This window comes from Delphinapterus leucas, chromosome 4, assembly GCF_059928025.1.
Source record: "Delphinapterus leucas isolate spDelLeu-1000000601 "Yukka" chromosome 4, BTC_Dleu_Yukka2, whole genome shotgun sequence".
Lineage (NCBI taxonomy): Eukaryota > Metazoa > Chordata > Mammalia > Artiodactyla > Monodontidae > Delphinapterus > Delphinapterus leucas.
In genome coordinates this window covers 76,845,886-76,917,974 of record NC_143132.1, presented here as the reverse complement: position 1 = coordinate 76,917,974, position 72,089 = coordinate 76,845,886, and the positions used below count along the sequence as shown (strand labels likewise).

The window sequence follows — 72,089 nt, the reverse complement described above, 5'->3', positions numbered from 1 at the left end:
TTCAGACACAGAGGAATATTTACCATTTTAAAACCTTTCACACTTTTTGTTACAATAGTTTGGTTCAAAGAGTGGTTTCAGTCTGCATGGCCCATCTCTTGACTGAGACAGAAGACATTTGTTGATAGACAGTACAGGACGCCTGTTCTCTGTCGTCTTTAAGGAACTCTAGAGAACTGCCTCCGTTGCCAGAGCTTCTTCCATCAAGCGTCTTCATTTCCATCACTGCCCAGTCCTACGGTAACTTGCAATTACTTCTGAGAAAGACCAACCATTCATTTCCCTGCATGTTAGCATGCTGATACTTTCCAATATGCATGTTACCTGACAGTGAGGCCACAATCTGCTCAAAGTTCAAGACAATCTCTACACCGTATTGGGTATGTGATTTGGGGCCGGCAACTTAACTTCACTTTGTCTCAAGTCGTCAGCTGAAAAATTATGATACTGAAAGCAACCACCTCAAAATACTACCTATTTTATAAAATTCGATTGAATGTGAAACTGCGATGATAGTCACCATTTATTGAATACATATTAAGCATTTACATTTGCTTTACATACATTATTAAATTTAATCATCCCTACAGAATTACAGAATAAGTATTGGTATCCACTTTCTACAGAAATGTGTGTGTGTGTGTGTGTGTAAGAGACTATATCTAGTATAGTAATCTGGTCACAGTTAATTGAAATATGACAGGTTGGAGTAGGGAGATAAGACCCCTCAACTACTATGGATTTTTATCAAGTGTAATAATAAGGTTGTTAAGACAATAAACCAGCAATCAGCTTTCAATTGGGAACTGTTTTTTTTTTTAACAAAATAATGTAAAATCTAAGAATATGTTAGCAAATAATCTGGTTTTTCATGCCAGTTCTTTGGATACTTTTCTTTCCAAGCACCATCCTCCTACTTTCTTCACATATCTTACTCCACCTGGTAAAGGAAAATAATAATTTCTATCCCCTTGTCAGATAGAGTATGCGTGAAAGGTGATTCCAGGTAGGACATGTTCCCTATGACTGAAATAGAGCTCAGAATGGGAAACTTTTACCTTGATAACTTGAAAATAGGGGAAAGATTCTAGAAGTCATGCACCAAAGATTAAAATACAATGGTAAGTAAAAAATCAAATAGTCAGTCCAAGTAGTAAGGTAACCAGTGGGAATCAGTAACAAAACCAACTTGTGATTTGAGAAACCAGAAAAACTAAGGATAAAAATTTGCGGAGTAGACAAAATGGAAGTTATCTGGAAATGTTCCTGAAATGGAGCAAGCATGGCTCCAGTAGCCAAACCCAAGGCAGGTAAGGGCTTTGTAGGTCAGGAGTGTCTGATTGAGCCTGAGAAGAACAGAAAGCATACTTATCCTTCATATCAGGAGATATGAACAGTGTATGCCAAAAATAAAGCCACCTTTTCAATTTCAGTTTCCATGTATTAGCTTGTCTACTTGGTCTGTCTACAGGCTCCTTAGAAGCAAACCTCTTCTTGAAGCAGATGCAAGCCTGTCTTTTAAAAGAAACATTTGGAGAATCAAAGTTTTTTCTCTGCCCCAATAAGGGTGGTAGAGAAAACAAGCCTTCTGAGAAAGTAAAAGCTAATTTTTTAAGATGGTCTAAATAAGATGAAGTAATAATAAATGAATTATACTGATTATCATGTTTATACTCCCTTTTAATGCTTTTGAATTTAAGCATAAAATGCTATATTTTGAACGTAGAATCAGTATTTTTAAATCAACTAAGTAAATACTAAATTAAATAAATCAATTTTTGCTTACTGAGTTAATTCAATCAATCAATAAAGCTTTCATTGTAGGACATTAAATGTAGAAAAACATTTCTACACTTATTTCAGAGTAGTTCGATATACTAATAGCCCTTGCATTCCAAATCTCCAGTTCTACAGAGAGCTTCCTATCTGAGATCTTGAATTCTTTGGACCAAGGTAAACAGATACTGGGCCAGATTCTATATCTCTACGTCTAATTTTTCCTTCCTTAATCTAGCCTGCCTTGTTTCTAAAAAGAGCCGTTTATACACATATGTGATCAGTATATCCTCTTCCATACACTTTCTCCTAATTTTCCCAAATACTTTCTTCATCCTAGCAGAAGTTTTCTGGAAGAAAAGAAAAGAAAGAATGAAAAGATACATGAGTAATTCTAGGTAACTTGCTCTAGTTTAAATGGTGAGTAGACATTACTTATATTTAGGAGGTTTATGATATGTAGTTAGAATATGGCTGTAAACACATCAGGTTTGAATCTCAACCCCTACCACTTACTAGCTGGTGAACTCTACTAAGGCATTTAAGCATTCCATGCCAAAGTTACTTCTTTTCAAACTTATGGCTAATAGTAATACCCGCCTCTTAAATCTACTTTGAAGATTAAACCTGATACGGAATGTAACACTATTTGCAGAGTACTGGCTCTGAGGAAGAACTGAATAGATGTTAATTGTTATTACTATTATTACCAGATGTCATATTTTGGTAATATAGAAATGAGCTATTCTTTGTTTCAATTTCTTTTGCCTTAGTCTAAATATCACCCTTCTGTACACAGGAACAGGGGGGTCATGAAGCTGTTTAGATTAGATAATCATAACCAAATAGATAATTAAATACATAGATAATTTTTCCTCAATAAGACAAGGTTCAATAAATCATGATTATTTAATAGTGTTATGCTCAAAGATCCATGAATAAAATAATGAAGGGAAATATGTTATTGGGAGTTTCATTGCTTAGTGAACTCAGAATCTTTGAAAACTTCAGCATTTATTATCTTGACTGATTTTTACTTCCTTCTATTTGTTTTATGTAAATAATGAAATTAATATTCTTCCAATAATTTAACCTATTTTTGTTGTTATTTCATGCTAGACTTTAAGTATGAGTAGAAAACAAAGATGAGATGATAGTTCCCCGGTGCTGCTCAGAGAAGACTGGACAAAACTGGGAAGTATTATGGGACAGACTGGGAAGAGGATGGTTTTTCTCCCAGATTTGACTTTCATTGACAACTTTCTGCACAGTTAAACTCCAACTTTACATTCAGCTTCATTACCATGTCCACATTTATAATTAGATTTAAGGCTAAAGCCTACATTGTAATGAAATGTAGATAGTTCTGCTTCACTTTGGCAGGTCAGTGAATTCTAATACCTTGGCAGGCAAGTGAGTGAGAGTTTATTTCAGATAATGAGCAAGGTTCACAAATGCTGAAACAGAAGTTCAATGTGAAGAGTAAGAAACAGTATTTTTTTTAATATTCTAAGAAATATAAAGGAACAAGGCTAAGCACATGTGATTTCTATTCAAGTAAATAGTTAGTGGTGATAATTGTAGGTAAGATAATTTTAGGGCTGGACTTTATGGCTTCATTTTTTTTTACATCCATGGAAGCTGAAAGATGATGTGAATCTTGAGTATTAAAAAAAAAGTTACTTTTGTTCCTTTATGATTGTAATCGTGTGGACCTTAAAGGCTTCTTCTAGTCTTGGCCTGTGGATGGTAAGATACATCCTTATTCAAAAAACATGTGTGCACACACCTAATGTTAGGGTGAGATCTGTCAGCCACTCTTCAGGCAGCCTGGCAACTAAAATAATATGACAGAAGGTAAATCTCTCAAATCGTGTTTAAAATATGCTTCTATAAAACTTTTGTTATACCATTTGGATAGCACCAATCACATGGAAATGTCATTATTTTTCAAATTAACCCTCTCCTCGGCAAGACCTTAAATTACATGAGGATGTGGGCTGTCCTGTACAAACTCTTTACCCTATACCTTGACTTTCTCAGGACCTGGTACACAAAAGACTTGAAGGAGTGTTCCTCTGTGGAAATGAACACTCAATCATGTAGTCAATGTAGGCATATTTGCAAATAAGCAGTTACCTGAGTTGGTAAGTCAAGGACATTTGACAATTGGAAAATTCCTTCCAGTTGAGGATCTGGAAGCCCAGAAAATGTAGGACTTGTCCAGGACCTGCACAAGACAGGAAAGAGCCAGTCTCACTCCCCAATCCCAATTACATCAGTCTGTGGAGGACCAAATGGAGGCAGGGGGAGGTCACTGTTCCAGTAAGTATCTTACTTCTAAACTGAAAAGGGAAAACCTGTGGGATACTCCTAAATTAAATCATGCTGGCAGCCAAAAGTCCAGTTTTGCAGAAGACCATGGTATATGAAGATTCTGCATGAAGAAAAAGGTAACTTGCTTGCCTCTGCTAAATATCTACTCACTTCCAGTGCACAAAGTCATAAAAACATTAAAAACACTAGTGTGTGTGTTTGTGTGTTTGAGAGAGAGAAAATGAATGAAAGAGAAAAAGATTTGGATAAGAAAATATTTCCCTCAAATTATATTAATTAACTGTATGAAAATAAATTAATAGCATTTAGATTAGACATAAACATTAACTTTACAAAAATAAAAAGGAAAATATTACCTTTACTAATTCCTGACTGTTTTTTTTATGACTGAAACCTATCGCTATTCCAGCTAAAAATGACATTTGTCACTCTCTTGGCACTATGCACTTTCTATATCAATAAAAAGTAATGGCTAGGAATCTGGCCTCTGAACCATACTGACCCTGTTGACTAACCTCAGTATCCCTCAGTTTCCTTATTTTCAAAATGAATATAGTAAAAGGATTAACCTCATAAGATTATTGTGATGATTTTAAATAAACTGGTACATGTAAAGCACCTTAGAGCAGTATATGGTTCGTGGTGAGTGCTCAGTAAATGTTAGATATGTATTTAACATGTATTTAAATAAATAAAATATGTATCTTAAAATGTATTTCCAGTTCCTAAACATTGAGTTATAAACCCTTCCATATACCTCCTAACTTGAAACTTGAAAGGAAAGGAAATTCAGAGTTTAAAGAACTTCCAAATCATTTGCACGTCATTCCTTCCTTTGTCCTCAGCTTGAGTTCATTATTAAAAAGACAGAGAGAACTACCATGAAACATTTGTTTTAGCTTGAGAAAACAATGAAATCAAACGCAAAAAATTATTACTGTAGAGCCATCTGCTTGTGGTTTGAAAAAAGCACTGTTATTTAATATATGGAGGTAGTCATCAGAGAGATGAGTGAAATCTGACAACAAATATTCTTGCCTAGGGCTTACATTTATACCTACACCTGTCTACCCCCATTTGGAATGAAAATATAAGTTTGTGAGCAAATATAGTTTAATAAGAGAACTAATTCTGAACCAAAAGAGATGAACGATTGTATCACATATTACATGTATGTTTTATTTGACCAGTGTATCTGCTTAGGTAACAAGATGTGAATTGATTATAGGGCAAAGATGAGCATTATCAAATGAAAACTTAGTTTGACTTGCCCAATATGTCTGTCAACCTCACCAGGGTATATGTTTTATATTTTAAAACTTTCATATGGTAATAACTTTGATCAATAGATGACAGGTTATATAAGCAAGCCACCTCTTTATCTATTTGAAAGTAAGTCTGTATATACTTTTCAATTTGTTGTTAATAGAATCAAAAGGCTTAGGAGAACATAACTAGTTCTCTAACCTGAGATTAGAAGTGATAATCATTTCTTCAACACCTGTAATAGATCTGCTTTTTCTTAAGTACATTTTGATGTGGAGGATCTTCTTTGAGGGAAATAATTCTATCGTCAAAACATCTAAATAAAGTGTTATTGACAGTCTTTTTGCTCCTATTGAATTCAAATCTCTCTTCCTGTACTTTATGACCCAAGATAAGGATGAGGACTCTGTATAATTTTTTTGTCCTTCAAATTAAACATATCCATTCTTCTAAATGGTTTTTAGAGTAACTGTTTTCCAGGTGCCACCCTGACCTGGGTCCCCATTTTGGGACACTCTAGTTTACCTGTATCTCTCTCAAAGTATGATACACTCTGACAAGCATAGAGTAGAGTAGGATGATTACCTTCATCCTTTGGATATCATCATGTTGATGTCAAAAGGTTTTAGGCATCTCTATTATAGTTAATTTGCATTGGGTGTTTTTTTCTTAGAGTAAAGCTTTGCTGTATCAGATGCCTAAGAGAATTTAATAATCCTGTTAGTGGTTGTGTGGTCAGGCCACCCAAAATGGCTCTTCTCTTGCTTTCTGTACATCCCCTGCTCAACCAGTCAGTGCCTGCTTCACCTACACCCTACTTACATGACTAGCCTTCCTACATACTTGCCCCAGGCCCCAGCTAGTGACTGTTCTTATCAAAGGGGTGCTGAGGGGCATACCCTTCTGCTAGTTTCCCGGTAACCAATGAGCCCACCTGACATCAATTCCCCCATAGCTGGTAACATCTCCCTGGCCCCGGAGCAAAGCTTGCCGCCATGTCCTGACCTGCATCCGCAGCACCGGTGGGGTGTTGCTTCAGGACCTTGCTTCAGACATGTAAGCTCCCCCATCCATTAAACCATTGATATCTCTGTCTCTGACACCAGGCTCTTACTTCAGTCTTGAAGCTGGGCAAGCATAGGGCCTGTAGACCTGCAGGGTGCAGCCCAACAGTGGCATTTCCTACTTACTTAAGAGGTTCCAGCTTACTTATCTTAGTTACCACAGTATATTAAACAAAATTTATTTATTTTGTGATGCGTGAGGCTTCTTCCCAGTGTGAACTCACAGAGATGAATTTAAGGGATGTATAATTCAGAGATATGACTTCTCCACAATGATGGAAGTTGATGGCCTAAATAGATGCATTCCAGGAATGGCAGGGATACCCAGGACTGTCACACTGGCTTCTCAACATCATTGGTGTAACACAGTGGAAAACAGTGTTGAGGAAGGTTTCAAGAAGAGGTTTTGGAGGAGTCACTCATGAACACAAATCCCAGCTCTCGCATTTATACCTGCATGCCTTTGAACATATTCCAAACCTCGTTTCCCCATGATTTAATTTTGGATAATTCCTACCTTGTAAGATGTGTCTAGAATTAGATGGAGAGACAATATAGTGTAGTTGTTAAAAGCATAAGCTTTAAGGTCAGAAAAATTTGATTTAAATCTTGGCTTTACCACTAACTAGTTTATTCGCTTTAGCTACGTTTTGGTTTCTTTGGTAAAAAGAGAAGAGTAATTTCTCCTTCACCGTGTAGAAGTGAAAATTTAACAATAACACTGTCACATGGTAAGTTCTCAATGAGTTATGCTGATTATTACAATGACTGTTTAAAAAACTGTAATACAGTACCTGTCTCATAGAAGGTCATCAAAAATGGTTATTCTTATTATACAGTGTCCACCCCTATAATTTCCCATAACTTTAACTTAAAATAATAGTTCCTGACTCAACATGAGAGACAAACACACTTGATATGATAATTGGTGAAAAACTTTCTAGAATATCAGGTGATCCATTAGGAAAAGAAGCCCTAAAAACAAAGATGCAAACACGAGCTAATCAAGGGTTGAATTCCTCACAGGATAGTATGGAGTCCATCCTGGAGTGATTTGCATTTCAACTTTGCCTTCCCTATTAGAATATATGTTCCTAGAGAGCAGAGTCACAACGTCACAGACACAGCAGAATTCCTTGCACATCCAATGGGACAGGTAAATACAATTCTTTAATATTCAGAGTTTTCATCTGTATAATGGTGTTAATAGTAGTTGCCCTATTATCTAAGAGTATTGCATCACCAACAAAACAACTACTACAGCAGTAATATAACTTATAAACAGATTTGTAAATTTTGATGTGCTATTTGCTGATAGGTTATTATCATTATACTAGTACATCATTGTACTAATATAATAATAATCAAGTGATTTTCTCCTGGAGTGTGTGTGTGTGTGATAAAATGACAGTTTGGTCTTCTAGTGTAGCTTCTGGTGTTTCCTACATTTCCATGTCCTTAAACTGATCAAGTCAGTAATTTGAACTGTTACAATTCAGCAGATAGAATCCTGTAGTTAATGTAACCAGTAGGGGTGATCTTAATAAAGGAAGGGTGTAAAGGGTGGAGGTATCAAATGGCAAGGGCATTCCATCAGGGTCAGCCAATGTTGCGCGGTAAAAACAGTTCTTGAAATAAGGCCAACGAGTCTAATCGAGGCTCTAGGCCCATAAAATAAAGGTGAAAGCCAATGCACTTTGGCTCAAAGGTGATCTGTAAACCTCCAGTTTGTTTTAAAATCTCCCACAACTGCAACTACATAAATACAGTGTGCCCTAGACATGGGATACATCCAAAATCAATGCAGGGACTTCCCTGGTGGTCCAGTGGTTAAGACTCTTCACTCTCACTGCAGGGGGCCCAAGTTCGATCCCTGGTCAGGGAACTAGATCCCGCATGCCACAACTAAAGATCTCGCATGCCGCAGCTAAAGATCCCTCACACCACAATGAAGATCCCACAGGCTGCAACTGAGACCAGTGCAGCCAGATAAATAAATAAATATTTTTTTAAAAAAATCAGTGCAGACCAGAGTAACATGAGGAGTTCTATAGTGTCTAGAGGTAGAAATAAGTCTTCTGACCTGGGAGATTAGAATATGGAAATGTAGCCTTTTGGAGTTCACTTCAGGATAAATACAAGGGAAATATGAGGAGGTTTGTGAATGCAGTTCTTACACCTCTGAATTTCATCATTAAAGGCATGATTTATACAGATGAAAAATGCAGTGGAAAAGGTAGGACAGGGCTTCCCTAGGGGCACAGTGGTTGAGAGTCCGCCTGCCAATGCAGGGGACACGGGTTCGTGCCCCGGTCCGGGAGGATCCTGCGTGCCGTGGAGCGGATGGGCCCGTGAGCCATGGCCGCTGGGCCTGTGCTCCACAGCGGGAGGGGCCCCAGCAGTGAGAGGCCCGCGTACCGCAAAAAAAAAAAAAAAAAAAAAAAAAAGGTAGGACATAGCTAAGAGGCAGGCTTTGCAAATTATTTCTATAATATGAGTGCTTTATAAGCTGTTTTCACGTCTAAAAAATTGGGATGATAATAAATAGAATATTGTCCAAAAAATGTAAAGGAATTATTGAAATATTGTTATACAGCAAAACAAGCATAACAATATAAGGAAGAAGACTTGTGTTACCTTTTAGTATATAGGAAACCACAAGACAACGTCACTTTCACAAAATCATGCAAAACTTTTAACTGTTTTTGAGACCATCAGGGATTTGAGGTCAGTAGATAACCAGGGTTAATAAATTTCAAATACTTGCAGTTCCTCTGAGGGGTGAGAGGGCACACAAATAGTTTCACCCTTGGTAGAACATTTGAAGAAAAGGAAGCCAACGTAAGAGTGGTGAAGAACAAAAGAACCGTTGAAATTTTAACAAATTTTTAAAGTAAATGTGTCAGTGGCATGAGAGTTTAGAGTTCCCAGAGGCCCAAGATGTAAGTGAAATCCTCATTCATTTGCTAGGCCTATAATATATTAAAATTAAACACACACACACACACAAACACACAGATTAGAATAAGAATAGGAAACAGTAAATGAATTTAAAGCTAGGTTAATAGAAACTATTTCAACTGAATTATAGGGAGAAAAGATAACCTTCCAAGAGGTGTAGGACAATATCAAATGATCTAACATTACATGTAATTAGAATAACAGAAGAAAAAAGAAAGAATGAAACAAAAAATATCTGAAGAGATAATGGCCATTTTTTTCCCCAAAATTAATGAAAGAAAACAACCAGGAAACTCAGAAACCCTCAGGATAAATATAAAGAAAAATACAACTAAGCACATCATAAAGCACATCACAGGTGAAGAGGCTTCCAGTCAGACGACACAATACTAAAGAAAAGCTATCACCTCAGAATTTTACCGCGAGCTATAATAAAATTTTAAAATGAAGATAAGTTAAACACTCTCTTGGACAAAAATACAATGAGACATGTTAAGGAAAGTTCTTCAAGCAAAAGGAAAGTAGTACTACTTGGAAATGTGAATCTAAACACACACACATACACATACACGAACACACAAAAAGCAGCATCAGCAATGGTAAATATAAGTTTAAAAATTTTTTTGAATCACTAAAAATTATTAACTGTGTAAAACAAATATAGAAAAAAGAATTGGGTTTATAAAACAGAAAATTAAAATGTGTACGATAATACCATAAAGGATGAGAGGGATAACATGGAAGTATACTATTGAAAGATTGTTATACAATATGTGAAGTGGAAAAATATGATTTGAAGGAAGGCTGTGGCAATATAATGATGCATACTATAAATCTATAGCAACAACTTAAAAATAAAACACAGGTATAAACTATAATCCAAAATAAAGCAGAATGAGAGGAAATAGATGAGACAAAAAATCCCAGTTTTTAAGACAGTAGTTTTAAAAATAAGTATATCATGTAAAAAAAATAAAGTATATCAATAATTGCAGTAAATGCAAATGATCAAAACACACCAATTGCAATTTAGAGATTGTCAGATTGGGAAAAAATTAGCAGAAACCAATTCTATTCCGTTTATAGGAACACATTTTAAATGTAATGGTATAGATTGACTGAAAGGAATGTGATGTGGGGAAAGATATACCATGCCAAAAATAATCAAAAGAAAGCTATATGAACATATTACTATCACACAAGGTAAACTTCAAAACAAAGAATTTTATTAGGGTTAAAAAGATAAATTACATAATGATAAAGAGATATGCACCTAATAAAGAACTTAAGCATTCATAAAGCAAAAGCTGATAGAACTGAAAACAGAAATAGAGAAATTTCTCAATGTACTTGAAGATGTCAGCAAGTCTTCCTCAGTAATTGAAAGAACAAGTAGACAAAAATCATTAAAAATATAGATTTAAACATCATCAGCCAACTTAACTTAGCTGAGAATTATAGAACACGCCACTCAATAATAATAGAACGCACGTTCTTTTTAAGCCCACATGAAATGTCACCAAAGTAGACAGCTATATTGTCAGCCATAAAATAAATCTTGACAAATTTAAAAGAATTGAAATAAAACAAAGTGTGGTCCCTGAGTACAAAACAATTAAATTAGAAATCAATAACAGAATAATATATGGAAATATCACCAAATGTTTGGAAATTAAATGACAAATATCTAAATAACCAATAGTCACAATTTTAAAGAAAATCAGAAAAAGTTCCAAATCAAATAAAACCTGAAAACAGAGCATATCAAAATGTATAAAATTTAGCTAGAGCAGTGCTTAGAGGAAAATGTATAGCACTAAATGCCTATATTAGAAGAAAAGAAATATCTGTAATCAATAATCTAAGCATCCACGTTAAGAAAATTGAAAAAGATGAACAAAGTAAACCCCCATCAGAAAAAAAGGAAGGAAACAAAACATAGCCAAAATTAGTGAAATAAAAGGATGAAAATCGAGAAAATCAATGAAAACAAATGCTGATTCTTTAAAAAGACAAACAAAATTGATAAAATTCTAGAATGACTGATCAAGAAAAAAAGACTGAAGAAAAAGAATGCCAGAATTAAGAATAAAATAGAGGATATCATCACAGATTGTACAAATAACAAAAGCAAAAAACAGAATATATAAATCATTTTAATTTAATAATTTAATGAAATGGACATATAATTTGAAAAATGCAAACTATAAGAGTACACTCAGGAGAAAAAGATAAAATGATTAGCCCTACACCTATTAAAGAATTTGAAATTTTAGTTAAAAACCTTCCCACAAAGGCAACTAATGTCACAGATGACTTCATTGGCAAATTCTACCAAACATTTCAGGAGAAAATAACAGAAATTCCATACAAACTCCTCCAGGAAATAGATGAAGTTTGTTATGGGCTGAATATTAGTTCCCCGCCCCCCACCAAATTTATATGTTGATATCCTAACCCCCAATGAGATAGTATTAGGAGGTGGGGGTATTTGAGAGGTGATTAGGTCATGATGGTGGAACTCTCATGAATGGAATTAGTGCTTTTATAAAAGACACCCCAGAGACCTCTCTCATACTTTCTGTCATGTGAGGACACATTGAGAAGTTCATCATCTATGAACCAGGAAGTAGGCCCCCAGTAGACTCCAAATGGTCAGACACCTTATTCTTGGATTTCCCAGCTTCCAGAACATGAGAAATAGATGCTTGTTTTTTAAGCCTTCCAGTCTACGGTATTTTTGTTTTAACAACCTGAAGGGACTAAGACAAGGGTATAATTCTTCCCAATCATTTTATGAGACCACCATAACTCTCATACCAACACCTAAAAAAATATATTTTAAGGAAGTGAAAAGCCTATCTCCTATCTCCCTCATGAATAAACATCCTTAAAAAGTTTTAGCACTCCAAATCCAGCAATGTAGAAAAAGAATAATACGTTGTGATCAAATAGAGTTTATCTCAGAAAAGCAAGGTTACAATTCACTTTCAGAAAACTAATGACAGAAGGGAACTTCTGCAGCCTGGTAAAGGGCAGCTATAAAAACCCTACATTATCATATTTAATGGTGAAAAATGAAAGCCTTCTTCACCCCAAGATCAGGAACAAGGCGTGGATGTTCACCCTCCACTTCTATTCAGTATTGCACTGGCAGAGCTGGCTGAGGCAATAAAAAATTACATACAGGTTGAAACAGAAGATACGAAACAGGTTTTCTTCCCAAACAAGAGAATTTTATATACATAGAAAATCCTGTTTAATCTATAAAAACCTACTAGAACTGATAAATAAGTTTACCAAGATCAACATACAATAAGATCAATATACAAAAAGATCAATATACAATAATCAATTGTATTTTTGTAAACTAGGAATGTCCACTTGGAAATTGAAATTTTAGAAACTACATTTATAATAGCATCAAAAAACATCAAATAATTAGTGATACATTTAACAAAATACATACAAGATTTGTACAGTTTTGAAATTTAAAAACATTGTAAAGAGAAATCAAAGATCTAAATGAAAGAGAAACATACTATGTTCACACATCAGAATACTTTTTTTTTTTTTTTTTTGCGGTATGCGGGCCTCTCACTGCTGTGGCCTCTCCCGTTGCGGAGCACAGGCTCCGGATGCGCAGGCTCAGCGGCCATGGCTCACAGGCCTAGCCGCTCCGCGGCATGTGGGATCTTCCCGGACCGGGGCACGAACCCGTGTCCCCTGCATCGGCAGGCGGACTCTCAACCAGTGCGCCACCAGGGAAGCCCCAGAATACTTTTAAGATGTCATTTTTCCTCCAATTGATCTATAGAGTCAATAAAATCCCAGATAGTTCTTTTTTGTACATTGATAAGCTGATCTTAAAATCTATACGGAAATGTAAAGGACCTAGAATAGCCAAAAGAATTTTGAAAACTTCTCAAAGGAAACACAAGAAAAAAATCACTACAAACCTGAGTGAGGGAAAGATTTCTTAGGGTACATAAAGCATGCTCCATTTTTAAAAGATGGCTAATTGTACTTCATCAAAATTATAAATGCCTGCTCTGTGAAACGAAACTATGAGAATGAAATGACAAGCTACAGAATGGGGGAAAAAATTGCAAAACACAAATCATAAAAATTCTTGTATCTAGAATATATAGCGAACTCTCACAACTGAATATTAAGCAAAAGTTTTAAACAGATGCTACACCAAAGAAGATATACAAAGGGGAAGTAAGTACGTGAAAAGATTCTCAACATCATTAGTTTTTATGAAAATACAAATTAAGCACAATAAGATACCAGTATACATTTATTAGAATGGCTAAAGTTTTGAAAATGGCAACGACTGTCCAATGCTAGCAAGGATGCTGAGTGATTGGATCTCTCATACATTTCTGGTGGAAATGCAAAATGGTAGAGCCACTATGGAAATCAGTTTGACTATACCCTATCAAGTTAAACATACACTTGCCACGTGATCTAGGAATCCCATTTCTATGTATTTGCCCAGGTGAAATGAAAACATATATCCACTCAAAGACGGCTATATTAATGTTTATGGCAGCTTTATTCATAATCGCCAAAAGCTGGAAGCAACTCAAATTTTCACCAACTGGTAAATGAATAAGCAAATTGTGGCACATCCATCCAATCGAACACTCTCATTATTAAAAAGAAACCAAAGAAAAAAAACCAAAAAAAAAAAAAACAAAAACAAAAAAAACAAACAAAAAAAAAACAACAAAAAAAAACAAAAAAACAAAAAAAAACAAAACAAAAAACAAAAAAAAAAACAAAAACAAAAAAAATAAAAAAAATAAAAAAAAAAAAAAGAAACCAAGTGCTGATACATTTAACAATATGGATAAATCTCAGTCAGAAGCATTATTCTAAGTGAAAGAAGCGAGACACCAAAGACTATATACTGTATAATTTCTCACAGCCTTCTGGAAAAGGCAAAATTATAGGGACAGAAATCAGATTGGTGGTTATCAGGACCTGGGGGTGGGGTAGAAGATTGACTGTAAAAGGCAGGAGGGAAATTTGGGAGGCGGGGTTATAGACATGGTCTTTATCTTGATTGTAGTGGAGGCTACATACTATCTACATTTGTCAAAACTCGTCAGACTGTGCACTTTAAAAGGGTGAATTTTGCGTATGTAAATTATCCCTCAATAAACCTGACTTGACAAAAAGCATTAGGAAATATGGCATAAGAGTGTGGGTAATGGTGGCATTTGCAGTCACGTTGATCTTTACAAAGGAACCCATTTGTATGTCTCTTAGCGCAATTTTGAGGTTAAACAATGTGCTGGGTCCTTTATCTCTCAGGGTTTGACCAGAGGTAAACACAACAGGAGATTGTGTCCAGGAAGCAAAGTGAAACGTCAATGTTTGTCTCCTAGGTTCCCTCCCCTGTAGATCACTCTTGACTACCTGTGTCCCTTGATGAAATGTTCCACTTCTGCCAGGCAACTTTCTCCACTAAGATCCCTCTGTTCTGGGTCCCTGTAATCTCACTTTTAATCCTTCAGGTTTAGGAATACCTGGCTATTAATGGGGGTTCAGTATACTGCATGATACTTTCTGGTTCCTCCACACCTGCCCACATTAAATTATTCTCAAATTTCTCAATTTGAGTGTGCCACCTCTTTCTTGCCAGAATCCTGACTGATAAAGAAAGCAAGATTCAGCCCCTATTCTCATCATCAATTTTAAGCTGTGAGCACTTGGGCTATATCCCTCTCACACATTTGAGCTTTAGTTTTCTCATCTGTTATATATGAGTAATAATACCTCATTAGCAAGGTTATTATGAGAATTAAATAATGATATAAGTTTTCAGTATTTTTTTTCTCTTTTTCATGTTAATCTCTTCATCTATTATTGGGCGTTTATTCTCTTTCTATTTCTTCATATGCTTCTATTTTAGTCTCTCTTTTAAGTAACAGAATTTCTTTATCATGTATAAATGCATAAGTCATTTACATAGGGCTTTATAATGTGCAGAAGCCCATATGAATGGCTTAAATGTACCATGGTTTTGTTCCTGGAATAAACTGTTGCTAAAGAACAGTTAAGTCAAACTTTTGAATTAGGTCAACAAAATCCACAAATAGGGTGGAATCTTGGGACTGTCTAAGCAGGGACAGATCTGGAATAAATCAGCCACAGATATCACTTGTCAGCATGCTAAGGGAGGCGTTTCAAATAAGGGTAGAAGGTACGTCAAGAATATTGGCTTCTAGTAGCATTATGATGAATCCGTTAAATCTGTATTGAGAGTTTCCAGCATGTGGATTCAAGTTAACGTAATTGTTTTATGGCAGTAATGTCTAAACAAGGACACGATTAGGCTGTATTTTTATCTTGACTTGTGAACTATCACTGCCAACTACTCAAATTTCAAGTTTGTTGAGACATGTTATCCCTGGAAGCCCTTCACAAAAATGAAGCATTTTACTGTCCCACCAATTCAGTGTGCTCCGGTCAGTTCTCCACCTAGATCTAAATTAACCATGTACTAGTTCCTATACAAGCGAGTAGCATTTTAAATGCCTTTTAAAGCAAAACCAAAAAGAACAAATTTATTTCTATTTGTGCAAAAACGTAATCTGATTTGGATTCTCTTTTCCAGCTTTTTAAATAGTGAGACAGAGTGAAGTCGTGGGAAGAAAACTGGGTATGGAATTACGATCCGTGTTAGAAATCTGGCTCTGCTGCTACTTCCTAGCTGTGTGATCTCATTAACTCATGAGACTCAATCTCTTTATCTGTTAAATGGGGATCTACTGGTGAATTAAATGAGCTAATAATCATCTGACAACATATTACCTTTAGGACTTAATAACGTATAATAACTTATTTTTTATAATTCGTGTATGTAAAGTTACAAATGTGATTAGTAGGAAATGGAAATGAAGGAAAATTTCAGACACAAGCAAGGATGTTTTGGTTAAAAGGAAATTAAAATACTGGAGAACAAGAGGAGGATAAAAATGATTACAACGACTGCATTTATAGCCCACATGTCCAGTTCAGTATTTATAGGTTTGTTAGTGACAGCCTTCCCAGTATAGCAATGTTAATTACAAAGTAGCTGTCAGTTTCACTGACAGGGCTGCGGCACCTGACTGAGGCTGAAACTACTCACCATTTCCATACATGATCATTTATTTAAGGGTCCAAAATATACATCAATAAATCAGTTTGCATTTCTGATTTTGTTTCCCTAAATCTTACTTTGAAATATCCTAGTGACTTTCTTTTTAATAAACCTTAGTGCATTTTATTTCCCAAATACGATTTGTAATTATCAGAGCTGGACTAAAACCTCAGGAAGAAGTGATGGGTCTAAGGCTGAACACAATACTAAATGTATACTTAAATTTTCCGGAGCCCATGCTCCTGTTGCTACTTAAATTCCATGGTCAAAGCAGTAGATAGAATAAATATGGAGAGGAAGAACAGGAGAGGGAAACAGAGAAAGAGAGATAGAGACTGGGAAAGACAGAGGGAAAAGGATGAGAGAGAGAGAGAGATTGAGGAGAAGCTTGGGAAAATGTTCAGTGGAAAATCTGTAGAAATGATGTAAGAGAAAGCAAAGGCAGGGATTGGAGTAAGGGGTGTATAACTGAGACTATAAAAACTCAGAGCAAAAACTCACCATCAGAGCTGAGTTTGGGAGAAACTGCACAGACAGGACTCTAAAGTGAGAATCTCCTGATTTTTCACAAGGTAAGTTAAATATAAAAGCTGATAAAGAGTTAGGCTTTTTCCTTTTAACTTTTTAAAAAATTTTCACATACTTTTTAAATGTTTTGATTTTATCTTGATTTAGCTAAAGTCAGAAATGTTTTTGGAAATATTTTCCTCTCTAAAAATGAGTAAAAAATCTAAGATATTTTTGTAATGCAAACTTAGGGTGGAGATAATTGTTTGCTCAGGTATTTTATATTTATTACATTACTTTTGCTTTTATATTCTATTTTAAAACAGAGAGAAAGGGAACTCAAGATAATAATCCTATAGTGTGTTAGATGTATTAATTTTGCTTTCATCAAATATATCCAGTGTTAGGAAATTCTTAAATGTACAAAGTAGCCTAATTTTAAAAACCTAGCTAGAAAAGAAAGTTTTTCTCTTATCTGTATTTCTATTACAATTGGAACTTAGGAAACATCCCTAAACTAATAAAATTCTGTATTCTATATTCTTCAAACCCATATTATCATCTGATTTTATGCTTACAAAACTCAAATAGGCAAGTATAATATTAATAACATAGCTTAGAGTAGACTTAGATCAATGTCTATTCTTCAATATTTGAAGTGCTCTTGCTATTAAGTTATTGAATTAAGAGTTAATCTGAAACATACATTTGAGGTCTGTTTAAGAAGAAATTTAAAATTTTGTTTCAGGTTTTGACCTGTGGAAATAGTGTACACTCAATAAATTCAGCTCTAGCAAAACAAAATATAGCTCCTTTGAATTACAATTATAGATATTATAGGTTTAGGAATGAGATTATTATTTATTTATGAGTTATCTTTCTAGAAATTACATAATTTAAACAATGCTTTATGATGATTTCAGTGCTCATGTAAGCTATAGAATTGATAGCACTATATTTAATGGTCTCCCACAAGCGTCAGCACATTTTGTGTCTTCTCTTTACTTTGGTACTACTCTTCATCACTCTTAATAGAACTTTTCTAAGAAGAGCTTCCTGCAGATATGCCTTCATCTCCTCTTTATAAGTGAATTGTACTGTGGCTTCATTCAATAAGTTATTTAAGGTATTTAAGGTTATTTGCTTTCGCCCTTTATTTCTCAGGGTTTTAAACTGATTCCGATACAACGAATCATGGGCAGTAAAGAAGCAGATATGTTTAGTAGACTAGGTATGGGGACCTCAGGGCTATAATTTTAACTTCTTATTCAAATACTTTCAATGATTTGAACATTAATTAGTAAAATTAGATTGGTTGAGCTTGTCTCAAATGAACAGAACTCAAAGTAAGCAGTCTCAAAATATTACCCCAACCGTGTCACTATGTAGTTGTGCAACTTCATGCAAGCTTAAGCACACAGTAGGGCTCGACAACATTTTGTTATTATTGAAAGAGATGAAAGAACTAAAAGTGCCAGTGATACTGAACGTGAGAATGACCTGGGGAAGCTCCCATATCAGTCACTTTTCCCTATATTAGAGAATGAGGACTCAGTATCACAGAATCTTGGGGCTAATCCTTAGACATCATCTAACTTAACCTCCTTGCCAATATTTCATCCACTGTGATCTCTACACATCAGACAATGTTTGCTTAGGTTCAATGGTGTTATCAGAGGAACACACGCTTTGGAGTCAGGAAACCAGCTTTGTAATCCCAGTCCTGTCTTCAACAGCTTTTACTCAGCTTCCTAGGGGCATTTTTCTCTCCTCAGTAAAACTAGAGTCCGTGTGGGTACAAATGATGAGTCACAAGTTCCCTCCTAACTCTAGGCACGTCTCTACACAGGCCAACTCCCATGTGCCTAAAGATCTCTCTGACTAGAGATATTTTTAGCTGAGTCCTCTTTCTTTCTGCAAATAATTTTCAGGGTACCTCTCTGGAGCAGTGGTTAGCATCACCAGCCAGTAATTGCTGGTGCCTTGGCTGGTTTGAACTGGCTGTTGCTCAGCCTTGCCTCTTCTCCCTTATCAATGCCTCATCTGCTCTGGTCTCAGAACAAAGCACCCGTTCCCTCCAGAAACAACTCCTCTTCCATGCCTCCTCCTCTTAATCCATTTTACATCTCCCCTTCATTTCCTCTCCCTCGGACAAGTTAATTACCTCTGAGTCTGGCTCTCTCCATCTATTGAGGATGGTAAATTCCACAGTTTCTAATGAGAGCCTCCTTCCTTTCTAAAACCCTATGTTCCTATGACACATAAGACTCTAAACATGTGAAAAATGCACCTTTAAAATATCACCTGGGCCACCACTGAGAACTTGGCTGCTGACCCACCAAGTGATAGCTGTGGCTTTCCATGGACCTCTCCATGGACCTTTCCATGGACCTCTCCATGGCTTCCCTGTAGTCCCACTTTGGTGGTTGCATTTCCTTGCAAACTCTGACTTGTCCATCCATGCTGGGGCACTAAGAGGTTTAGGAAGTGACATCTCCTCCTCTACCTCCTTGGCAGTCCAGCCCTCCCTGACTGCTCCCATGCTTGTGTAAGGTCTAGTTCCTGTAACAAGCTCCTTAATTCCCATAACACTCAGGCTGGCTCTGCTTCCACGACACAGCCTGACTATGCTACACTGTCAATATTACAAAAACTATGGGAAAATCATGACTGTGACAACATAATTAGTGATTTAAAAGAAAATGTTTAATAGAGATATCTTATGAACTATAAAACAAAATATAAATGATATAAAATCATATTAAAATTCAATTAATATCTAGTTTTGTTAATATAATTAGAGTTTGAAGAATAATTATGTTTTAAGTATAACAGATTTCTTCCCTTTGTTTTCTTCTCATTATAATATTCTTTATAGTTGTATGCTAATATTTTCATAAAATATTGTGGCTGAAATTAATGATAATACATAATATACTGTAACATTAAATGTTAAGAGTGATTTCCATTCATAACTCTCTTTAGTAAAATTTCCTTCCCCCAATCAATATTACTTTCTTTATTATATTTTATTTTCTATCACCCTGCTATAATTCTATTTTATTAAATAGTATATATAAGTACAAAGTGGGGTAAAGGGTGAAGGAGGTGGTAGTATTCCACATTACCCTGATGCTAATATATGCCATGTTTAACTGCAGTTATCCAACTTTACCCTTTGAAAGCCTTTTTATACCACATAAAAATGACCTCCGTATCAAATGGCTAAACAGAATGTTTATGTGCAACTCTACCAGCTTTTCCCTATCTCTAGTTTTGAAGATTCTTATTTTTCCCATTATTCATTATTAGAAGTAAAGAACAAATTCCCTTACCAGAATTGCACACAATCATACGCCAAGTTCTCTTGTCTTTCTAGATAACATAGTTTTACATGAAGAAACTTATAATAATTCAGGGATCTGAGCACAAATTAGTGTTTGATAAGGAGATATCTGAAACTTTACTGGTATAATGATTAGGGAATAATGATGCATGTCTCTTTCATTAGAATGAGAATCTGTGATGTGAAACATTAATGGACATACCGGGATTTTGGCATGAACTTCATCATATATTACTGTAGGTGTAAAACGGGCAAATCTCTTCCCATCTCTAAGCCTTAGTTTCCATATCAATAAAACTGGGAAGTTAATATCTGTCCCACATTTCTGTTTACCTACTACATAGGGCTGCTTCATTCATTCATTCATTCAGCACATAATGTTGACTCTCTGCCAGGCGTTATGTTGGGTGCTGAGATACAATAGTGAACATGTCATAGTTCCTACCGTCAAGGAGTTTACAGTAACATTTAAATAGTTTGTTAAACATACATACCTGGGCTTTTTAATAGTGGGATCTTACTAGTGTTATTGTAGGTTTCTGCCTTCTTAACTTTGTGCAAGAAAGATACTAGTAGTATGATTGAGAATTCCAAATAGAAAAAAAAAATTGAGATATTTAACAACAAAATTTTATGATTTTGGAAGGCAGTAGTGTCTGAAAAAGAACAAAAATGTTGCCAGACAGAATAAAATCAGTTAACACATGTATACCAGTAAATAATCATTCTTCCTGATTTTTAGCATTCAAGGAAATTCATTTCAAAGAATTTTTTTTTTTTTTTTTTTTTGGCTGTGTTGGGTCTTCGTTGCTGCACGCAGTCTTTCACTAGTTGCAGTGAGCGGGGGCTATTCTTTGTTGCGGTGCGCGGGCTTCTCATCGTGGTGGCTTCTCTCATTTGGAGCACGGGCTCTAGCTGCACGGGCTTCAGTAGTTGTGACACTCGGGCTCAGTAGCTGTGGCTCGTGGGCTTAGTTGCTCCGCAGCACGTGGGATCTTCCGGACTAGGGCTCGAACCCGTGTCCCCTGCATTGTCAGGCGGATTCTTAACCACTGCACCACCAGGGAAGCCCCCCAGGGAAAGTCGTTTTAAAATGCAGGTGTCTGCCACATTAAGAACACCTCATCCATAAACATTTGACTTTATAAGCAATCTGTTTTGGAGATGGGAAAATGTTTATACTTCTACAAATAAGTTATACTTGAAGGAGCATGAAACTGAGAGTCTGAAAGCATTACATTGTTGTTCTGGCTCTTCTTCTAACTGGCTATGTGGCTTCGGAAAATTAACTACTGCCAACGGAAGAGCAATGAGAAATGAGAAATAATACATTCCTGACATTTTCATTTCTTAAAAGAAAAGGAAATGTTAAATTTCTCAGTCTCAATTTGCACCTTCCTTTCAAAATCACACTCAAAATATAAAGCAAATACCCATCACACAATCTACTGAAAATAGCAAATTTCATAAAGAGAATTTTAAACAAACGGCTAAACACCATGAGTATTTCTCAGATGTATTTCTGTGAGAATGATATAGATTATATGTATGCTAGTGACAAAAACTACCAGTTGTAATTCAGTTGCTCTTGGGTGAAAATCCTCAATGATTTTAAATCTAGTATTTGACTTTATGAGGATCCAAAACTAATCCGCACTTCTGAAGTTATAAGTGCCAAAGCCACACTTAGTTCGCTTGTTTGTGGAGCCGATTGCACCATAGGCAGTGGAATTGCAGCACCAATAAAGAAGAGACTCCAGCGTCCAAGTCTCTGCTTTCTAGCAGGAAAGTGTCTCAAGCATCTGGTTGCTTCTCTCATCAATGAAAACTAGACACAAACTTAACACCCTGTTCAAATGTCACTCATTGAAATATCAAGATTATCTGTATCATGTCAAACTGTTATGTATCCTCTTGATTGTTGAACATAAGCTTTGCTGATTGTCTCTATGAACGGCCCCAGATTCCCTAGGTGGTGGTTGAGTATAAGCTTTACTTTCCTTGGAAGGACTTGTCATCAAACACTTGCCTTCAGCTCAGAAATAATCATTTTTATACCATGTAGTTAATCTTTCCATATTATCTTATAGTTTTCAAAATGTTTTCATGCAAAATTTAGAGTCTCCATTGAAAAGTTCACCTATGATAAAATAAGAATAAAAATGATGCAGTGTTTTTTCACAGATAAATGTATATCTTTATATGTTTTAATAAATAATATTAAATATGAAAGTAAATGTTTTTATTGCTCTTATCTGGCAAACAAGGCAAATCCATAATGATTTGTGCTATTTGTAAATTAATTAAATAATTTTAAATTAAACAAAATTAATTAATTTAAATGTGAGTTCATAAAATGAGTTTTATTAGACAGTTTTGACAGTTTAAGCATCTTGCTCAAGGTTACCAGGCGCAGCACGGACACTTATCCCTATCCTTCACGCCTAATTCTGAGTTTTTCCTCACCATCATAGAAATATTTTTCTGATGATGAATGCCCATTTATTGACTGAAAATTTTTATTTTTAAAATATTCATTAGTTTATCTAAAGATTTTTAGAAAAACATTGTGTGAAAAATATATGTACATATGTGAAAAAATATGTGTATATGTGAAACTGGTGGTGTTTCAGATATCTGAAAATTTCTATTTTCAAAAATTCCTATTTTATAACCAAAATAGGAGCTTTTGATAATAGTGATTTTTGTATCCACTAATACTAAGACTTGTGAGTACTCTGAAAATATACAAATGATTATTTTCCTTTGATAGACTATTAACTACAAATGCAGAGGAATAAGGAATCAATCAAATCTTTAAATTTTGTAACATTATGTGATTTTTAAAATTTATAACTGATAATGCGTTAAATATTGTACAATGCTTTCTTTCTCTGACCCCATAAGAGCAGATATAACTGCTGCATGCTAGGGAATCTGGATCCTCCCTCAGCTCTAACAATGTTTGTTTTGAAAATATGGGGGAATTGAGTATACTATCTTAAGCATGATGAAACAAAATCCAAGTAAACATTTGAAAGTAAATAGATATAGCATATTTCATCCATTCTGTGCACATTTAACATCTCTGAAGTTGGAATGTCTTACACTTGATAGCATGGCATAATTTAATCGGTAGCTTTTTTTCTTTCTTAAAATACATTTATAAAATGGGATTGCTTACCATAAATAAAACCTTAAAATCAAAGATTTGAAGGCCCTGTCTTTTCAGCTAGAAATACTTAAAATTCAAGAGGAGCATATTTATGTGAAAACCTAGATGCAAAATCTTATGTATAGACTCAGCTGATTTGAGGGACAGCAGAAAGGTTTTCCCAGCCAAACCTACACCAACTATTATCATTACCTACATACAGAGTCTGTGCTTCCACCAGAAAAGAGCCGGATACAGAAACGGACTTTACAAAAGCTAGAAGCAACTTTAGAGGTCAGGGAGGCTAACCTCAGTTTACTCAGTCTAGAGAGGAAAGGGTTTGTCCAAAATCATACAGTGAATTAGCAGCCAAGCCAAGGCAGGGCCTGAGTCTCAGAACCTCTAGATCAGGCCTCTTTCTATCACAGCGAGCCACACAGACTGTGTTAACCACAGTCCCTTTTAGGCCCGTCTTTAAAATAAAAAATGATAGTTATTCTGCTATCTACTATCCTGGAAGCTTTTGTCTATTATCAAAAAGACCTGGGTGACCACGACTTTATGGGGCAGGGTAAAGGGCACATTGAAGAAGAACTTACTCCGTTTTACAGATTTACTGCGGTACCAAGATGATCCACCACTTGCCTAGAAGACCACCCCAGTTTTCAGAGAAAAAAGATTTGGGGAGTGTTGTGTGCAGGTACACACGGTCATTTCCCAATGTCAGAACTAGAGACCCTTCATAACATGTCCTGTTAAATCTCACTTAAATGTCTGCAACGCCAAAGCAGAAGAAGAGGAGTAAAAATAATAATAATTACTTTTTTAAAGTCCTTTATCTTTAATTAAGGCTTTATTTTTTAACTTCTGTTGAAAATAGGGTGGATAGAGTCTATCTGGAATAGTTCTAATCAAGAAATTATCCCAGAAGTTATCAAGAATCAACCCCCAAACTCAGTCCTTTTGTGAGTTTCTAATGGTTAGATCTACTATCCCTAAGTCAGACGTTGTTGAAGAGAAATTTCCTTCGTCACCTGAGTGATTTGTTTTTCTTCAACACCAGCCCTCAAAGGCAGAGAGTTTGGATCAGCGGCAACCAATCTTTTCTTTTTCCCACAGAGCCCACTTGAGAGATCATTTTTCACAGTAACAATGACTCATTGCAGCACTGATTCTCAATAATGCAAACATCTTTCTTCATTTTAACAGACTTCTCATTTAATCCTAGTTTAAATATAATTAAACCAGTTACTTTACTGCTGGACTTTCAGAGCTTAATCTTCTTATAAGGCAGATCCCATGCCCACTGTCTCTTTTGAGGCTCCTCACATTAGAGGAATGTTATTCAAAAATTACTCAATGAAAAGTATAGCTGTACCAAAAATAATTGCAAACACCTCCACTATCATGTATTCACACAATGAACAGCCTTTGAGTGTTCCTTCTGTGATCTGGAGTGTACATGGGGCTGGGTAGATTTTTAGTCATGGGCTATATTTATCCACTATCAACAAAATAGGAAAACGGAGCTGAACCTGGTCTTTTCCTTCCCTCCCTATAATTTCCTCTGTTTCTAATTTTGTAGCAATCAAGTTTCAACTAGTTAATCAAATGTCTTTTGTGTGGCAGGTGCCAGGGTGTTTGTTTTCATTAGTGTACCAAATGCCATATTTAGGAACTTGGCCTTTTCGTTAACTGGCTGCAAGCATGGCTTTAAACCATTAAATGGGTGTATTTAAACTCAGCATTTATTTTTATATCTCCCTATCCAAATAATCAGGATGTGGTTATCTGTAAGATGATACATTATGACTTTTTTCCTATATACACCCAAGCACAAAAATATATGCCTCAGACATAATCATCAATATTACAAACACCCATCATCCTGTACCTTTTATAAGATTGCAGAGATGAAGAGAAAACCGGTTAGTAAAATGTGCATAAAAATAGTTGAAGGCAATCCACATGGGGAAGCTCATAAAATTGAGCGATTTCACACTTTGTAACCTGTTTTTAGCAGGATAAAAAAAAGTGGAAGAAAAACATCACAACGGTAGTTTATCTTTGATTGAATGAAAGAGCTATTTAAAAAAAAGATATGCCAGAAATATGAGCTCATTGTAAAAATACACTTATGTTTTTGATATGTCTTCCCTTTTGCTGAGGGAAGTCAGAGACAGCAGCAAAATCAGAAGGAAGAATGATTCAATGGCTGATTTTCTAAAGAAATAAGTAATGTAGTGTTTGGTTGGTATTTTTACCAGATAACTTTTACATTCATGCTTGTTATTTTTCTCCTGTCTCAATTTAGAGAAATAATCATGATTAGCTGTTTTTAGATACTTATCAAAAAACTCAAATATTAAATATAAGTTTGTCAGAAAGAGAACACAGAATTTACTGCTCCCTTCCAGAAATTGTGGAATACAGAGAAAGAGCTAGTGAACAACATTGTATGACTAGATTGCAAAGTAGAGTAATTGATGACATAATGAAGAACTAGTTTAGGCTGCATTACATGAAAATTAAGATTATATTTGATAAATAAATGTTATAGACAATACTAAAATATTTTATCTCCATTTTAAGTATTAATACACATTTAATACAGATGTTACTCTGTCTAGGTCTTATTTGTCTGTATTCTAGCAGATACATTTATTACTAAAATCCACACTGAGGTTTCACAGTAACAACATTTTAAGGAAATGTCATAAAGAAAATCTTGGATCACACCAAAGAGAATGTAGTTATTAAAGAAATATTTAGTAATGTCTCATAAATGTTCTTTCACTTACAAATTATAAGTGCTATATGGGATAAAGAGGTTATACATGAATTAATCCAATCCTCTCAAAAAGTTCTTCTGAGGTCAGAATTACTCCTCATTTCACAAATATGGAAAATAAAGCTCAAGTAGGTTAAATGACACACACTCAACGTCACACTATTACTAAAGTAAATACGAGTCAAATCCAGTTCTTCAGATCGATCCTAGGATCCCTTTCTTTTTGCTCCCTGTAGGTTTCCAAATGGTTTTTTTAAGGCAACAGAAGTTTACTGAAACTTCTCATTCATGAAGGATGGCCTGGGGGACTTCCCAATGTCATGTGCTAAGTGGTGAAGTCAAACCCGTTCTGTTGGTAGCTCACAGCCTGTGAGCTTCTCCCAGCAGGGCAAGGCCTTCTGCTTTAACCAGTGGCAAGACTGGCATCCCGCAGGCCTGATCTCGGCTGTAGATAAGCTTTAATTGGATTTATAGTTTTTTTAATGTAAAAATTCATAAATGATATACCTTTGTGCTTACTACACAGAATTAACAAATGTAATCTTTTAACATGTTTGCTTTAGTATGTATATATAGAGAGATAAAAACTGAGTCCCTTATGTTTTCTCCATAATCTCATATACTCCCCACCCTCTCCAGAAGTAATCATAGTCATGAATCAAGTTCCGTTGGTTTATATTTTAATTATATGTGTAGATTTCAAAATATATGAAATTGCTTTACGTATTTCCAATTTAGGTAAATGGTAGCATGGCATATGTATTGTTCTAGAACTTCTAATCTCCCCTAAAATCTGTTTTTTTAAATCCTTGCATATAATTACACATAACATTCAGGTCATTTGTTTTGAACAGTAGATAACACCCATATTTAATTTATTTGCGTAAAGTCCATAGTATGAATTTACCTCATTTGATCAATCCATTTCCTCTTGAGTAGGGTACTTGAGTTGATTCGTTTTTTTACTACTATATAAAATGAAGCTATGAACTTTCAGATACATGTCTCCTTATAAACTTTGGCCCAGTTTTACTTAATTGTGAGTCTGTTTTTAAAATTTTATTTATCAGAGTTATTTAAATGTTTCAAATGCTAATCTTTCTTTTTTATATCTGTTGAAAATATATTCCATTTTTAATTTGGTTTTTATTGTAATTTGTTTATTGTATTTATCATGTAGAATTTTTCAATTTTGATATAGTGTAATTCGTTAATTTTTTCCATGAGATCTACCTTTTGAATCTTGCTCAAGAAATCCTTACATATCACGGGACATAAAGATAGTCTCCTATTGGAACTGTGGTGTTTCTGAAATTTTGAATTGAATTGCTTTTAGACTCAGCACATTCTCTCTTGCTCACCACAAATCCCACCAGGCCTTAGTCTCTCATACCTAGTCAATTTAACATATTTCCCCTTAGGTACATGAGGTTGTAGTCTGTGGATTAGAGAGTCAAAGAATAAAGTTACACAAACTAGATTTTTCAGACTTGGCTTAAAGTTAAATTATGATTATAGCTCTACAACCCCAGTCTAGGTTTCCATGGAAATGAAGTCTTGATAGAATTCATTCTGGGAGATTGACAGCTTCTATTAAGTATTATATAAGTTTTGCAGAGGTGCACTCCAACGTATAGTAGCTGAATAATTTGGTTTATTACCTGCCTATAACAAACTTTATAGACATTTTTGTTTTCTATCTTGCCAGACTAATCAATGTTAACCCTGATGTGTATGACCCTTAGATGCTGGACTGGAGATTGGCAAGTGCACATTTTATCCTGGCTGCGACGTTGGTGGTCTGGAGCTCAGGAAAAGTGCTCTCAGTGGATGTCACAGCAGAGGTAATGGAAACTAGCTTAAGGGACCATACTTCTTTTATGAACATAAGCCATTTTTACTAATGTCAGAAGCAGGTGTTGCTGACAAGTAGGGAGAAGGTTTGATAACACAAAAATCAAGTAAATAGGCATTTCTTTCTATACCTTGTCCTCACCGTGGATTCACAGAAAACCAGGTATCTAAATGTTAAAAAAAAAAAAAAAAAAAAAAAAAAGCTGTAAGTAACAACAAAGATTTGTATTCCATAGACCAAAAACTATAGGAGAAAATTCATTATAATTTCAGCCATATTTATAATTGAATCAATAACATGAAGATAAAGTGCTTTTATGTGAAATTTGAAGTCATTTACACGTCAAGATTTGAGTAGTTGGGCCAAAATTTTATCACTCTACAGATGTTTTCTTGCTGCCAAGACTAAACTACAAAGGAAAAGAAATGTGAGGACATCGCCACACAGAGAAAAGTTAATTTGGCTCATTTGATCTTAATAGAAACATACATTCTTTGTGCTTCTTAAATAACATAAAGTGAGAATCTGAAATGTGTTTTACTGAAGGACAAGTTTTATGCAAGTTTTGTGAATTTTTCCTGATGATTAAGAATATTTTTAAAAAGAAACAAAAATCTACTTTGTATATATGTCAGTTGGAAGAATGAACACATAGTTTTTGGAAGAAGCTCTGAGAGATAATAAAAGATCTCCTAAATTTGCTCTTTGGAGGTTTGCCTCCTGATCTTAAGAGTTTCTTTCTCATGATTATAACATCCTTCCCCTCTTTAGTTTCTATGCTGCCAGGCTTATGTAGGGAAGTAACAGAAGTTGAGGTTTTCTTTAAAGTTGTGGACTTTGAACTATGAGTTACAAAGAGCTATAGAGATTTTTAATGTTTTTATATGATGAAAGTAGTGTTTGGGGATAATTAACTTCATGGCAGTATTCAGGACAGAATAGAAAAAAGAGAGAGAGGAGATAAATAAATTATATGGTGATTGAGAGTGTGCACTAAGCAGTGAAGAGGACCTGATATAAATCTCTCCTCATGGGAATCAGAAAGCGCAGGGCAAGAGGGGTTTTCCAGAAAGAACTGGCCAGACTTAGAGCAGATTTCACTGGTTTAGGAAAGAAGGAGCTCAATGACTTTAGGTCTCAGAGCTTTGAGGTGGGCTCTAAGTACTGCAAAAGAGAATTGTGTGAGTCAATGATGAAAAGGCTTGGAAAGTACTACCGTTTCATTTTATTGAGAAAAAAATGAAGGGAATAGAAAGAGAATAAGAGAAGTAACTCAAAAATAAAGACAGGAAGTGAAGAAAAAGAGTCTTTCCCAGACCAAGAGTCTGGCAAGAATGTGACTAAAGGAGGAAAGGGAAGAGACCCCTGTAGTTATTAACCCTTCTTCCCACGGGGGAATAGTCTCAGGCTCTTGGGAAAGAAGTAGCATCCCCTGCACGACAAAATGACTCCAGATTGCTAGCAGGAGCATTTTCTGAAATGCTGTGACTGCGCCTGAGAAAGGAAGACAGACTTCACAAACTGGAAGCTTACACTTTTATGGTTTGGATGACATGCCAAGTGGCAATATGTGTAAACAAACAAACAAGAAATCTGACATGGGACAATAAAGTCCTTGGGATAGCTCTGACTCATCGTAGACACTCATTAATATTTGTTAGTAAATCACATGGGTGGAGATGGTAAGCTCCTTCAGGGCACAGACTGGATTTTACTCATTTTGGGATCTCTTGGGTCTAACGCAGGACCTGCACAGTGGATGTTTAGTGGCTTGAATCAGTAAGGAATGAATGAGTGGTGAAAAGAAAATAACATGAGGTTTAGATTTTTTTCAGAATTCATTCAATAAATATTCAGCAGAAATTTACTGAGTACTAACTATGAGCAAAATACTGGGTTAGGCATTGAATAGAGCAGATAAAAGACTAATTAGACATAGTCTTTGCCCTCAAGTTACTCACAATCTAATAGGCAATACAAATATATTGTAGCTAATCTAATACAAGGGAAAATGTAATGATGGCAGTGATGAAAGAAGTATAGATAAAGTGCTTTTGGAGTAATAAGGAAGGATGCAGTTGCTACTGGGAAAGAATCTGAAAGAATAATCCGTTATACTAAATGTTAGAGGCAGGCCTCCTTTAGAGGAGTTTACCTTTTTTTTTTTTCTTTGTGTGTATGTGTATGTGTGTGTGAGTATTTAGTTTCCCTTTCATTTCTTTTGGATAAACCTCATCTCTATGTGTTTTTGTCCCCAAAAGTCTTTCTCTCTGGATCATAACTCATGAGAAATCAAGGTTCATGACAGGCATGTCAGCTAAAAATAGCAAAAGCCAAATGCAGACGATTGTATGTATTTTCTTCTCGTTAATGAATGGAATCACCTTTCCTGCCCTATAGGCCTTTGATCCTAGAGTCTTAGATGTTCAGTCACCACCCACAGTCAAGGAAGAGAAATCAGCCACTGATCTGGCAGCAAAACTCTTACTTCTTGATGAACTTGTGTCTCTGGAGAATGATGTGATTGAAACAAAGAAGAAAAGAAGCTTCTCTGGTTTTGGTTCTCCCCTGGACAGACTCTCAGCTGGCTCTGTAGATCATAAAGGTAAACAGAGGTAAGTGAACTCTTAGAGAAGGAACATTTTCATTTTCTAATTCTTCCACTCTGGGTTCAGAAACAGAGAAGTCCACATTAAAAAAAATACAATGAAAACCTTGTAGGTAAACAGATTTAAAAGTGTCTTAGCTAATTTCTGAGTTTAATGGCATCATTTTAGAAATAATGTTTAGGGAGCAAAATAACTGCTATGGTGTGCACAAATATTTTTGTCAAAATGTTTTCTGAAGAAGATTCTGTTGCATGTAAATATAAAGTAGTTCTTACAAGACATAACAGCATTTGGGAAGCAAGGGGAAAAGTGTGTCCTATGAGATAAATGTTCTGGTCAGTTGCATTTTCTAGTTAATAAAGGTAACCACAATACCATTTTATTTTTACCCTTGTTACACAGCATTCCAAATGATGTGAATAAGTCTCCTCTCCTATACCAAGAAGGCAGTGAAGAGCTCTCAGGACCTGGAGTCAGGACACATATGTTTAAGTCAAATTTCTAAGCATTTCTAGCCATGTGACTTGTATAAGAATCTTATTCTCTGTGATCCTCAGCTTATTTATCTGGAAAATGGGGATAATTACTTACCTCTATAAAAATCAAATGAGTACTTTGTAAACTGTTAACTATTATAACAGAATTAGAATAATTAAATCTCTCTTTAATCATTGAGTGTCAGTACTTTAAAGCAGTCATTCCAAACTTAATTCATTTTCTACCCCCTCAGTATCTGTTCCTCATGCTGTACATTTCACAGCAGCAGTGACACAAAAGATCACCCAATTCCCCAAAGTCTGGAATTTGGGGAATTTACTAGGATCCCTCTTCCTCACCAGGATTCCATTTGCTTACATTAAACGTTCCATTATTCACTAAATTCTCTAAATCCTGCTTGTTTTATATGTTTAATATCTCCAGAATATCCTTTTACATTAAGGCTTTCCTAATTCTGGCCTAAATCATCTTTTTGACATGTTTTCTTTCTCCAGTCTTTCCCCATCTCCAGTCTTTCCCCATCTCCACTTCCACCACCATCCTCACCCCTTTATTGGTGAATGCATCCTTTACTCTGCTACCAGGGGGATCATCTAACACAAAAATCTTTTCCTGAGGGCTTCCCTGGTGGTGCAGTGGTTAAGAGTCCGCCTGCTGATGCAGGGGACACGGGTTCGTGCCCCGGTCCGGGAAGATCCCACATGCCGCGGAGCGCTGGGCCCGTGAGCCGTGGCCGCTGAGCCTGCACGTCCGGAGCCTGTGCTCCGCAATGGAAGAAGCCACAGCAGTGAGAGGCCTGCGTACCGCAAAAAAATCTTTCCATGAAAAGTTCCCATTGCTTACAAGATAAAAGCAAACTCCTTAAGGAAATTCTATGAAAATTTTCATAATCTGGCACCTCTTTTCTTCCTGCACTCATTTCCACATCCTTTAGTCCAGTTTCACTTGGTTACTTGGAGTTCTAGGACACATCACATTTGTTCCTGGTCCGTGACTTTGCTTTTGCTCGATGATTCTCATCAATACAGGATGCAATTTGCTAGACTTCTGAAGGATTATCAGAGTTACACTAGTAAATAAAATCATCACTTTGGGACTATACTTTATCCAACATGTACTTGAAAAAAATACCACACATGTGTTTTGAAATTCAGATCTTATTCTAATTAAACAAATATAAATTAGTTCCACTTATGTTCTAGGCACTGTGTTGGGCTACGGTGGAAAAAAGAAGGAAAATACAGTCTTTGTCCCTCAAAGAGATCACATACCAGTAAGAAACATAGAAATATTTATAACAAATTATAACACAAAGCAAGAAGAGAGGCAATTTTTAAAGAAGGTTATAGAAAGCCAAAAGTTAAGTGGAGAAAATATTGTGCCTTCTAATAAATAGTATTTCTTTGATTCCTGGATCTTGCAGTACAGTCTACAAAATAATTTGAAAGTCAACATGTAAACATTTATGTAAATATTTATATATGAATTTATGATAGCATACATAGCATATACACCAAATATTTATTACATAAATCTTATATATATATATATAATCTACATTGAGATTCCATCATAACAATTTCTTTAGGAAGTGTCATAAAGAGATACTATATTAGGAGATATAATCTATCTAACATAGCTTGGTTTGTAAGAAAAGGAAATTGGCAAGCACTTAGTCATTTGAATAGATTTTCACATATAAAGGCTAAAAATAAACTATTATAAGTGTGTAAAAAATTAGGGAATATTGTTCTCATGAGTACTTCTCGAGGAAGCTACTGGATGAAATTCTTCAAACAATCAAAATGACTGGAGAGGTAACATCATAAGAATTGGTGTGAATGTAACTTTAGACTTAAATGATGGTTACAAAAAAAAAAAGAGTGCCATGTGTTATAGTTGTGCAGTCTGACACAGCACAAGTATCAAGCAATTCAGGGACAGTAGGGGGAGCATATGAAATTTAGAATGAGTTTTTGATTGCTTCATGGCTATTAACTGAGCACAAAAAGATATTACAACAAATCGTCGCTTGCAGACATGGAGAAGAAGGAAAACGTGGAATTTTCTCTTTATAGAAATTGTACAGCTAAAGCAATGAAGAAACAATAGAATTAGTAGATTTAGAAATTCTCCTTTATGGAATTATTCCAGCTAATAAATGAAGAAGGAGTGGTAGTATTAGAATGTCTCTATTTTGCAAACCCTAATGAAATGATGGCTCTAGACAGTGATTCAGTTTCTGCTAGCATCACAAAAGGAAAAACAGTGAGTCATTATATGCTCCCTGATGGAAGAACTCAACACTACCTATATAACAGAATTGAAAAAAAAAAAATTTTCTTGCCTCTAGTTCTACCTGCCAATTTCCAGGAAATATAGAAGACAAAGAAATGACTTCAGAAACATTATAGGGAAGCAAACAGCAATTCAGACTGTAGAAAACAGCAGAATAAATAACCTAGTTTCTTCAATAAATAATTTACAAAGGTTTGAAGAAAAACAAGAGATGGAGGAGGGAAGGGATCCAAAAGATCAAAGTAGATTTAAGGGACTTATTAACTAGTCACAATTTTGGAGGGTTCTAATTCAAGCAATGGTCTGTTTAAAAATTAACATGCGTAAGAGACAATTGTGAATGTGCACTGTGGCTACTTAATGATTTTAAGTAATTATTGTCTCTTTTTTATTTTATTTTATTTTATTTGGCTGTGTAGGGTGTTTGTTGCTGCACGCGGCTTTCTCTAGTTGCTGCGAGCAGGGGCTGCCCTCGTTGCGGTGCTCGGGCTTCTCACTGCGGTGGCTTCTCTTGTTGCGGAGCTTGGGCCCTAGGCGCGTGAGCTTCAGTGGTTGCAGCACGCAGGCTCAGTAGTTGTGGCGCACGGGCTTAGTTGCTCCGCGGCATGTGGGATCTTCCCCCCACCAGGGCTCGAACCCGTGTCGCCTGCATTGGCAGGCGGATTCTTAACCACTGCGCCACCAGGGAAGCCCTACTGTCTCTTTTAAATATGAAAATGGTACTGTGGTTACATTAAAAATTAGATTTATTGTTATTTAAATATTTAGTTGTAAGTATTTGTCTGGGATTTGCTTCAAAATAATACAGGAGTGGGAGTGGAATAAATGAAACAAGACCTACCATAATCAGTAATTGTTGACTTAAAATGATGCATACCTGGGAGTCTATTATACTATTCTATTTTCGCCTGTGTTTGAAATGTTTCATAACAAATTAAAGAAATGAAATGAAACTATAAGATAAACAAGAGATTAGACCTGGCAGAAGAGTAAATACATTCACCAAATGATAACGCTAAGAAAATGACTCAGAATATATCACAAAGGTATGCAGAACACAATGAGAAATTATAACATACAATTTAATCTAATTAGAGTTTAATGGTGATAAGTAGAAGAAAATCACTATGGGTATTTTTTCAATAATTTTCCAAAAATGGTGAAAAAAGATGATTTGCCGAATTCCGTAATAACAGCAAATTTTGACCCAAATAACTACCACTATTTTTGAAAGGTTAATTGGATTAAGAAAATTTATTCTGTTAAAAGGAAGTCAGGTAAGAGATGGCTTAAAAGCATGAACATTCAGGGCATGTTCTTGGGATGACCAAATATCATGGTGTAGGTTCGGTATCAACCTACAACATAAGAAGCAGGGTTAAAAATAAAATTGGGAAGGAGAGTTAGGACCAAACAGGGATGCTGTATTCAGCAATCATTCATATTGTTACCCTCTGGACTGTGCAGTACAAAACCTATATAATCTTAGTCAGTGCCTCTGGAACCAGATTGTGATGGTCCCATTGAGTGTTGTATAAAGAAAAGATATTAGTAATTAATGATCTTCAGAGGTCAAAACTGGTCAATTTTCTTTTGCCTTTTTCTCTACCTTTCCCTTCACCTCCAGCTACTTCCAGAAGGTTGGAAGTGTTAAGGACAGCTAATGCATTTGCACAGAAGTTTACACATGAGCTTGAAAAATTGAGGATTTCCCCTAATCAAGACTCTATATTTTGTTTCATGACTACAGTTAGGATACAGAGACTCTGCTCCTTTGTACTCTATGGTTTAACAACAAAGGTGACCTCCTATATCAGGATTGTTTTATTTAGCATTTATTTAGAATGACATATACAAATTAATAGTTTTCTTTTTTACATATAATTTATGTCTTTTATACTTTTATTTTTGATAGTGGATGTTTTACCCCTTCGAATTAGATTCCAAGGACACTTCTTGTGAGATTTTCCTTCAGGATTCATTTTTTATTCAGGAATTCCTGTTCTTGGTCTTAAAGCAAACATTAAATTTGTCTATTAGAGATTTGGGAAACAATGGGAGATAAGTAATAGATATTGCATAATATATTTCTATACACATTCTTGAGTTTTAATTGAAAAATAATTTTAGATTTCTTTCAAAGTATAATGCTAACTCAAAAAACATTAAATGTTAAATTTTTCTATCATCTGTTGCAAAGATATTTGAGAATCATTTAAATGTATATGATAAAGTCACAGGACTAAAATGAATGTTTTCCTACATTTAGTAGCAAGAATGTACAGTTTAGAGTTTTGCAACTATTTTATTAAAAGATTTCTAAAAATTATAGTAATTTTGCTTGGGAGAGCTGTACATAATGTTATTTGCTGTTCTTTGATTACATTATATGAGATAAGACCTTTGGTCCTTTAGTCCAGATAGCTTTACTACTTCTTTACTTGCTTTTGAATTATTCACAAGGCCAGGATTATCTTGTTACCTTACTATGCCTGAACGTATACAAAACAATTTCTTTGTTGCTTACAAACACTTGTGATGTTCATGTATATGCCATCATTTTTTCTCCTTCTCAGGACATGCATTTTCTATTTTCTCATACTCACTGAGAGAAGGTTATAGGTCTGAGATCCATTTTCCATACTGTAGCCCAAAGATTTCACCCATAACTAAATCTAGGAATTCATAAGCTCTTTCTGTGTCGTGGGCCACTGTGGACCCCTTCTCAGAATATTGTTTTTTTTGTTTTCTTTTGTTTTGTTTTTGCGGTACACGGGCCTCTCACCGCTGCGGAGCACAGGCTCCGGACGCGCAGGCCCAGCGGCCATGGCTCACGGGCCCAGCCGCTCCGCGGCACGTGGAATCCTCCCAGACCGGGGCACGAACCCATGTCCCCTACATCGGCAGGCGGACGCTCAACCACTGCGCCACCAGGGAAGCCAGAATATTGTTTTTAAATGGACAAATGTCATGAGTTCAAAGGTTACTAATATATAGAAACATAATTATCATAATACTTAAAATGAATTTGTAATATGACAACATATATGCTTCTTTATTAAGGCATAAAATAAGATCTAAAAGACATGTCTAAATAACAAGAAATTCAAGTAGTGCTGAACATAAAAACAATCTCAAAGTATCTGTAATGACAAAAATGTGATCCGAATGTATCTGTGATTTCTACTGTGACAAGGGTTTACTTACTACTAACACCTTTGTGATTTGTTCTCTACATTCATAAGTGAAACAAATGCTATATTTCAATTAGAGGATAATGAGACTAAAGGTGTAACATTTCCCATCCATGTTTATGGATCCTTGAATTACATGACTCCGGATTTTAAAACTCTGTCTCACGCATATGAAATGCATTATTTTATTTTCTATTACTATAAAATATTCAGAAAAGAAAAATTTTAAACTCTGCTTTTGAAAAGGTCCATAAGAGATGGAAATGTGAAGAATGAATGAACAGCTAGGGAGAAAGAAAAAAGAAAACAAACAAACATAAAAAATACCAGGGCAAAGTCCATGTCAGATCATCATAAAATGAAGCAAAGAACCATCTGTTGTTTCCTATTTTATATCATATTTAACATTTTTTTCACCTGAATATGACACTAGCTTCATTTTCAATTGGATGTGCAAGTTACTTTAATTCTCAGGGCAGGGTTATCTCAACTATGCTTTGAAGTTCAAAATATTTCTTCATTCGGTTCACTTGTTTAAAGCCTGAAGTTAATGGTCATTCAGCTTATGAAAAATAAAAGGTAGCAGCTATGACCATATCCCTAGCAAAATCGTTATCTACTATTTGAATGACACTTTAATATTAGAAGGTATTGGAATTTTTCTAAAGGGTGGTTTCTCTCACTTCTTCACACAACCCTAAAAATGCCTTGTAAAATATTAACAAAAATAATAATACTTTATATCTGAATTTAATTAGGATAATCATTTTCACAACTATTATTGTTTTAATTCTCCCATTAATATTTTGAGGTCAGCAAAGCAAGTAATATCATTGTGTCAGTCGGGGTTCCTGCAGGAAACAGGCAGGAAACAGGAAACATTTGAAATAGGAAAATTTGAGAAGGATTTAGACACAGGAAGACTATTTACAAAAGGCTGGGTAGAAGCAAATCATAATGGATGGCACAACAGCCCAGGACCCTGGTCTGAAGAGTCAGATGCCTTGGGAGAAGCCGTGACCTTCAGTTAGGAGGAAGTGATCTTGCAAGGAGACAGCGGGGGGAAAATTATCCTGACTTCACTTCCTCTCTCCTTCCACTCTCTCCTGCCAAGGCTGCCCGTTAGGCCTGTCCCAAACCAAAGCCAGGGAGCACAGGCACTTTTCCGGGATCCAGAGAGGTTAGTTTCCTGGACTGAAAGTAGGGTGAGAAAAGTCAGAGAGTGTATCTGGAGAACAGATGGAAGACACCCAGCACAGTTATATACATTCTATAGATTCAGGTCAATAAACACTTTGCTCTCTAACATTGTTATTATAACCACTGAATTGAAAGAGAAGACTCCATAGAACATAATTAGAAAAGCAACTTTATCCCTCACCCACATGCATTCAAACCCATTCAGTAGGAGTTGTTTCCTATCTCTTGCGTAAAAACACAGGCAGGTACTATGACTCTACAGGTCACACTGAAATAATAAAAATTCGTCTCATTGCTTTTATTAGAAAAACAATCATATTTCAGTAATTAAAATAATAAAAATAATATGTTTTAGCCCAAACTATGAATATTAATAATGTTTCTCCTTTTCAAGCTGGAAAGCTGCACTGGGAAGAGGTGTGTGGTCAGTTTGTCCTCATCCCTTCCTCTACCACACTGGGCTGCTTTATGTCTCCTCCAGTACTGGGGATGTGGGTGCAGAGAAGTAAAGAAAAGTCTTACTTGACTGATGCTATCATGACTTGACTTTTGTGTTCTCTGGCCTCAGTAAATGCTCAAAGATGATTCCTCACCATGGGCCGTTTTATGGGGTCACTGCATAACCCCCGTAGGGAACATTGACATAAATACCTTGCCTCCAGCAGCGCTTCTCTTTCAGCAGGTCAGTTTTACTCCTCACCTTTATCCTACCCGCTCAGTTTCTTCATTTGTCACCACCAGCAGCATCCTGGTGCCTCACCCATAACCCCTGGCCAAAAGCCCTTCAGGGAAGTTTTCTTTTATCATTAGCCTAGGCCAACTCTACCCACATGCTCGCTCTACATCTGTTCCACAGAAAACCCACATCCTTGACTCTGGTCACTGAAAGTAAAGCTGTTGCTTATATAACCATTTCTTCACTCTGGCATCGAGCCAATTCTTACAGCATCCTGCCCTTTAGATTTCATAGTCTGTTCTGTGAGGTCTACCCTGCTTCAATGGGTATATGTCAAGATTTTCTTGAAGCCCTTTCTCTATAGGAAAGAAGAGGGAAATGTTACTGTTCTCCAAAAACTTGCTCCAGAGAAATTCTCCTTCTTTACCTATTCAATATCAATGTTTTTATTGGATGAAGTTTGAGAAAATTAGTTTGTAACAACCTCCTTTACAAATAGTGCATAACTCTAGCACCTTACTTTGGAATGCAAGAGAAAATACCACTGTTTTTTTTCTTTTTTCCCCTTCAACTTTTCTAGGCCACAGCCAAAACTGAGATAGAAAGAATCCCATTTTAACATTCTGATACACTGGGTCTTTTTTTATTCCTAACACCCTAAGAAGATATTAGCCCCATTTTATTAGTATATTTTCACAGATATAAAATGATTTCCTTGGCATAATGTAGCTAGAACATCAAGTTGTTGAACTCCAAGTTCAATGACTTTCTACTGAAATAAGCTGTTTATGATAAAGAAATTAAAGTTATATGTGAATAAGGCACTTGTCCAAGGCCAGGAAAAGTGAGATTCACTTAGAATGCATGCATTAAATAGATCATTTTGAAAAACTGTACCAACGGTATATGTGTTTCTGTCCAAAGCCAGACATAAGGTTCAGACTAAAGTTGAGAATAGCAATTCCAACTTCAATTTGTCAGATATGATTGCACTTCTTGATGACCATGCCAGAGATTAAAGGTGAAAATCCTAACATTTCACCTTTCTACTTCATTGTGAAGCAATGTTGCAGGCTGAGGCCAACCTAGGTATCTCATGATTTTTGCTACTTTTTTCCAGCACTTAATTGTTAATACCCAAAGGAGGTAGTTCAAAATGGGCTCCATTTCATAGTGAAGAACACAGAGAAAGGATTCAGAATGTGGTGCCCTATTTCCATGTTTCCTTCCTCATATTTAAAAGCCTGTCTGTACTATAGGAAATGCCCTTGAGCATTGATCTTGGGTCATTTTTCCCAATAATTGTTCTTTACTGCTTGCCTCTTATACCCCAGCTCAACTCCATGGTAAAGTTCCTTTACCTTTTCTCTCTACCCTAACTCATATATGAAGGTTTAAAACTTTCTCCTAAAAGGGATAATACTTGATTCCATATATGGGCTTTGAAATGTACATTACCTACTCCCCCAAAAAGAAAATTCTAGAAGACATTTTTGTGTAAATTCATTTGCTGGATAGAAGTTTTGAATGTCATCAGACCCTCAAAGAGGCTCATGAGCCAAGCAAATGAAAATCCTTTCTGCCCAATCCTACAGCTCTACAGTAGTTTCCAAATCAAGCATGCCTGGGTTACTTTACAGTGAACCCTTTAAATCTCATGTTTTGATTCCAGTGTTCCTGGTTTATTTCTGAATGCTTGTTCATATGGCCCTTTCCTTGGGATAATACTTCAGAAGCTGATATTATGCCTAGTCAGCACCATCATCGTAAGTTTAATAGAATCTATTTAACATTGAATTACCACTTTTGAGACAGAACTCCAAAAGTCATAAGTCAACTGTGTGCTAATGAAGTAGCAATTTCTTTCATCATTCTAAACATATCCCATTTACTTAGTCATGTTTCTCAGCCTCGTGTTTCCACGTAGAGAAACTCCAGTTAATGAAAGACTGGCCCCAAGCCCCACCACTTTATTCACTCCTTCTCAAAGGAGAAGTAATCACGTACTTGATAGGTCAGTTTGCGAGGAGTAGTTGAGCATGTTCAGCTCATCCCTTTTCTTTCTGTTTTTGTTTGATAATTATGACTGTGTAAATCTGTCTAATCCTCAGAGGAGATGTAAGAAAGTCATTTAAATGCAAATTAAAGTCTTATTCTACATTCAGCTTGATCAAAATGACATTTTGATTTCTCCGCATTGATCATTCATATCTTATTTCTGTATTGTTCCTGAAGGTGGACTCAGGAAAAAAGGCATTATGTACTGGCCCCTAAAAACTACATCATCACTCAGACTTAATGTGGTCCTTCATCAGAACATTCTGGAATTTGAATTTGAAAGCCTAATTGTCTCTTTTAAATTTAAACATGACTGTGGACTTCAATGATTTCTCTTTTCATTATTTACAGGGCCTTGCTGAGTCTCCTTCATTTTACTCTGTCTCATACATTAGTTTTTCCAAGCTCATATGTTTATATCTAACTTCCTATAGTCATTTATTAATTCTGTAATTTTAAATTGTGGCAACCAACATTGCAGGCCTCAGGGGTCACCATTTGTTTTATTGTTTTCATATGCCCCATAAGTTCTTCCTGGAACCTCCAAACTTGGCTGTGATCTCTTCTCTTGTGGAATCCCAAAACACTTTGAATCTTACCATATTAGATCTCTATTGCTATGCAAACAAGTTACCCAAAACGTAGCAGCTTAAGACAATAATAAACATTTATGTTCTCACTCAGTTTTTGTGCATCAAAAATCTAGGAAAAGTTTACCTGGGTGATTCTGGTTCAGGGTCTCTCCCAAGGTTACAGTGAAGAAGTTGGCCAGGGCTGCAGTCATCTGAAGGCTACATGGGGCCTGGGGATATCCATTTCCAAAACGGCCCATTCGTAAGGCTGATGACAGGAAGTCTCAGTCCCTCACTAGCTGTTGGCAGAAGGCCTTAGTTCATTGCCATGTAAACCTCTCTATAGGGCTGCGAGATGAACTTAGGAAATGGCAACTGACTTCCCCTAGAGGGGGTGATCCAACAAAGCAAGGCAGAAGCTGCAATATTTTTCATTACTTAGCTTTAGAAGTCATTTCCACAATATACTATTGGTTACGGAGGTCAGCCCTGTTCAATGTGGAAGCAGACTGCATTATAGTAGAATTTTGGGGGTTTATCTTGGAGCCTGGCTACTATACTCACCTAAGCTTTAAAGTATATTTATTTAATTCTGTGTTTTACTCATCTAAATTACTGAACTATTTAAATGAACATTCTCTGTTAGCCATTACTATACTTTCCCTTTTTGCTGTTACTCAATGTTGGTAGAGCTGCATGCCCTTCTTGAAAGGGGCCAAGCATTTTATTGTCCCTTTAAGATGTAACAGCAAATCAGACTATTGTTTCTAGGGAACACCCTCCACACTCTGATTCCTAAGTTTCTTTCCTTGGGACTCAAAACAGTAAGCTGGATCAATAAAAATTGTTGTGTATCCTACAATCGGGGGAAAAAATGTTTAAGTTCACATGAAACGACTATTTAAATTAACGAAGGGGCTTCCCTGGTGACGTAGTGGTTGAGGGTCCGCCTGCCGATGCAGGTGACACGGGTTCGTGCCCCGGTCTGGGAAGATCCCACATGCCGCAGAGCGGCTAGGCCCGTGAGCCATGGCCGCTGAGCCTGCGGGTCCGGAGCCTGTGCTCCGCAACGCGAGAGGCCGCAACGGGAGAGGCCGCAGCAGTGAGAGGCCCGCGTACCGCAAAAAAAAAAAAAAAATTAACAAAGTATCTGTTCACAAAATAAGGCTTAAAATTTTTAAAGGCTTGGTTATCATACAGAACATATTCTCAGACCATGACATAATTAAATAAGTAACAAAAGGGTAACTAAAAAAGAAGCTACAGTTCTAAACTCATTTCATGAGAATAGCATTATCTGGACACCAAAACCATGTGTGGAGAGAACAAGAAAAGAAAATTACAGGACAACTTCATTAGTAATTATAGATACGAATTCCTAACAAAAAAATCAACAAAACAATTCCAAAAATATATCAAAAAGATAATACACCAATATCATGTTGGGTTCATCACAAAAATACAGTACAATGTTGATTTGCTTTAGAAAGTCAAATAATAGAACTAATAAATTGAAGAAATAAAACCATATCATCTCAAAAGATGCAGAAATAGCATTCAATAAAATTAAACATCTATTCATGATCTAAATCACCAGTGGACTAATAACAGAAGGGACCTTTTTTAACCAAATAAGGGACTCCTATTAAAAAATCCTACAACATATATTCTTAAATGATAAGCAACAACAAATCCAATAAATTATTGAAGGTCTTTATGGAGAACATTATAAAAATATATGAAAAGGCATTAAAGATAAGCTAAATAACTGATCTTGGATAGTAAGAGTTAATATTATAAAGATTTCAATTTTCTCCAACTTGATTTATACCTTAGATTCAATACAATTCCAGGTAAAACTGCAAAAGGATTTCCCATGAAACTTGACAAGGTGAATCTAAAATTTATGAATACTTAGGTGTGAATATAGAAAAAAAGGAGAAATATGACCCCTATGTCACTCCATAAATAACAAATAATTTTAAAAGGTTTAAAAATATAAATGTGAAAGGCAAAACTGCAAGAGGTTTTAGGACAACATAGGATAATATTTTTGTAACATTAGAGGTGATTTAATGAACAAAATGTAAAACTATTGATAAATTTCAAAACAAAATTAAAGATTTTCATAAAAGACACTAAAGAAGATTAACCACAAATGGGAAAGGATATTTGCTCATAACTGACAAGGTCTAATATTCAGAGTATAAGAAATTCTCCTACAAATCAATATTGAAAAGAAAAACAAACCAATAGAAAAACAGGCAGCAGACTTAGGTACTTCCAAAAGAAGAAATCCAAGTGGCCAATAAGCAAAGGGAAAGGTGAGCAACTTCATTAGTATTCACAGAAAGCAAACTAAGAACACAATGAGATACAACAACAAATGCACTAGATTGGCAAAATTAAAAGTCCACAATGGGAGGGTTGGCATAAATTTGAAACAATAGGAACTGTCATACACTGCTCTTGGGTGTGTAAATTGGTACAACAACTTTGGAAAACAGTCTGGAACTATGTAATAAAATTAAGTATAGGCATAACTAGCAATTCTACTTCTAAAAATATGCTGTAGAGAAATCCTTAAATGTGCATTACAAACATGTGTAAGAAAATTTCTAGCTGAACACTACATAACAATAACGAAAAAAAAAGAAATACCTCAAATTCCTATCCATGGTAAAATGTATTAATAAGCTGTTGTATATTCATTATTCATTATTCATACAATGAAATACCATACCACACTGAACATAAAAGAACTACATCTACGCATGACAACATGGACAAATCTCAAAACACAATATTTGCTGAAAGAAGTCAAGAAGTATTCGCACATTTCTTTCAAATAATATTCTAGAGCCATCTAAACTAACCAAGAGACTTTTGAACAAAACATATAGATTATAAAGAAAATGAAGGGAGATGTTAGATCAAAATTCATCCTACAGATTACCTCTGGGACGAAGTCATGGGAGGGATTCAACTTGGGAGGAAGAAAACTGAGGACTTCTGAAGTACTGGTAATATTTTATTTCTTAACTTTGTGCTACCAATAGGGATGTTTATTTTATTTTTTTAAACTGAACATAGGTGAATTTATAGACTCTTTGGTATGTATGAAGTGATTCTAAATAAAAAGTTTAAATATAAGTTTTATAACAGTTGTTTTAGAATGGTGAACATCTTTAGAAATTGAATTATCAAAGAATATACTTTTATTTATTTATTTATTTATTTTTTTGCGGTACGCGGGCCACTCACTGTTGTGGCCTCTCCCATTGCGGAGCACAGGCTCCGGATGCGCAGGCCCAGCAGCCATGGCTCACGGGCCCAGCCGCTCCGCGGCATGTGGGATCTTCCCGGACCGGGGCACGAACCCGTGTTCCCTGCATCGGCAGGCGGACTCTCAACCACTGCGCCACCAGGGAAGCCCAAAGAATATAAATTTTAAAGAAAATCTTATTTGGCTCAGGAAGTCTGTATTTTAGTCTGAAGTTTAAAATTATATTTAAAATAATCCATCCTTCTTATATTATTTTAATAGTTATTCTGTATCCTTAAACTACTTTCAGAATATTTTAGAATGGAAAAGGTGGATTGTTTTAAATGGATATATAATATAAGCCATGTCATACTGTTATTTTGTCACAAGAGGGACTAGATAGTCAAAAAGTACGGTTTTCCCTTTTGGTCTTAAAAATATTTTTCTATGTTAACACTTATGTTTTATACACTGTGTATTACTGTCAGTGTATGTGTTGTAGATTGTAGTATGGTTATATATGTTTCATATCAGCAAAAATGTTAAGAGAAATACTAGTTTACCATTTTACTTCTGAATAGATAGAAACTGTGTAGAAATTATTTAACTTATTAAGATATTGTTGTTTTTCGGTAAGTAGAAGTAATAAATAGAATCCAAGTCAACATCCCCTGGTTGCTAATACTTTTTGGATCAAATCTGGGGGAAAGGAGGGAAGGAAAGAGTAGGGAAGAAGGAAGGAGAAAGAGAGTTTATTTTTGCTTTTACCATACCACAACTCCCTCTAGTTTACTTGAGCAGGAAAAGTAGATTAACCATAGTAAAGAAAGAAAAAAAATGTTATTTTCATTTATTTTACCTTGACTTTTGAAAATATACATTGGTAGTATGGACCAATAAATGTTCTGTTCTAATTTATAATGATGCATGAAACCATCATACTTCTCTTTAAAAAAAGTAAAAGGATTATTTTTTGTGACACTATCCATTCTGCAAAAGCTTTGGGAGGTCAGTTCACATGTGAGGCACTACTCTTTCCCCAGGTGCCATTTTCTTCCTCTTCTCATCAGTTCTTTGAACACCTGGAAGGGGCTGGTTTCTCACTTCTTCTGCTGCTTGTCTAGGACTTTCCCTGAGCATTTTCCTCCATCCCGGGATGGCTTCTACCTTACCCCTTCCCTGGAGTTATAACGGGGAGTGGTCCATGAAGGAATTTAGGGGCTCAAGGAATAAAAATCACATCAGTTTAATGTTTTTATGTATTAACCATTTATGCTCAGACATCAGCCCTAAATCATACAGACAAATGTATTCAGTTTTTTTTTATTTCTATGGTAATAAATTACCACAAACTTCTGGACTTAAACCAACACAAATTATATTATCTTACAATTGTGTAGGTCAGAAGTCCAGGATATCCTCACCAGTCACCAAATACCCTTCTAGACCAGCGGTCCCCAACATTTTTGGCACCAGGGACCAGTTTCATGGAAGACAATTGTCCCACAGTGGAGATGGTTCAGGCAGTAATGCAAGCGATGGAGAGCGGCAGACGAAGCTTCGCTAGCTGGCCCTCCCCTCACCTCCTGCAGTGCGGCCCAGTTCCTAGCAGGTCCCGGATGGACGGATACCGGTCCACGGCCTGGGGGTTGGGGGCCCCTGTTCCAGACAACTTTGATATGATTGATGGCTAGCTAGTTGGTGGCCCCTAAAATTCCTCCTGTAAAGCTGCTATGGGATTTCCCTTTCACCTAGTCTATCAGCAGGATACAGAGGAAGTCAAGAGATTAGCAGGCTGTGCTCCTTGGAGGCTCTAGGGAAGAATTCATTTCCTGCTCATTTTAGATGTTGGCAAAATTTGGTTCCTTTTGATTGTAGGATGTAGGTCCTCGTTTTCTTTTAAGAATGTCTAGAGGCCACAGCGTTGCTTGATTTGTGACTTTCTCCTCCATCTTCCAGGCTAGCAATGGTGGGTTAGGTCCTTCTCTGATTGCAGCTCTCTGACCCACTTTTCTTCAGTCATCTTCCACTTTTAGGACTCCTCTGACTACACTGAGCCCACCCAGATAATCTAGGATAATCTCATCTCAAGGTTTTTATTAATCCCATCTGCAAAGTCCCTTTTGCTATGTAAGGTAAATGATTTACAGATTCTATAGATTATGACAAGGACATCCTTTATGGTGGCAGAGGAGGAGTGGCCATTATTTTGACCACAAGGAAAATAACTGCTTAAGTGAGGAGTTTGTAAATCTACTTATGTGAATAAAAATTATTTTAAAATATCATGAAGACATTTTTCTTTTTTTCCCAACAGTCATTATTTATAATTACATCAGAAGACTTAAAGCACAACTGATATGCAAAGTTTCCTATGACTCTTGACCATTCACTCTATGCTAATTTTATAGCCCAATATGTTTCCCAATTGAATGTCAAGTTGAAAAATATGTAGTCAGTCGATTATCATGAAATCCAGAAGTGAAAACAATAGGCACCACTTAGGAGGGTGTGATTTTCAGAAACTTGAAGAATGGAGGCAGAGGTATGGATAGGTGAAGAATAAGCACTAAGTATTTTTTTTGTTTGTTTTTGGTTTTGGTTTTTTGCGGTATGCGGACCTCTCACTGTTGTGGCCTCTCCCATTGCGGAGCACAGGCTCCGGATGCGCAGGCTCAGCAGCCATGGCTCACGGGCCCAGCCGCTCCGCGGCACGTGGGATCTTCCCGGACCGGGGCACGAACCCGTGTTCCCTGCATCGGCAGGCGGACTCCCAACCACTGTGCCACCAGGGAAGCCCACTAAGTTTTTTTTTTGTTTTTTTTTTCCAGATTTTCCCGTATTGGTCATACTGTTGTCTAAAAGACAGTCCTGTAAGATCATACGTACAATGCTATCTACATTGACTAGCAAAACGAAGGGCCAACCCGAGAAGGAAGATAGATGTGAATCAGCAGAAAAGAAGGCTGAATTAGATTAAAAAAAAAAAAGAATAATAATAACATGTGTCTATTCCTACCAATATCATTTGAGGGTAAGCTCCCCATGAGGTTCACTTCCTATTTTTAATATCCTTGTATACACAGCACTAAGCACAGTACCTGGCATATTGAACACATTAAATAAATATTAACTATCTTCAAATTAATTGTTTTAATTAGAATTAAACAATATTTATAAATTTTTTTATGTGTAAGATACAGTAATAAAAGTCCCTCATGTTTCCATTGTTCTCTATACTTTTCAGAGCTTTTTAAATGAATTATTTACCTAATAATGACATGAGGAACATTGATAAGACCTGGTAGTTAAGGCAAAAACTTGGCATCAAGAAAACTGAGAGAACTTTGTCCTCTACTATTTGTATAATATTAAATCCTTGTCATGTAACTGGCTCGCTTGTGGGTTCGAAAAGTTGCTAGGCGTTTGCAGATGCCTGTTCCCTTGGTTTGGGTAAAAACTCAGGGCTTGTGAAGAGTAAAAATATTTTTAGAAAAAAGTTACCTAGATAAATAGGCATCACTCCCATCTGCTGTAGCCCGTGTGACACTATTTAAGCAGGCAGTGACATGCTGAAGAGCAGGAAATAGGTTTTAACCTGGAGGTCCTGGTGCTTAGCACAGCTTCTCAAATAAAATACTAAGTGAATATAGGAGAAAATGAGAAACCTGCAGCATTATGGTAGCAGAGACATTTGAGCGCCTACTGTGACCTAGGGCCTGAGCCACACTCTGCAAGGATTCATTTAATCCTCACCCAGCATAAGAGGTTGTGGGATCTTAGTTCCTGGACAAGGGATCGAACCCGGGCCCTCGGCAGTGAGAGCACAGAGTCCTAACCACGGACTGCCAGGGAATTCCTTCAAACGACAGTACAATCTTAAGCAAAGGTAATGTCGTTTCTCTAGTGCTTCAATCAGCCTGGGAAGAGTCTGCTCATCACTGATATCCAAAATTTCACAGGATGGAAAAGGTGGAAAACTCTGCAAAACCACTTCTGAAACCAGTGGTTCTGTACTGAGTTATTAAAAATAATAAAAATTTACACAGGAGAGAGAGTTATTCAAACAAGTTTAACACTGTGATAAGAGCCCCAGTCCAGTTAACATTGTACCTTGTTGGGTTGTCATAATACTTCCTTAAAAGTGTGTTATAAAGAAGGACAAATGAAAAAAAGTTATACTATATAATAAAAGAAATGTCACTTATAAAAAAAAATCCTTGTCACTCTGACAGTACTTAATTATAGGTTTTTGAAAGCAAAGACTGCTTCTGACTTATTGATCCCAAGACAGCCACAAAAGGAATCATACATAGTAGGTACCTAGTAAATGATAATAGGAAAAAAAACATAGATTTTTTTTGTAGTTTTTATTTATTTTTAGTGCTTAAATTATTTAGTATAATACTGACAATGTAATGCAAGTAATTAGAAAGAACAAAAGAAGCTATTGGAAATGTTCTGAAGCAAACCTTTTTTAACTCTTTAAGCTGTTGAATATTGACAAAGTTGTCTTGTGAGGTAATTAGTTCATCACTGAGATTTTCAAGTGATGAGATTTATCATTGCTGGTCAAAAATTGAAGCAGAAATTCTTACATTTGGTGCGAGAATTAACTTTAAGACTCTTTCCTATTCCAAAACTATTTGACTACTGGTAATGTTTTATTTCTTGATCTGGGTACTTATTGCGCTTATAATCTGTATATGTCTCATATTGTTCACTTATAAAATACTTATCCTCTTTTCTCTATGTATATATGTCAATAAAAAGCCTAACAAACCTGTAAGTCAACTCCCTTCAGCTGTGAGATAAGTCACTTATTTACATAGCCTTCTTAGCTTCTCCCTATTTCTATCTTCATTAAGAAGACTGAAAACATCTTTTAATTCCAAGGCCAGTGTATATTATGCATTCACAACTCTTGGACCTCTTCTGTTAGGATTTTGACTTGATAGCACCAAGTGATGACAATAACAAATCAAATTAAAATGTTTCTTTTTAAAGAGATAATTTATAAACATACAAACTGTAAGGCCTCCTGTAGGATTTTTTTTAAACTTTATTTTAATAATGAAGTATTTTTTTCCCTAAGAATATTTGAGTACATATAACAAACATAGACCATCTCATACAAAGCTTCTCTAGGTAAAATCTGAGTGAAGACCTGAGAGGCACACTTACCCCACATTCAGTCTTGGCATCAGCATCCTTTCCTCTCCCTCCTTCCCCAGGAGAACCATTCTAAGGGAGAGGTTGGGGAAAACTGCTGACCTAGTGCAATCTTCCTCAATTAACAGAGGAATACACTCAAGTCTGATGACGGGAAAGGGACTTACCCAAACTAAACACTCAGCAGATTGTTTCATCTGGGCTATTTGATTTTGGATAAGTTATTTAATTTCTCTAAGCCTAAGTATCCTCAGATGTAAAATGGAGGTAGTCAAACCTACTTCAACAGATGAATAGATAAGAGATGGTGTCTAATGCATAGTGGGTGCTGATGAATGAGAACTATCACAGTTATTCCAACTCCAGAAGAAAGCCCCCAGATTTGCATGAAATAAAAGAGCAAAACTAATGATTGATAACTTGGACTTTAGCTTAAAAATGTTCTTTTTCGCTTGTTTCAGGAAAGTAGTAGATCATCCAAAAAGGCGATTTGGTATCCCCATGGATCGGATTGGTAGAAACCGGCTTTCAAATTCCAGAGGCTAATTGATTCCAATCGTGAGTACAATTTGAAGAAATATAATACCTGCAGGCTTTGATTAACATTTCACAATGGGCTAACTGATCCATCTTGGTTTGTAAATCCCCCTTTTGATTCCTTAGCTTATAAATTTGCTTTTTCAAACATTTCTGTACTTGATTAGTATATAGATGCTAAATAATTTAAATGACATTAAAAAAAACATTCCTAGACCTACTTCACCCTAAAATAAAAGATTTAGTTATTCTCACGGACTTCTATGTAATTATTGAATATTAATATGCAAATAATAAAATTCTAATAAACAATAAATCACTTTCATAAATATAGATAAATGTGTAGCAATCCTTCTACTATGAAGAAGACACATTCTAGTGACACACAGAATTTTGTTGCTAATAACTACATTACCAGAATTATCATCATGAACACAGGAGAGAGAATGGTGTCCCAGAAAGGGTATTAGCCAAGGAATCAGGACATATAATCCAAATCCTGGTTCTGTCATTCATTATCTCATTTCTATCAAGATACCTTATTTCTCTACAGGTTGTACATTTAGATAATAACATAAGGGTATTGTAGAGATTAAATTAGATTCTTGTACTAGTCCCAGAATATATCGGACACACAATACGTGCAAGTGATAACAGCTTATATTACAGTTCTGAAAATTAACTCTGTGTTGAGTCCTATACTAGTGCTATACATGCATTGTTTAATTTACTCATCATGTTCCATAAAGTAAGTACTGTTACTATCCCAACATCTTGAGAAGCAGTACAGTATAAGGGGTAAAAGTGCCAGGTAGAGAGGTCAGGCTTTTTGGGTCAAATCCCAGGTCATCTATCTGTTAGCTGTGGCAACTTGCTTAAAGTCTAAAAACCTCTTTCATAAAATGAGGACAAAAATAATTTCTACCACATTGCATTGTCCTGAGGATAAATGAATTGATATACATTAAGCACTTAGAATTGTGCCTGACATGTGTTAAGCACTCAATAATTATTATACAAATAAGTGGAAAGCTTAGATATATTAATTAACCCACAATGCTACATAGCTAGTAATTGATACAAGTATAATTCAATTCCAGAAAGCTTAAATTGTAAGCTTATATTTTAAACAATATATTTAATCACACATATTATATGTTTTAAACACTGAATATTTGTTGCATATAAAATCTAGGCAATGTATTTTCTCCCAATAGGGCTTACAGAGGGTGCATTCTTCCTCACAAATAGATAAGACAACCCAGAACTGCTTCGACAATTTCAGGCTACAGAGAGAGAACTCTGCTTTCTGCTTTTCTCAAGATAATCCTCAGACCAGTGATGCCCCCAAAGCATCACATTAGCCTTGATCCTCTTTTAATTTGTCATGTCATTTTTTTCTCCTCATCAAATACTCTCAACCACAATGAAAAGTCAATATTTTACCTCTACTTTCTCATTCTCAGAATGACTTAATTAAAATAAATATTTTTCTCTGTGGAGTCGTCGATCAATGCAGTTAAGAAGTTACTGAATGTCCATAAACACGGGAGGACTTACTGAATACAGCCAATATCACTGCCTTTTCAGCAGCACCATCTTCAAAACTCAGACTGAACTGTCTTTATATCTAGAGATATACCAAGTATGGTCACTCTTGGGGCTGTTAACAATCACCATATTATATTTGAGTAGGAACTAACTGCTATCAAAAATCAAGTAACTCCTTGAAATTAGGGCCACAATCCTGTAGTTTCTTGAAGTATTGAGAACGTTATGACACTGAGGTTAAAATAATTAAGTTCAATTGGTTTCCATATGTATCCTATCACCTTTGCAACCCTTGATTATCACCCATTTTAGTATTTCTGAATTCAACCAAAACAGGTTATGATAAAAAAAATCATACAAGAAGCTCATTTTTTCTATAAATTTTTATATGAAGTTTTAGACCATGAAAACTCCAAAGAGCTACTAAACTACGAAAAGGCCATTGAATTAACATAATGTTTTCTGAATCACTGTTGAGTGAAATCCAAATTAGTATATTATGTCCTTCACTTAACAGACTTTACAGAGTATCATGACAATCACTGTCCTTATTATTATAACATCAAGAGAGTAATATCACAAAAAAATATGTTTAGCAAAGAACTTACCATCACATATTTTCTCTTCCTTTTTTCAATCATTGTGTGCTCACCTGCTCAACCATCGTTTCTATTCCTTACTTCCTGCTACTATCACCAAGATTTCTCAGACATTTTTTGACTCCCTCATGTGAAATTTCATGTTTTATATTTATGAATAATAAAGGCCATCAAAATATATTTCTGATTTCCATTCAACTTTTCAAAATTATTTTTGCTATGTTATTTCTTATTGTCACAATATTCCCTTGAATTAAACAGATGTAATATGTGAATCATTTAATAGATAACTTGAGTCATTAAACAGTGTTCACATAATCATGCAGCTAAATCTTTTGAACATATTCTGAACATTTAGGTTAAAAGAACATAAAGTCTCATTTAACCTAAATCTTTTTTTTTTTCTTTTTAATGAATGAGAACACGGGCTTTGAGAGGAAATTGATTTGCCCAAAATTTTACAGACTTTTGGACAAAGAAAGATCCAGGACCCAGTCTCTGGACTTCTAAGCCAACATTCTCTTCATGACCCATAGGGCCTGTGTGCTAAATTGTTATTGCCCACTTCACTGATTAACCATTTCTTAAGGAAACAGAAACAGTATCTCAGACTTTATGAAAATCTTTGTTTCACTTCTGTGGGAGTTGACGTACACTCATTTGGAGCAATTTTATTTGTGGGTTTTCACCTTCTGGGTTTCAATATAAGTCTTCACACTAAAAATGAAACTGATAGTAATCATGGAAGTTTTTCTTGGTTTGAAATCAAGTCTAGATATAGCTGCTGTGTGTTACTTAGTTTCCAGAACAAATGCTAATCTCTTCCCTGATAGGCATTTTGGAAAGGAAGATAATCTGATTTTTACACAACGTCCTGCTCAAATCATTAATGTTTTGGACCCAAATTTTGAGTTTTTAATAGGCTTCAGTTCTAAGCAACTTGAATTAAGAGTGGTAAAGTTTCATAAGTTCTCTAGATGCAATTAGCAAGTTCTAGGTTGCTGCCGTTGAAATCAGAGTGCCCACTTGATGAAATGTGATAGAAATATGACCATTAATTGTACTACCCCGGCTTAAGACTTTTAATAATGTGAGGCAAATGTTGCTGTATTATACTGACAATTTTTATTTTAGAACAATATTGACACACTATCATTCAGATAAATTAATGTAATTCGCAAATAACAGAAATATTGTGTTTAAATACCAGTATATGGTTGGACCCTTTAAAAAGAGCAAGATGTACAATAATTATCAACATGTTAATATAACAATAGAAGTAGTAATCAGATTTTCTTTATCTTTCACTTGTCATGGCAACATCCTTTGAACCAAGACTGAAAACTCAAAATAAATAGAGGTACTGGAAGAATGGAAGTGTGGTTTCAGCATAAGCGCCTAGCTGTTACATTAAAAATATCCTTTTTTAATAAATTTTGATCTGAAATTATCATTTTGCATTATTGTCTCTGCAATAAAAATATGGTGCATAAATAAAAGCTATAATGAAACCTCATGTAATTAGAGTTTTAGCTCTTCTCCACTGAAGTTGATGAGCTTCCCCTTAACTACAGAGTTCAGATTAGTTTAACATTTTCAACTTTCATTTTTGCAGACACAACTTCCTTGGGCGAAATGTCACAGAAATATGGAAGATGCTGCAGTGAAGTTCTTCACACTCCACAATGATTAAACTTCTAAGGAACCTTCTGTAATCCTTTCCAGAGCTTTAACTTCAGTTCATCACATCACAGTATTGTTGTAACTTCAATTAAATTGTGCAGATAATTTCAATGTATGGATATATTTTAAATATATATTTTAGTTATTCATGAACGGTTACTTGGCCCCAAACCTTACTTTTCTAAGAAACACAATACAGTGAAACGCTTTCTATGTGCATTTACCATTTACATATATTACTGAAGAATAATAACTGAAGACTGATATCTTTCAGTAAAATTTAGGTACAATCCATTTGTTCATCATTGGGGAACAAGGAAAGACAATGCTGTATAGTTTCTCTTGAAGTTTTACTTCTCTCGTATCCTTTGTCTGTGAGGCTCTTGGGTAATGATTATGAAACTAGACTTCTCTTATATTCAAATGTCAATCCGGCTCAACCAAATAAAACACAGTCCCAGTTCCAGAAACAAGAGAAAAATGTCTCTGAGCAGAAAAAAACAGCAGTAATTAAGCCCATAAACTTTATTCTCCCAATGAACTAAGAAACACTGCGGGTCGGAGTACATTGACTTAGAACTAGGAAATGAAGGATATTACTCATTTGCCAAGTTTGGCTATCTCATGTCCCCTAACAACTTTCCATTTCTCTAAATTACAACTTATAGTTAATTAAGAGTAGCACTGGCTGATTATGAGAACAACTACACACAGAAGTAACAGATGAAAGTATGGGGAAGTCAAAGAATCACCAAGTAGGAAACCACCAAAGCACTTGGGGCCAATTAAGTTCACCTAATTGTAGCACAGTATATTTTAGCACATTACAATAAACAGTCTTTTTGTTGTTAATCACTCATCTAAGAATCCATTTAATTTGTTTCATATACTGTGTTTAATAAAGCATTGAAGAATATATGAGAATGATTTCTTTAAAAAGATTCAAATTATTTTTAATTGGCCTATGAAAGCATAAGTTTTGGTATTCTGGAAAGCTCAACTCTCAGCAAAACTGTGTTGTTCTTGTAATTTAGATGCATAAGCCCATTGTGCATTGGATATGCTTTCAAAACATAAAGATAACTTATTCCTTGGACCAGAGATTTAGCATAAGTCAGCAGAAATTTTAAAACCCTCTGAAAACACTTCTTTAAACCCTAGTAATCACTGTCAAACAGACCTGATATGTGGGAAGAAAAAAAGTTCAGTCAGCAGAGCAAAGGTTTATTTTAGCCTAAAAAGGAAGACTGTGATGAGAAGGTATAGTCATATCAGAAGAAGGGGAGAGAAATGGGTTGTTGTTGATCTTACCTAAAAATGAATTAACGTACGATCCAAAGAACAAAATAAACTCTGACATAGAGATGAACATATGCACTTAGAATACAAAGTGGTTTTGTATATAACTTCTCCTTGAGGGGGGAAATGTTCTAACTGCTGAAAAACTTTAAGCTTAGGAAAAAACTGAAAATGAATGATTCTTTTAATTGTAATAGAGGAGCCTTAGCAAAGAGAACTGAATTTTGCGAAATCTCACTGATTCTTCAATTTCTGTTCATAAACTTACATTAGAAAGTTAGTGGTACATGGACAGATATACTGCAGGACTCATTATTTGAAAGAATTATTTAAGTTATAATTGCTCTTGCCCACCTTTCCCAACTTTCTGATGAATTATAGAAATATGTCTAATTCCTTAGAAGCTCTTTCTTTCCTTTTTCTCCCCTTTGGATATTTGTCAGCTGCTAATCCAACTGGGTACTGTTGGTTCACACTTTGACAAAAGGTATTAAAACCTACTTTAACCTAAAAATTTCTCATGATAAAGATTTAAAGTTGGATTAAACAAATTGATTTCCTATCTTCTATAATTTTTAAATTCAAAATTATGCCTATGGCCTCCATTTTAACTAAAGTAAGAAGTCACAGTGTATCGATTTATACTCTATTCTAATGTGTAATGCATTTGTCTCTAGCATATACACAAGACTTACATGAAGAAAATAAGAATACACAAGACTTACATGAAGAAAAAAAGAAAAGTGTTTTCTCCACTTATAACTATTTTATTTCGTATTTTAACTTTTACCACTACTTTATACAGAGTAGAAAATAAGTCAGCGGTATTCTAGTTTAAAATAAGGCATCCTTTTAACATAGCAGGAAATTTAAGACATAATTTCTGTTAAGAACATGACGAGTCATCTCATCTATTTGTATAACGCATTGTATATTACTAAATCCAGCTATATTTCATTGAAAGTCACCAGCTTAAAGGACTTTTCAGTTAGTTTCAAAGAAATAGATTACTTTTTATTTTTCTTTGTTCCTGTAAAAAGCTTCATACAGCAAACAGTGAATATGGATTTCTGAGTTCTGGTGTTAATTATATAACCAGTTTTTCATGGGGGATATTAATTCCTGGTTACACACACACAAAAATCTAGCAAATTCTACCTTTAATCTACAGATATCTTTAGGGAATTAAACTTCTTAAAGCAAATTATAAAAAGAAAAAAAATTATAAACAGATGACTTTCTCTAAAAGGAAGAAGTATCAAAACCTTTTTTGAATGACATTACCCCTAAAGTTTACAAATGCATAAATATTGTTCAACTGCTCCAAAGTTAATAAACGTGAGATGATGAAAACAGGAGTTTTGTTTTCTTTATGATAATATCATGTTTATGTTCACAACAGGTGTAAATACGTGGGAACATTCAGGCATTATTGAGCAACTAATATTTATGTGGCTCCTAACAAGTGTATTTAAAGCATTACAGGCATGTAACTCAACTTGGTCAGTTTCGTGTATTTTTAAATTTTTTTTTTAGCTTAAGCAATATTGTTCATTCTAGCTCATGAGATAGTCTTATCTTTAAGCACCACACAATTAACATCATGTAGATAAACTGCATTTCCCCTGTTCTGTGACGTAACAGAATGCCGGTAGGCTCATCTGGCCAGCTAGTCATTGATATTCTTTAATTATAAAGTTACTTCGACTATGCTTCTGTGCCACAACAGGTGGCAAACAAAAATGAAATTGGATTCCCAGCCTTGAATTGATTAAATAAGTTTGCTCAGACGAGATGTAAACAAGAGCAGTTTGATGTGAAAACGTGGGGGAAAAAATGAAGGAAAATCCAATGAGTTTTTGTTTTGTTTTACTTGACGTTTTTGGTACAATGAGTCTAGTCTCTCACAGACGTGCTGACAGCCTCAAATAATTTCTGATATTGTGGAGGAGGCAGAGATGAGAATTAAAGGACCCAAAAGCAAATTTTTCTGTACAAAAATTTTCTTAATATCTATCTCTGAAACTTCTAATACATCTTTCTCCTAGAGTCCGATAAACAATAGATTTCTGCTTCTTATAATGTATTCATTTGGTTGTAGTAGTCTCAGTGACAATTGCCCTAATGAACAGAAAAGAGATAGTAGCCAGCATAATCACAAAAAAAGAGAAAAGACAATGATGCACATTTTCTATAAATTGAGACAATATAATTTAATTTTCCAAGACATTTTCTAAAATATTTTAAATAAATTTAATAAAATATAATTTCTCATATAAATTGGGACAATATAATTTAATTTTCCAAGACACTGTCTAAAATATTTTAATTGATAGCTCAACAGCCTAGTCATCTCTGGACAAAACTATATGTAGACAATGAATTTATGAAAAGCATACAATAGATAACAGCACTCCCAACTTCAGGTCTACAAAGCCATTCTGATCGTCCCATGCCATTCAAAAGTGCAACTGATTTGTCATCATTATTCACAACATAAGTTTTAAGCATGTAATATGCTGGATAAATTCTGCCACCGTTTCTTTATGCTTGAAATAGCTACAATCTTTAAGCAGTAAAGTGAGTAGATATATAATTTTGTCTAATGTTCTTATCTTTTTTGGCATCCAGAGGAAAAACTTTAGACACAGTATTTCCAAAAGCAAGCTAAAAAATAAACAAAACAAAATCTTTATTAGGAAGATTTTTGATAAAATGGTACATTTGAATAAAATAGTTTATGTACACCTGAGTATGAGAGAAAGTTTTCTAAAACGAATGTTCAAATGGTAGTTATTAGCCTCATGTGGATCTTTAAATTAATTAAAATTAAATCAAATGTGAAAATTCAGCTTCTCTATCACACTAGCCAAGTGCTCAGTAATGCCTAGTGGCCTGTAACTACCATAATGGGCAGTGCAAATTAGAGAATGGTCACATCATCAAAGAAAGTTCTATTGGACAGCACTGTTCCACATTATAATGCATATAACGCAGTTCAGAGAATACAGTAAGACACACCCTTCTATTTAAGAGTTGGGGTAAGTTAAGTCCCAAAGGGGAAGTCACATAAGTAAAATCAGTGATAAATATGCTTCTATTTACTGGAGAAAAAAGAAGGAAGAAAATTTAAAGTTTACTTTGCAGACCGCCAAATGATATTTAAATAATTTGATCATCACATTGAGTCTTCACATTCTGATCATTTGATTTCAGAAAAATCAAACCAATTTGAACAGCATTTTAATCTTCAAATGAATGAATGAGTCATTTTAAATCTTCTGTGGGTTGTTCCCAATCAATTGTCCAACTTACGTTAGCTTCATCTAATTAATTACAAATTTCTCTAATTTCCTTCAATCTAAGTAGTTTATGAAATGAAGACCTTGGGGAGATGGGTCTTCAATTCACTATTGATTAATAGGATGCACAATAAAAATGAGTTGAAAAACTCAGTAAAGACACTCTTTGCCATAAATGATAAAAGTCTATCGGGCTTCCCTGGTGGCGCAGTGGTTGAGAGTCCGCCTGCTGATGCAGGGGACACGGGTTCGTGCCCCGGTCCGGAAAGATCCCACATGCCGCGGAGCGGCTAGGCCCGTGAGCCATGGCCACGGGGCCTGCGCGTCCGGAGCCTGTGCTCCACAACGGGAGAGGCCACAACAGTGAGAGGCACGCGTATCGCAAAAAAAAAAAAAAATCTATCTTCCTGCCTAGGTTTCTCTCCCTACCTCCACTCATTCTGTAAACTGTGAACCTAGCGCTCATCAGTGCAAACACGTAGAGTGTTATGATAGCACTCAGAGTCTATTTTCATTCCCAAAAGAGCCAGCGTTTTCTTTAAACAAAACCACATTCAAATCCTATGCAAGCAGAAGTTTATTTTCAGACAGTAAACTGAAGAACTTGGCCTGCTAATCCAATCTTCTTTTTATAGTATTTTGGAAAGTCCCTTTCTACCCTCTGGATATTTTTGAATATCTCAGGCTGGAAGGAAAAAGAAATCTACACATATCCCAGATTTATACCACAAGAGCGGCTCAATTAAGTATGCACTGGAACATAGTTTGGAAATTTTCTGGACAAGTTGAAGGGAACTTTCATGAACGGTATCCCCAGTAGAGTCAGCTCCTCAATGCTTATTTATCATTTATCATTTATGTGAAGGAAAACCCTAGCCAGCATTCTGGTGTCTCTTGATGTCTATCTGGTTAACTCTTGTAATCCCCATTTTTAGCATGATGCTAGGTGTTGGACAGTTATATTTTTAATGAACGGAAGAATTTAGCAGTGGTCGGTCAACTATATATTAAATAATTAAACAAATTACAATAATTCACAGTAAGTGTAAGATACTCTTGCTTTAAGCTGAACCTCTGAGTCCATTTTACCATCATACATTGCTATTTATGGTGGACTGTTTCTAGTTATGCCAATAAACACCACACTTCAGATATGATGTGGGTTGTTTTTGTCACCTAACCTGGGCGTCTAATTCATATGTTTATCACCATAAATATTTACTTTGTTCCTACTACATACACATATGTTTTAATATCTCCTTGCTTAAAAACAAACAAACATAAAGCTTCCTTGACCCCCTCAAGCTACTCTAATATCCCAATTTTTACTACCCTTTAGAAAAAATTTCTCAAAAATGTTGTCTGTTGTTAGTCATTCCTGTTGTTTGGTCATATTCTCTTTAACCATAAGTCCACCAGATAATTCTTGTCAAAACCATTAAAACCCTTCCCATTGCTATTCAGATGGAAAATCTCAGTTCTCATTTTACTGGACCTATTATGGCATTAGAACAGCGGAACTATGTCTTCCTGGAAACAGTTTTTTATCTGACTTCCGAGGCATCTTTTTCTTTGTCGCCTTTTTCCTCGGTAGCTGCTCCTTCTCAGTCTCCTTTGCTAATTCTCTCTCATCTGCCCAGTCTCTAACCTTGGTGTGGCCTGGGACTTGGCCTTGGATGTCTTCTGTTTTATATCTGTCTAGAGTGATTCCCTAGACAGTCTCATCACAATACCACGCAATATTGATATGCAGATAACTGTCAAATTTAGATCTCCAATCTGAGTTACTTCCCTAAACTCAAATTTATATACTTAAATCATTACTGGGAAGATTTTGTTATACATGTCATAACAAGCTCAAAATATCTATGGTAGAGGTAAGATTCTCCAACTGTCCCTTGCATTTCTCCACATTCTCCAGGGGCTTCCCCAACCCTGCTAAGTTAGCTTGAGATCATGTGCCTAATTTTGGCAGGTAAGGGTGCATTTACCTCCATGTTTTTCCTATCCTGCTACAATGACACACGGTGCAGGGACAAAGTGAAGGAAAATAACCAAGGTACCTAAGGCTTCATGTAAATACAAAATAAATCTTAAACCAAGTTACACCACTGAGATTGTAAGGTTATTTTCTTGATGTGCTTTGCCTAATTTGTCCCAAAATACAATTTGAAAACTTGAAGGAGGGTGGTACTCTAAGAAGAACCTAAGTTATGGCACAGTCTCAGCAGTTGATTAATGGCAGACAAGGAAATTGATATCATAGGCTGGAAACACGAAGAACCATTTTACAAAGTAGCACAGTATGTGGTAAAACTGACGTCTACAACAGTTCAGGTTCAGACTGTGTTCCTCTTGAATTTCTAGAAGAAAAACTAGGAAAACAGAATATTGGCAGTATTTTTAGGTTGCTGTTGGAGACACTTAGACAGGTATTGCAAGAAATAGTGAGCTTAAGAAGAAAATGGTGTCTTTGCAAATAAATAAAAAGAGATAGTTCAGAAATACAAGATCTTGAAATATTGCAAGAGCTGTTTCTGGATCCCAAAACTATAAAATGGGATTTAAAATGACTCTAAGTGAGTGACGCCAGGTAAACATCAATTGGAATAAGGGGCTCAGGGCACAAATCAGATTATATGTATAGCCTTCCAAGTATGTTCCAGATGTCTTCAAGGCAACTCAGTTGGGGATGAGAATGCAAAAGAGTTAAAATTGTTTTAAAAAGATTGTGTGTAGGAAATAGCTGAGAAGCTTTCTAGATTGTTACAAGAACACCATTGGCAAAGAAACCATAAACCCTAGCATAAAAAATGTCTTTGACACTTTAAGACCAAATAAACCTTGGGCCTCCAACTTTGTGAGAGTAGGAGGAGACCTGAGAAAACTGTGCAATCCTCAAGAAGGGAATATTCCCCAAGGAGCCCATATGATGTGTCCAGGGATGAAAATGAAAAAGCCAAAAAAGCAAAAACCTCAGAAAGGGTGAAGCCAGGGGAAATAACACAGTGGAAAAAGCACTCCACCTACACACTAGCAGGTCCTAATCAAGAAACTATTCTCCATCTCCAGGGTAAGAAACTTTTATAATATTTGCCCAGTGAGATTTCAGAGTTGCTGGAGGCCAGCATTCTTGATGTTGTGTGCCTCTTGTTCTTTTCCTTTGTGAATAAGATTATTGATTGTGATAATCCAGTCCCTGTTCCTCTGCCAATTATTGAATTTTGTCCTTTTAGCTGATAGGTCTGTGAATGAAGAGGAGCCACATTGTATTTGACAAAGATTAGTATCTCCTGGAGGGCTTATTCTTTGTTCTGGGTGCAGCAGTGAAAGGAGTTTGGAGTTGTCTCTAATGGGAGACGGTTGAATATAGCCTATGTGGTTAAGAAAAGATCAAAGGATTGACTGTGGTTGAGGCAGTACTCTCCAAGTACTGTACGTGCTTTCTAACATTTATTAGTCTGTCTTGCCAATATTTTGGTGGCAGCCCAAGTGATTAATTCTAGGCAATGGACTTCAGTAGAAGTGATGCATGTCACAAAACTGAGATCTGAACTGAGGCAGTTGAGAGCTGGGATGCATCCTCTATCCTTTCCTGTGTCTTGGTAATCTTGGAGGTCGTCAAGCTACAGCAATAATCTAGATGATATAGCCACAAAGTAGAAGAAGGTTGTACTATGTACATTGAACTTTATGATTGGATTTTATTATATTAGGTCTCTGAGATTTAGATTATAATTGGTAACACATCACAGCCTAAGCTATACTAACTATGGAAAGGTCCAGCAAATCTCTATTTCAACTCTTTTCTACCACCAAACTTACCTCGCTTATTAGGATGGGAAGAAGATAGACCACCTATAGCATAAGACATCTCAGCATCCTTTGCCTCCATGAGCTGCTCTTTCAGTTTTTCCAGCTGTTAAAAATCAAATATGAAAAGTATTAATCTTTAATAACAGCAATGTTTTTTTTTCTATTGAAGAAGAAGAAAGATAGACAAAGAAAGGGAGAAGGAAAGATGGAAGAAAGGAAGGAGGACAAAGGAACATAAAAGGAAATAAAAGTAACAAATGAAAATAAACAAAAAGAATTAAATAGAAAAATAAAACGAAACTTGCATTTAGAAACTGGCTGGGAAAGGTCCATGACTTAACAGGTGATCAGGAACAAACAGGCTAATGGTGAAGGAAGTCAAATCTGAGTGTTCATTAATGGGGAGCCTGTAAACACAACCTGTGTAGCTGGTCTTGATATTAAGTCACCTATAATAACCAGTCCTTTTCAAGGAGTTCCGAAGAGTTATGTGAATGTTTGGATTTCCTGAAATATTTGTCCCTTCTAGCAGTAAGTGAGAAGTATTTTGATGCCCTAGGGTTCCCACCCAGAGTGTAAGCCATGTTAATTTTTTGCAAGCTCGCTGATTGCCTAAACCCTAAAGACCTAACTCTATCAAAATAGAACTCAGCCTGAGCTACTGCATGCGTCTGTGTCCTAGATACTAAGAATTGATGGGGCATAATTCTCTCTCACAAACAGCCATACAGTTTGTATAATAGTGGATTTGCATGCAGTTGTGTTTGAGAGAGTTAAGAAATCATCTAATCCAATGATTTTCCAATTTTCTTCATAGCAAGAAGTCAGGAGATAAGGTTGCTAAGGGGCTTTCTGTACCGAAGCCAAATGCAGGTCAAGAAAGCAGCACTTCGGGCCCCTCCCTCACCCAACTAGCTGTTTCAAACAGAGCAGCTCCACTTTTTTTTTTTTTTTTTTTTGCGGTACGCGGGCCTCTCACTGTTGTGGCCTCTCCCGCTGCGGAGCACAGGCTCCAGACGCGCAGACTCAGCAGCCCTGGCTCACGGGCCCAGCCGCTCCGCGGCATGTGGGATCTTCCCGGACCAGGGCACGCACCCGTGTCCCCTGCATCGGCAGGCGGACTCTCAACCACTGCGCCACCAGGGAAGCCCTCCACTTTTGTATATTTCATTTACTGAGACCACATACAATTTTGTTTGGAAAAAAAAATTTCCACTTTAAAAAATAATAATAACTTTTGAAAACCACCAATCTAGTTATAGCCTCCTATTTTACAGATGAGGAGATTTAGGTCCAGAGAATTTTAATTCTTCCATGGTCTCATATGTAATTGGATAGCTAGGTCTAGAATCCAGATTTCTAGACATTTTATCCCATGATCACTTCAGTTATGGCTCTGTTCTGTTCTCTTTATTTTTTAGTAGAATTTGATTACTTTTTCCCTAGCGAATTACTTCACTCTTCCTCTAGCAGGAATAAAGGTTTTATAATAGAGTATTAATAATTGTAACAACTATTATGTCAAAAGAAAGTGTCTTTTGGTTATTATTAAAATTGAAATTTTAAGTATTTCACATTCTCACCTGGTTAAGTTCTTCCAATTTGTTAGCCAGCTCTATATCTGCAAGACACATTTATCATATGAAAAATGTACATTGCAAGTAATATTTAATTCATTTCAGGTCATACATTCAAGGAAGACAAAGGTCTTTTTTGTATGATTTGAGATCACCTACCTGTCCCTAATATAAAGGTCCAAGCATTTTTTCAATGCCTGTAATATTGAAATATAATCAGTAATGTAATGAGCAAATACCTAATTTCTATCAAGCACAGAGTTTTTTTAAATAAACCATAGTTCTAACAAGGACTAGTATTTAGAAATAAGCTAGTTTACTGACATGGGGAAACTCTCATGAAATGATATTAAGTAAAAAAAGCAGGACACAAATCTTATCTATATAATTCAATCAAGAAGGAAATTTCCAGAAATGTTAATATCAGCTCCCTCTGGGTTTTACACTTTGAGTATAGCTTTTTTTTTTTTTATAATTGTGTTCATTTTCTTCAATGAAAATATCTTATTAATTTTAAAATCCTGTATTTTTAAAGTATTTATTAAGGTATTGTTTTAACTGGTACACTGTCCCATGAATAGACAATTTTTTTATAAGAACAGATGTTTTCTGAGAGGGTACCACATTATCATATTGTCACACTGTCTCTCAGGTTAGACTTGCTAAGTTTCTGACAATATTTGTCATTTCTTGGAGACCAGTCTGATGCATAATTGTAAATCATATTCTCCTGTTCAAAGAAAAAATAATCTCAGTTGGTGTAGCCTAAATTGCCCAATGGTTTCTACTCCAACCATTTCCCAAATTGAAAGAATTTGATTGCAAAAAAAGTGCTAACTTAACTGCCACAAAACCACAGTTAACTTGTGAAATTTCTAGTGGAAACCTGTTTTGAAACATTTAGTGATACTCTTGAAGCATTTAGTAAAAATAATATTAACTGTACCAGTGGGAATTGCTTAGGTGAGAGGAAAATACGACTAAAGATAACTATTGAGTAACTAGATAGTTACTGATCTCATTAGGACTCTCAAACTGAACAAAATACGATTTTAATATTTTTTAATAACGCCATTGCTTTTAGCGTGAATACGAGATAAGAAAGACATTTAAGCCTTCAATGCAGCATTAAAATTAGTAATTATTATTTTATTTAATATAAATTAACATGTAGAAAGAACAGGTCAGAAGATGGAATAAATAAAGTTTGACTTTATTCTTAACTCACCAATGTTGGAAGGTCTTTGGAGATCAAAATTTTTATTCAGTAGAGCCAGCAATAGTTCTTCGCGATCTGTATCTCCTTTATCTAGAAACAATTCATTTCCTGTAATAATTACCTCAATGTAGTGAAACCTCCATTTTCAGTCTGTGTCACTGAACATGTTTCTGATTAAATACGTTTTACAGGTAACTATAATCACTATCAATCACTATCAATGTGTATACTCACCAATAAAATGTGTATAGAGAGAGGTGTGTAATCCAAAAAGATGGGCTGTTTTAACGATCGTTGAATGTATGTGAACACTCAAAGAGAGATTGTGAGAGAGAGAGGGAGGCAGAGATAGAGAATATACCTGGAAGGTTACAGACTAAATTTTACCTGTAATTATTTCTGGGTTAGTAGAATTGCAGGTAAATTTTGCTTTCTGTTTTTTCATCTGCGTTTTTTTAAAATTTTCTACTATTGTGTTTAACATAAGAAATATGAATTAAAAGTTGTTTTTAAAAGAAAAAATAACATTTGATTTTGAGATTTTATTTGATACACATTAAAATATGAGCCTTTTTGTGTTCTGGGAATTGCCTTTGAATCATCCAAGGCAACCCTGTGGAAGAGGTAAGACAGTGCCTACTTTTTCCATATTGATATCTTTCCATCTTTGCCCATTTACCTCCCAGCCTACTCATTGGTCAGATGCCCAGCTATCTCAGCACTCTAAAAACAGAAAAATCACCCAAATTTTCATAAATACTTTAATTCTGGAGTAGAAGTCAGGACAATAGACTTTATTCAAGCTATAAAAAATGAAGAGTCAACAAGATTTTAATGCAAACAAAATAATAATTAGTGTGTTATAAACAAAATGAACTTTGTGAGGTGGCCTAAAAAATCAAACCTTTATGGTACAATTTCTATAGGATCATTCTTCCTCTATCTCCTCATAATAATTGATATTGTGTGGACAAAAGGTAGATTAGTGAGTTTAAAATTTAGGAGTGGGAATATTGTGGTTTCAGTTAGAGAAATGGCTCATAATTTAGCTAAATTCTTCCTTTAAATTTTTTCTCTTTCCCTGTGTCTACAAAATGTCAACTAATGAACTCAAGAAACTAAGTGGCTAATTAAAGGAATGAAAGCTTTGCTGAGAAAGAAAATAAATGACTTGGGGTAGGTGGCAGCGTCAAAATTTTCTGCATTGACCAAAAACACTTATTGTTGCTCAATTTCCTCAATTTCAAAGTTCCTCAATTTCCATTACTTCACAGACATAGAAAGTATTTGTGAAATTCTAGGTTTTTTTTTTCTTTGAGTAGTTAAAATAATAGACTAGCAATGGAATTTTTGCTTAACATCAATTAAACAAGGACCCATGGAGATAATTTAGTTTAAGAGAAAGACATGACCATGCAATAGTGTAGTAATTTTTTATTATAGCTGTTCACTAAAATGTTAAATTACAATCTTTAAAATGCTTTAATTGAAAAAAATAAGGAACATTGTGTAGCCAGGTGATAATGATTATTTGTTTCAGAAGGAGAACTGTGATAAAAGAAACAGATTCATTGCCTTCAGTTTAGGGAATTTATGACTAGGAGGAAGGTAACTAGAAAAATGATGATCTGAAGCTTTTGTTTGCTTAATTTACAGCCCACTTCTCTGCATATTTAAGTGGAACATTTTTTAAAAAGACAATTAATGTATTTACCATTCTTTACCAGTTTGGTTTCTAGTAATTACACCTGAATGACTGTCCTCAAAAATTCTTGTCACTAACTTTTAAGAAAACCACCTTTTGTAGGAATCTCTGAGGAAAAAGTTTTTTCAAGAAATTAAAATTTTTTTATTTCTAAAGTTAAGTAAGATACTGCCTAAGAAAAATAGCAAATAAGTCTTATTTCTTGTTTTTATTTTTAGTATTAAAACACATACAGCTTTAAAAGAAAAAAAAATGAATGTACTTTTCATCTTTCTTTGAACTAAAAGTTAGTGTTGATAAAGGAGATGTTTGAATAAAAAAATACCCAAGTGCAGATACCCCTTTAGCACAAATGATGGCAAAGTTGCTCAGACATGAGAGAGTGATTACTTTTGCAAATACACAGGAAAAAACTGATTGATTACTACTTGAGATACTGAAGCTTAAAAGACAGTTGTCTCCTGCTTGTCATTTGAATGTGAAGATTTTTAAGGGATATAGACAAGAAACTTTACCAGAAAGAAACCTGGAAACCCCTCAAATGATAATATACCAAAAAAATTAAATTGCCATAGCCTTTCTGGTCACAATATTCACTCCTCCACCTTTTGTGGTAGGCAGTTTGTCCAGTTTCAAGCTTATCCACTGAGGCAGGCTTTCATACGGCGCCAAGCAAATGAAAGCTGACAGATTGTGCCATTGGTCTTGCATGACGTCTAACACAGAGGATGGCGACCCCTTGGTGTTCTGTCAGCAGACAAATGCTTATTTGAAAACAATGTGTTAAAAGACTAAAGTAAGTCAAACACTTAGTTGCTTTGAAAAATGTGTACATGGAGAGAAGCTCACTCTAATCATTGACAATTTAGATTAGAAAATAATCTTCCCAATAACTAATCTTCTCCATTTATATATAATGAAACTGAGGTCAAAGGGGGTCCCAGAAAGAAACCTTTCCTGTATGTTGCCAATGAAATACACATATCAATATGTGCTATTCTGGGATCAGAGTTGTTATCTAATTATAAGCTAGCAAAATGTTTGAGTTGGATTTTACTGTATTTCATATACACATGATATCAGAAGTTACAGTTAACACTAACTAACATCCTAATTTTGCAAAGTCCTTTATGAATGGCCAGATATTTCCCTCCTCACACATATACACTGTGTTAAGAACACTGAAAATCCTATTATTTCACAGGAAAAACAATGAAGTCCTACCAAGTACAATGATTTTGACTGGCCAAAGACAAAATGTGAGTGCCATGGATAAAATCCAGAATCTTTCATTCCCAGGCTTGTATTTAGGTCTCAGGCTTGTATTTGTTTTTCAAAGGGAAAATCCCTATAAATAAATAATAAGAGTTTCTGCAATTTTATTTCCACTGTCAAAAGAACTGCTCTAATTTTCATTGACTTTTAAAACACATTTGAAGCAAAATGGTCTAGTAAAGTTGAATTAGATCTGAAAGGGGAAACTTAATCCCTTTTCTCAACCCAGTGTCATGTAAAGAAAATTTATTACATTCTGTCTTGGTTCCCCCAAGTAAGACAAAAGTAAAAGGCTATCTCCCTCTTCCTGACAAGGAGATCAGTTAGATGATAGATCACCTCAGAGTTTCAAACTGGAAGAGATATTAAAGAGCAATATTTTTAAGTTACTATCTTTAAAATGTAAAGAAATGTATAAAAGTTTCAATGAGGTTAAGTTGCTTGCCTAATAAATCAGCATTTAATCTAGCTCCACTGATTCCCAGATTAAAAGCTATTTCCACTACAGAATGCACTGAAAATTTTAAAGAAAGATCAAGTTACCATATTACAAGAGCAGAAAATTATTTTCTCTAACTTTATCGTGGCATATGTTTGTAGACGTCATAAATTAAACTATTTCATTTAATATAAGTACCCTAAGTATGTTAGAAATCTGATACAGTCCATGCGTAATGTGGCTGTTAGCATCGTCCTCCTGAAAGTACTATGTAAATTTCCCCATGCATTACTCTCCCCAAATCTCTTCACACACAGGTTTCTTTCTTGATGTGTTCTACTAGGGACCACTCTCCTTTCAAAAGTAACTTATTAATAATCTCATTGGATGAAAATCTCATTTTTCTTTCCTCAAGATGTATTTTTTGAAATATGCATAGCACTATCACTATTTACACATTCCCATCTTTGGTCATGGAATAGAAATAAGAAACAGATGCCCCTGGATTAGAAAAAAAGAATGTAGTTGAAATTAATTTAGTACAGTGTCAGTTGAAATTAATTTACTTGAGAACAGCATCACAGATTACATGTAATTTAAAACAGCAACTACTGAAGGGCTGTTTGATTAAATCATATTGATGTTTAAAACATTATTGCTATAGTGGTAGAAAAATCAAAGCAATGCAAACAGGAAGATAAGGATTATTTACCCACCTGTAGGATTTTAGATTCGTACGTACATACCTTGGATAAAATATGGCAGCCCATGCACCGATTCTAAAAAGAACATTACAGATAAAGTTAAGAGTCCGAAACAAAGAGTGGTTGAGAGGATCTTCTTCATGTTAAAAATCTTCTGCGCTAGCAGAAAAACTGACTATCCAGGTCAAGACGAATATTTCAATGGCTCTGGAATGCTTCAGAGACCACGTTTAAAAGGTGGCAAATGTGCTTCTACTACAAATGATCTGGACAAAGAGAAAAAAACTTATAAAATGTAGTGCACCCTGTCAACATGATTCACTTACTTGGAGAAGTGACAGGTTTGCTACTCAGTCAATGACAAGAAGAACCCAATCAATATATCTCATACTTGCCCATTTCACTAAAAGCATGCATTCCTATGCATGCACGCGCACTCAAACACATGCATAGCATAAAGCAAAGACTGGGACTAGAGACCTGTGGGTTAGCTTTTCATAAAAATGAAATGGGAACAATGCCCTTCATTTGGCTGATTTAGAGCCAAATGTGGTCTTCCGGATAGTAATGTTATTTGCAAGCACCACTTCATTTTTAACCAACCAAACAGATTTGAGCTGGGAAGAGCTCAAATTTGAAATGAATCATAATGGGTACATTAACATCTCACTCTGTTGGAGAAGGATGGTTTCATTTTGCTGCAAGCAGCACTTTTAAAAATTAAGGCTGAATCTAATTAATTCAAAGTTGGCAAGTGTCCCATCAATTACTCTCTCTAATACTTGCTTTAATTGTGTTAGTTTTCTTTTTAAGTCAAAGTCTTTCAGTATATCTGTAGTTCCAATTTCATGGCTTTGAAGACGCAACAATGACCAATGGCCTTGGCATTTACTCCTTCTCCCAAGAGACTTAAGGGGTATTTGCTCTAAAACTGACTTGGTTCCACGTGTGTGAACTGCAGCACATGATGCTGTTAAGCAGATGCAGGAACCAAACTTTTCACCCACTGTTTTAATAAATTTTCTGAATAAAGTCTAAACTACTTAGTTTGATAGGCAGGACTGTTTTTTCTTCACAGACTCATTTTCCACTACATGTCTTTGTGCACAGCTATATTAGACTTCTAATTCCTGAACATATCCTGCACTTTCTACACTCCAGAGCTTTGCTGATATATTTCTGTATGCATGGACTCTTCATCCCACCACCATTTTACCTTCTCAGTCCTCAAGCCTCTGATCAAATGTCACCAGCTCTGTTTAGTCTTCTGGATCTCTCTCTCTTTTTTTCCCTTATGGCCATAACATTTTTAAAAATTTTTATTGAAATATAGTTGATTTACAACGTTGTGTTAGTTTCAGGTGTACAGCAAAGTGATTCAGTTATACATATATATTATTTTTTAGATTCTTTTCCATTATAGGTTATTACCAGAGTATAGCTCCCCCTGCTACATATTTTTTTTTAACCTCCTTTGGGCTGCTGCAACACTTGGTTGATAAATCTATCACAACTCAAAAATCCATTCTTTTTATTACAGTTATGCATTTGTGTGTCTGCCTCCACTATTAAATTGTCAATACTTTGAGAGCAGTTACTGTTATAGTCATTTCTATTCCTATTTGCAAGTATCAGAGTGATTTAAAGGAAAAATCAGTGAAAACATAGTTGCTGTGTGAATAAATAATAACTGAAATGTGTGGTAATTTAAAGGCAAAATGGGATAATGCTCTTCAACGTTATAGCTAGTTACAAAGCTAGATAAGTGAAAAAAATAGTTGCGACCCTTTAAATGTCTGTTTTTTCTTGAGCTTAAAAAGTTAAGAATAAACATTGTCTTTGAAACCTGATTTTAAAAGTTTATCATGTTTCTGTCATTCAAATATACCTTGATGTTATCTATCATAGTTTATTCAGTAAATTATTTAGATTAGCTTTTTGAACTATTTTCTAAAGATTATATCAATATGGAAAATGGTATATCAGTATCACTTGATGAACAAAGAATATACAAATGTGATGAAAAATAGTTACAAGTTAAATAGTAAAGAAAAATCACATATTAAATATATAGATAATAAATCTGATAAATCTTATATAAAATATATTGATAAATTTAATAATCCAAAATGAAGAAAGACCTGAGAATAAATTATTCAATGAAATGAGAAAGTTAAATATGAGCGAGCCAATATTAAAGACATGTTTAGCTCATGGTTCCTTAATTTAAAAACATATATATTTTCAAATGTAAATAAGATTGTTCTGATTTTTTTAAATTTTGTTATATAGAACAAGGAATCCCATTTCTTATGGGGTTTGCCTTCTTAAAAGAGGCAAAATAATTGGCTTGCCTTCTCTGATAGGGTTGGGTACTGATGACTTGTTTCTAAACAAACTTATATGTATGACTTTTGTTCCACAACGTTTGTTTCAGGAAATCTGATACAATCGTCTGAATCTTTTCTTCTGTTATATCTTAGTTGATGTTGTCAAGGTGATGAAAAATAAGTTCCTTTTTCATGATCATCCATTCACTGTGGGGAAAAGCTTACAAAGCCCTTTCATTAAATCGTTCATCCCTCTCTCCCTAATAATTAAATTATTCTACTAAATTCTTCTCAT

At 35.3% G+C, this 72,089-nt stretch overlaps 2 protein-coding genes across 3 annotated transcripts; one reads left to right on the top strand and one right to left on the bottom strand.

The window, feature by feature from the left end:
• Positions 1–15,465: 15,465 nt before the first annotated feature.
• On the top strand, positions 15,466–57,214 carry OSTN (osteocrin). 2 transcript variants are annotated; one of them, XM_022569554.3, is made up of 5 exons: positions 15,468–17,135; positions 28,107–28,205; positions 30,617–30,831; positions 50,220–50,316; positions 54,061–57,214. In XM_022569554.3, the coding sequence occupies exons 2-4, from the start codon at positions 28,107–28,109 to the stop codon at positions 50,302–50,304; spliced, it is 399 nt and encodes a 132-aa protein (XP_022425262.1). In that variant the 5' UTR covers positions 15,468–17,135; the 3' UTR covers positions 50,305–50,316; positions 54,061–57,214. The 2 variants fall into 2 exon arrangements, with proteins under 2 accessions (XP_089766807.1, XP_022425262.1); XM_089910681.1 differs by lacking the exon at positions 54,061–57,214 and having other exon boundaries at positions 15,466–17,135; positions 50,220–51,108.
• Positions 57,215–61,982: 4,768 nt separating this feature from the next.
• UTS2B (urotensin 2B) lies at positions 61,983–71,105 on the bottom strand. Its single transcript, XM_089910682.1, is given in 7 exon segments — positions 61,983–62,242; positions 62,245–62,321; positions 62,324–62,368; positions 62,555–62,648; positions 64,129–64,166; positions 65,351–65,449; positions 69,507–71,105. Coding segments are annotated over 7 exon segments (510 nt in total). The 5' UTR covers positions 69,607–71,105; the 3' UTR covers positions 61,983–62,185.
• Positions 71,106–72,089: the final 984 nt, after the last annotated feature.

Excerpts from the sequence above, each read along its gene's own strand:
- OSTN (XM_022569554.3), top strand. The coding sequence starts at position 28,107 with ATGCTGGACTGGAGATTGGCAAGTGCACATTTTATCCTGGCTGCGACG. Across the intron at positions 28,206-30,616 it reads CAGTGGATGTCACAGCAGAG|GCCTTTGATCCTAGAGTCTT; the intron begins GTAATGGAAACT and ends CCTGCCCTATAG. Across the intron at positions 30,832-50,219 it reads GATCATAAAGGTAAACAGAG|GAAAGTAGTAGATCATCCAA; the intron begins GTAAGTGAACTC and ends CGCTTGTTTCAG.